The sequence below is a fragment of the Nicotiana attenuata genome, chromosome 5 (genome assembly GCF_001879085.1).
Source record: "Nicotiana attenuata strain UT chromosome 5, NIATTr2, whole genome shotgun sequence".
Lineage (NCBI taxonomy): Eukaryota > Viridiplantae > Streptophyta > Magnoliopsida > Solanales > Solanaceae > Nicotiana > Nicotiana attenuata.
Window position 1 is genome coordinate 20,449,680 of NC_031993.1, and position 50,934 is coordinate 20,500,613.

The 50,934-nt window shown below is 34.4% G+C and overlaps 3 protein-coding genes across 4 annotated transcripts; 1 reads left to right on the forward strand and 2 right to left on the reverse strand.

The window, feature by feature from the left end:
* LOC109225461 (acyl-coenzyme A thioesterase 13) lies at positions 7,663–15,698 on the forward strand. 2 transcript variants are annotated; one of them, XR_002067925.1, is made up of 4 exons: positions 7,663–8,015; positions 8,111–8,254; positions 8,444–8,590; positions 15,313–15,400. XR_002067925.1 is itself a non-coding variant. In XM_019390130.1 (3 exons), exons 1-3 carry the CDS (start codon positions 7,842–7,844, stop codon positions 15,454–15,456), a joined length of 462 nt encoding a protein of 153 aa, XP_019245675.1. In that variant the 5' UTR covers positions 7,672–7,841; the 3' UTR covers positions 15,457–15,698. The 2 variants fall into 2 exon arrangements, 1 of the variants encoding a protein (XP_019245675.1); XM_019390130.1 differs by lacking the exon at positions 8,444–8,590 and having other exon boundaries at positions 7,672–8,015; positions 15,313–15,698.
* Positions 16,246–25,173, reverse strand: LOC109225462 (calcium-dependent protein kinase SK5-like). Its single transcript, XM_019390132.1, has 7 exons — positions 24,436–25,173; positions 22,556–22,699; positions 22,296–22,448; positions 22,069–22,184; positions 19,492–19,659; positions 19,124–19,348; positions 16,246–16,673 (listed from the first exon to the last, which is right to left on the reverse strand). Exons 1-7 carry the CDS (start codon positions 24,980–24,982, stop codon positions 16,536–16,538), a joined length of 1,491 nt encoding a protein of 496 aa, XP_019245677.1. The 5' UTR covers positions 24,983–25,173; the 3' UTR covers positions 16,246–16,535.
* LOC109225463 (cytochrome c oxidase assembly protein COX11, mitochondrial) lies at positions 32,090–40,773 on the reverse strand. Its single transcript, XM_019390133.1, has 8 exons — positions 40,569–40,773; positions 38,305–38,437; positions 37,794–38,160; positions 37,663–37,715; positions 37,078–37,150; positions 36,858–36,962; positions 32,532–32,612; positions 32,090–32,437 (listed from the first exon to the last, which is right to left on the reverse strand). Exons 2-8 carry the CDS (start codon positions 38,385–38,387, stop codon positions 32,336–32,338), a joined length of 864 nt encoding a protein of 287 aa, XP_019245678.1. The 5' UTR covers positions 38,388–38,437; positions 40,569–40,773; the 3' UTR covers positions 32,090–32,335.

Below are 50,934 nucleotides of genomic sequence, written 5' to 3' on the forward strand. Positions count from 1 at the left end.
TATTCATAAATCAGATGTTGTCACATTCACATCATGAATGGACCATAATCATCTATATGTGCTTTACAAAATCTCATGTCAAATCGATGACAAATATTTTTCACAGAGTGAAAGATTATTTTGAGAATCCTTATTGTTCTCATTACCACAAATGATGACGATTATAATTTCGTCTATTGCCACGTCCATATCCATTGATACATTCATAGTAATAATTTTGTCTTCTTTCAGACTTATCACATACTGCTATCACATTCTCTTAAGGGAATGAGAATGGAGCAAATTCAATGGGACGGGTTTTCAATTCTTTGCCCATAATTATACATGAATTTGATCATGGCGAGTGATGATAGGCTATAATTGCATATTTTAGTCGCTTATTACACTCGAATTTACTGCACTTTAATTGAGTTTGCGCTTTAATCGCTAGTGTTTTGCACTAATTGTGTGTTTTATGCCTTGTAGGTGTGATTCCGAGCTATATAGATGTTATGAAATGAATTTAAGTGATTTGAAGCTTTGAATTCTGAGTAAAAGCTCAAGGAATTAAGCCGGGATCGTGTTCGGGGGTCAAATTTGATAATTAAGTACGAACGAAGACTTGAGGAGGCATATTGCGCACTGTCTAGTAAAATAGACATAACTTTTTGCTCAGAACTCCATTTGGGCTCCACAATATATGGTTGAAAAGGTAACTCAAAGGGCTACAACTTTCATGTTTTATGTTTTTCCAAATTCCAAACGGAACAGGGTGAAAAACTGCGGTTTTTCCGCGACCGCGGCAGAACCGCGGCAGAAGATGGTCGCGGACAACTGAAGAATCAGAGGGCATGTTTGGCCGCGGTTCCACCGCGACCGCGGCAAAACCGCGGCAAGAAGCGAAAATTTCAGGGACTAAAGTGCAAAACATGGGATTTTAAGTCCTAAACCCTATATTAAACAAAGGAGGCCGGTCAAGAACAAGAGAGGACATATTTTGGACACAAATTAGACCTAAGGAGGCGGAGAGACACTACTTTAGGGTTAGACAACACTCTTGGAGGCAAGAACACATTGGGATCAAGGCGGAGAATTCTTCTACGAGTTTTTCCTTCCTCTTCCTATTTTTCATTGTTGGTTATGACTTTTAGTATTGTAGTTTTACATACTATTATGAATAGCTAATTTGTTATCTAGAGTTTTGATAGAACCTTTTGTAGGATAAATTCTTGTTATGTTTTTATATAATTGAGCCATAACTTTTCTCTATTTGTTCAACTACGTTTATATTCTGGTTGATTATTGAGCTGTGCCTATTTAGTATGCATAACTCGGGAGAGAGTGCATATTTAGGTAATTGTTGAACAACACCACTCCCAGAGTATATGAGGGATCAATAACCGAGGGTTTAAAGGCGGGATTAGGGATAACGAAGCTTTGGGTGCGATCCTGAAGTGAGCTGTATTAAAAGCCAGCTAGCGTAGTTCGGGAGAGTGCGTCTAGTAAATTGTCGTAATTACTCGGGAAAGATTTACGGTAATAAGAGTGCTCATGATCGGTAGAGAATACTTAGGCGAAATTATAGAAGACATGGCGGGAAGGATTCCGACAATTGGGAAATCATAACTCTAGACCTCCTTAATCTTTTCTCTAACCCTTAGTATATTTAGTTGTTAATTTACTATTTTAATTTGTTAGTTAAGTAGTTAAACACAAGAATCTTAATATCTATAAGTTAGGAATTGTTCAAGCTTGTATTCTTGGTGATAGTGAAAAGTTGTAGCTAAACCTTAGTTCTCTGTGGGATTCGACTCCGGACTTGTAAACCGGATTATATTTGCAACGACCGCATTGTCCTTTTTATAAGGCATAGTTGGGCGTGATCAGCGAGGCATAGAAATTTTACCACTTCAGGTGGTTATAATTTCTTACAAACTCCATTAGAGTTATAATCAAACTTTGTTGTCTTTGCTTGTATTTATAATCAAAATATAGAATAAAAGAGAAAAATACGGCAAAATACTTACCTTAAATCCAGAATTTAATCATGAAGGAAGTTCATGGAATAATTGAAAATCATTATGCTCAATCCCAAAGCTTCTACTCAATTGGTTAGAGTCTCGTGCTGATAACGTGTTATAAAATCATAAAAGAAGAAGAACATTATTGTAGAGAAAAGTAGAGAGAGAGGATTCTTATTGATTTGGAGTGAATTACAATGGAATAGAACCCTCTATTTATAGGGAGAGGGTGACTTAGCCACCAAGTAATAAACCCTAGAATCTCTCTAAATATAGACATTCACCATAAATAAAATTCTATTTATAACAATTTAAGCATTGTACTACAATTGATTTTTTTTATTGATCGTCCAGTATCCGAAATTTGCTAGTACTCGATTAACTTGATTTCGCGCCACCTAAGATCTCCATCGTCAAATCATCCACTATTCTCATTTTATTTTGTGTCTATGGTTGGAATTATATCTTTAATTTCCTACACAAGAAAGAGAAAGAGAGTTGAAAAAACATAACTATGTGTTTTACTTCCTCCACTCCAGCTCATGTTACAATGTTTGACTCGACTTAAGTTTAAGGAAAAAAATAAAATTTTTGAAACTTGTAATTTTATATTTACTAAGTATAATATTGCTATTGCTATAAAGCATGTCATTAAAGGTAAATAGTAATTTAAATTATTTTTGAATATAATAATAATATATTTTTTTAAACAAACTAATAAGAAAATTACATAATATAAAATTGAACAAAGTTGAGCACCATTTTATCATACTTTTCAGACATATGTCGTAATTATGAAGTTACCCTTTTTGCGACGTCAAGCATAGCGATAATCTTCTACTATATATAATAAAAGGAAAGGAAAAGACACTATACTAAATCAAGTGGTAGCATAATAAAAGGTCACTTGGTAATTTAGGACAAAGTAAGTTAGGTTAGGTAATAATTAATTTTTTAATATAAAAAAATAAAATTATGTGTTGTTAATAATTAGTCATCTTTTTGAATTTGATGAATTTAAATATATGTAACTATTTTTATTTTTACGAAAATATAGTTTTTATATATTGAAAATTATTTATTTTGAAACCTACTCTATTTTAAATTGGAAAGTTGCCAACACATAATATAACTTCATATTATTATATTAAAGAATGATAATGAAGCATGAGGCCAAGTCAAGTATCAATATAGAGAAAACGGTACTTCACACTTTAAAGGAATGTCATATAGAGAAAATGCTACTTCGCACTTTAAAGGTAAAATTTAACTAGATTTTATGACAAAATCTAATCTATATCTATATTATAGATTTTTACAGACAAATTGTAACTCTAAGAGTGTATTTGATTTTTTAAGTTAAAATACACAATCTTTAATATTCTTATTAGATTATATCATTTTCAAATTCTTATGTAGTAATTTTAATAGAAAATTTAAACTTTTATATTAAATACAGACGAGAAGGAGAATTTATTTAATTGCTTATTAAAAATAATAATTATTAGTACATTTATGACATATAATTAAAGAACTTTTTTGTTTAACCTTTTTTTTACGGTAAAAAGATACTTTATTTCACATAGAGAACATTACATAGTACTAGCAGAAACATCCTTAGTAATAGGCAAGCCTCGAGGACATTTACATTGCCCATTTCGGCTAACATAAAACATACAGAAGAACTGAGTTTTTTGACGGAATACACATAACCATTCTTATCCATTGCAAGGTTATTTAGTACTAGAGGCAATGGATTCACAAAAACTTGTTTTTCCTTGCATGCTTGAGACCATCCTTGGCCAGTTTGTGGGCCACCTTATTTCCTTCTCGATAGTTATGGATGATCGTCGGGTGCTTCAGCTGGTGCATTAACCACCTACAATCAGTAATAATAGATGTATAAGTCATAGTGTTTGATTGAAAAACTTGAATGAGTTCTGTTGCGTCAGTTTCCACAATTAGTGGTGAGAGACCATGTTTGAGAGCTGTCGAAAGTCCAAGCTTTAAAGCTTCTAATTCTGATTGGAGCGGGGATGATGAAGGCTTTGAGTGCTGGAAACCCAACAGCCAATCTCCTCTGTCATTTCTAAAGACACCTCCTATATCTCCCAAGTTAGAACTGTTTTTAAAAGACCATCAATGTTTAGCTTTATAACATTGTGGGGAGGTTTGTTCCAGGTTATTTTAATAGCAATGGATTGGGTTGTTAAGGATTCCCTATTAGTGAGATAGTAATATTCCAGAGCTAGGGAAATTGCATGGGAGTGGTTGTATATCAGGGACAAGTTGTTGTGATTATTGTTATTCTATTTGACCATATAATCCAAATGACAAAGGAAAATAGATTTTCCCACGATAAAAGGGTGGAGGAGGAATTTGTACTGATGCTCCTAATGTGATGTAACCAGTCACTAGGGTTTTTCACCTGGGAAAAGTTTATATCGAGTGATGACCAGAATAAAAAAACTGAGTCACACTGCAAGAAGATGTGCTCAATGGTTTCTTCCCCCTTTTTGCATACTGGACAAATAGGGTCGATGTTTATGCCTATGTGGTGAAAATAATGACGAGTAGGAAGCCTATTATGGAGGCACTTCCACAGAAGAAACTTAGTTTTGTTGGGACATTTAAAACTCCAGATCCAGTCAAAAGTGCCAGGCTTATTTACACTAGGGTTAATAAGATTGTAGCAAGATTTAGTGGTAAAAATACCATTTGTAGTTATGTCCCAGAAGCAACAGTCATGGTTATTTTTATTAGGCTCTAGGGAGCAGATGGCATTATGAATATGAGCAGGCAAATCAAAAGGTATTTTTGAAAAATCCCATTTGCCACCTAGCCAAAGATCCTTTATGTAGAGATGAATTGAGGATAAAGTGAGAGGTCCCTCTATGACATTCCTTAGAGTAGTGGCTTTTGGAATCCAGTTTGATTCCCAAATATTCATGAAAGAGTTTTCATGAGGTATCCATTTTAGCCCTTTGTTACAAATTTTCCATCCCTTGATAATACTTTTCCAAATGAAGGAAGTGGATTTTAGATTTTTGAAGTGCCATAGAGAGATGAGAGAGTTTGAGACCAAGGGAGAAGAGGGTTGTGAAGGATTCTCCATGATAGACTTGCTAGGGCAACTAGATTTTTATCTTTTGCCGCATTAATACAACACCATCCATTAGAAAAATAATACAATAATATTTGTATTATAGATAAACACTAAATGAAAATAAAATAAAATATTATAGAACGAAAACTAATGTATAAAGAGGAGAATAAATATAATGTGAGTCAATCCACACTTTAAAATTTTTTGATAAAATTAAGTGAATAAATATTACACAAAAATATTATTGAATAATTTAAATAATGAAATAATTATGACAAAGTCATACAGGATAAATTCAGGTTAAATTCCAAGAGTATAAAAATTATATTCATTGTATTATGTTAAACTTGTAATTTACTAAAAATATGATTTTTGATAATATTAAGTAATGGATAATACAATTAAATAAGCAAGGAAGAAAAGAAAAATATAAATTTGTGGAAAAATTTAAGTCTTATAATTAGAAGTATGATGAGAAAAGTCGTACATATACACATAGCTAAAATCATAATAAACAAGGAGTAATAAAGGAAAAATACTAAAAACCAAATTCAAGCGATAGTGTGAAAATATATACACTAGTTAAATTTCTCTTGTAAGAAATTTTAATTAATAAATAGAACTCACAAAGCCATCATGAAAAATACAAAAATATAAAGATACTCTTAGGATATATNTACCTATTCAAGTTGGAGAATAGTTTCAATTTGGAGTTTTAAAATTATTTTAAAATAAAAAACGAAGATAAAGAAATAAAAAATTGCCAATTCAAATTGGGGTGTGGTTTCAATTTGGAGTTTTAAAATTAATTTAAAATAAAAAACGGAAATAAAAAAATAAAAATTATCAATTTAAATTGGGAAGTAGTTTCTTTAAAATATACACACACACACACACACAAAGAGAAGTAAATAATTATATGATGCCAAGTGGTATAACCATAAGATGCCAAGTATAGATTTTTAGGACAAATCTCCAACAAAGTTGGTGTTTTAAAATTATTTTAAATAAAAAACAAAATTAAATAAAATAAAAAATTACCAATTCAATTTTGGGAGTAGTTTCAAGTTAAAATTTTAAGACAAAATATACTACCTTTCTAACTAAAAAATCTTTTGAATTTTAAATTTTGAATTGATTGGTTACTCTATTCGAATTAATTAATATAGATATCTTATAGTTAGCTATAAGAAAATGAAAAAAAAACTACCCATTCAAATTGGGAAGTAGTTTCAAGTTGGAGTTTTAAAATTATTTTAAAACAAAAAAATTAAAATAAAGAAATTAAAAATCTTTCAATTGAAATGAAAAACACGAAATGTCAAGTGGAATTGTTAAGACAAAATATTTTTCAAGTGGCATTATAAATGGGGAATAGTTTCAAGTTGGAATTTTAAAATTATTTTAAAATTAAAAATAAGAAAATTAAATTAGCTACAGTAAAAGACAAAATATTAAAAAATAAAAACAAAAAAACTACCTATTCAAGTTGAGGTGTAGTTTTGGTTACTCCCTTTCTAACTAAAAAAACCTTTGAATTTTAAATTTTGATTAATCCATAAAGATATCTTATAATTAGCTATAATAAAAAAATAAAAAAGGAAAAACTACCCATTCAAATTGGGGAGTAGTTTCAAGTTGGAGTTTTACAAATATTTTAAAATAAAGTTAAAAAAATTAGCTATAATAAAAAATAAAAATATATAATAAAAAAATATCCATTCAAATTGGGGAGTAGCTTCAAGTTGGAGTTTTAAAATTATTTTAAAATGAAAAACGAAAATAAAAAAATAAAGAAACTTTCAATTCAAATGAAAATAAAAAATATAATGATACTATTAGGATATATATATATATATATATATATATATATATATATATATATATATATATATATATATATATATTGATAATTTTTTTGCAAAAATAATAAAAGGATTATCTCTTTTATACTTTTGATGAATTTCAAAATTATAATTTAGTAGAGTAGAAAATAATGTACGAAAAGAGTGAGGTAAAGATAATTTTAGGATATTTATACTTTGAATTAACTAAAAAATTAAATATAAATAAATAACACTAAAAAAGTTATTGATAGATTTTGACAATTTAAGAATTTTGAACAGTAAAACATAAGTTTAGAAAAATATAAATATTCTCAGAATAAGAAAATTTATATCTATGCTATATTAGAAGAAAAATAGTATCAAAATATTAAGTCAATTAACAAGTAAATAAAAAGTCGCATTAGTAAATGTATAGTATTAAGTACTTACTAATTTAATAAAGAATAAAAATAAGGAACAAATAATTTATTTGATTACTATATGATATGTATTCATTGATTTTGTATAAATTTTAATATATTTTTGCACACTATATTAAAATTTAAATAACAACTAATATTTAATAAAAATATAATATATGAGATCATAATTTTATAAAATTAATATTTTGTGAAATTATCATCATTGCGATCTAACATTAGTTTGAAGAAGAAAAAAGGAAAAGTAAGATAATTCTATAACTAGGCCTACTTTGTGGATGAGAGACAACTTGTGAAGAAATGTATAAGACACGTTTTTTATTTGTGGAATTGACGTAACAAAACTCATTATATAAACGAGGCTCAGATTCAACTCAATTGGGTCCCTTTGATTATTTAATAGTAGTAGAACAAATTGAATTCAATTGGATCGATCTGCTGAAGAGGAGGAGTAGTAGTAGAAAGAAAAATGGATATAGAGTCAGTGAAGAAATTCTTGGAGAAAGAAGGAGGGAACTATGAATCCACAGTAGATTCCATGCCTTCAAGATTCCTTGAAGCTTTTGTCTCACATGGCATAAAAGTTGACCTCGTTGAACCAGGCCGTATTCTCTGCTCTTTCCAAGTCCCATCTCGTCTAGTGGTAATTAAGTGCTTCATTTATCTTCTGTTTTGTACTTGCCAACCATTTCTTTTGTTGTTTTTGTTGTTGTTGTTTAATTAATTGGGATTTGTCAGAATGCGGGTAATTTTCTACATGGTGGAGCTACGGCGGCTCTGGTGGATATTTTGGGTTCGGCTGTTATTCATACAGTAGGTGCACCCTTTACTGGTGTCTCCGTTGAGATCAACGTTTCTTACTTGGATGCTGCTTTTGTTGGAGTAAGTTGTCCTCTTTCTTGTTTTTCAGATTGAAATTTGGTAGATTTTTTTTGTAAAAATACTGAATTATTGAATACTGGAATGAGGATTTATCTAGCGGACCCCCAGCTAGTTTGGGATTGCGTATTTGTGGTTATAGTAAATTGGGTTGTGAATTTGGCTCTCTTTTTTTTCTTTTCTAAATGACAGGTGGTGTCTAGGCCGGCTACTACACACCAACATAGGTATCGGGTAACTCCGCCCGCCAAAACTTAGGTAGATGGGAAGAAATCACCTAGTGCCTCCGCTGGGATTATAGTTCTCTTCCTACTTCATTGACCCCTAGCTCACACCTGGGTGCGGCTCTTTTATTTCTTCTGTTCATGTATTTGTGGTACATTTATTGATTTGCTATGCGATTAGGTTCGATGTTGTCTTTCATCTTTATCGCAGAAATGTACTAGGATGTTGAAAGATATTAGTAGTTTTTTGCATCATAATAGGTCTTCCTAGATGCTCTCCCGGTCAAGCATTCCGCTCGTTTGCTGGCAGGAATTTAGTAAAGTGGAAAGAGAAGAAAAGCTAACTAGTAAATGAGAGAGCTTTATAGGAAAATGAGTAGGATTTTGCATCAAATAAGAGGCTCTCAAGAAATCATAAGAAGGATAAACTTTTAGACAGCATTATAGTGTTGATCTGATGGAATTTATTGCCCTTATTTCATGGTGAGGTCTTTAGCAAGCCATGCAGTTTTATTTGCATAGCTTCTTGAACATTGATTAAGTATAGTTAGCAGAATGTTACGTCGTTATGAGGGGAAACCTAGTTAATCTGAATTCTGTATGAAGGCCAGTTTAGAGGAAACTTTGAAGAAGTGTTCTGGTTTTAGCAATGCCACAAACTTTAGTTCATAAATTCTACGATGGGAAGTCAGAGGAACATAGGCCTTATTAAGTATGCAGGTTATCTTGGAAATGCCTCATTCACCAGCCTCTAGCAATGCAATATTGGGATACACGTACGTGGTTTTACTTCTACATGATAAACATGGAGAGCATTGATTTTTGGAATATAAGATCCAACCAGGAAGTTGGTGCAATAGCATGGACTTTAGCAATAGCCAGTTTAACAATTCGACTGTTTTGATTTAGAAGCTTCAGCTTTAATCTTCTTGTAGAATGTTAATGCTATCTCCAAGCGAAGAACCTTATGGTGGCAAATAATAAGGAATTAGAATAAAATGTCCCTCTCTTTGCACTTGTACAATATATAGATAAATCCTGTAATATCGGGCATCTAATTTACAATTTGAGGAAGTAATAGTCTAGCAACTTAAAGCACTTGACCTTATTGCTATTAGTTGCAACATAAGTACATGTTAGAAAAGCTTATGATTTGTGATGGCTAGTCAAAATACTTTGTTGAAATAGGAGGTACTTTGGTTATTGTAGAAGCAAAAAGTTGTACCAAGCAAAAGACTCACTAGCTAAGACTTTGTTTCTTGTAATATTAAAGTTAAATCGTTCTCCCAACTGAATCTAGCAAGGAAGATAATGGAAACAGAAGAGCAGATTTGTGCCTAGTTTAGCATGCAAATATCAGTTGGGAAACGTGTCAGGCTAATAGAAGAGAAAAAAATATTTGAAAGAGAAATAGCAATAAATTGCACAAGACAAAACAAAACAAGATTTACATGTTTCAGCAATTTCTTGATGTATATGGGTTTGAGGGGGAGATTGAAAGGAAAAAACTCAGCTGTAAAAGAAATAAAAGAAAGAAGACAAAAGCTGTAAAAGAAGACAAAGAGAAAAAGAGAACAAAGAAAACGTGGAAAAACAAAAGTTGTAAAAGAAGACAAAGAGAAAATAGAAGAAAGAAAACGTGGAAAAGTCAAAGTTGGCAGGCTGCAAATGTGAAAGAAGAATTCGGCGCGCAATTTGCGGTGACGTCCTCTTCGTATTCAAATTCGCTGAAAATTTTCTTCTGGCAGACGCTCTGCCTATAAATAGGCATCCCCGTTCCTCAATTGAAAATCATCCCTCAACTTCTTTCTCTTCAATTTATAAAGATCTATTCTTTGTGTGGCCGTGGAGTATGCAAAAATTGCCGAACCACGTAAATTTTATCTTGTCTTGTGCAACTTATTGTTTTTTCTCTTTTAAATATTTTTTTTCCTTCTATTAGCCCGGCACGCTTCCTAACAACTGGTATCAGAGCACAGACAGTGTAATTCTGGTAGAAAAGTACGGTATTGGTGCAGGTACTATTCAAAAGAATAGTGCGACACTTTTGATCATCATTACTAACACTATTCACAATAGTGAAGTACTATTCATTAATAGTGATGGTACTGTTTACCAATAGTGATTGTTGTCTACCTTATACGGTTGGGATATTTTTTCTTACACGGAATAATATTCGTTGTTACTATTTTTTTTTTTTTTTTTTTTTTTTTTTTACTTTGAAATGTTCTTTCAGTTTCATTCGCAATATACATATACTTCTCTATAAACAACATACTAGCTGTAGGAATCAATGACTATATATGAAATAAAGTATAAGCTTAGAAGCATATATCTACTAATGAAATTACTAGATACACTAACTATACCCATTGAAATTGTTCTACTTCCTTCTTGTTCAAGTCTATAGCTTTTGGACCATGTTCATAGTCATTTGGACACATACTATTCAAATCAATGGTTTCCAAAAATTCAATCTTGGCCAAATTTTCACCACCCCTTTGACTGTGGCATCTTTTACTAGATGGTTGTTCAACACAAATATCATCACAAATGTTATTTCTTCATTCTCTTTTTTTCTTTAGGGTCTGTTTGGAAAGCCACCAGGTAATTGGAATTGGTGTAACTATTAGGGTAGAATTACACAGCCTAGTAATTACACAGTCGTGTAATTACGACGATTTCTAATATTTATAAATATAATGTCATAACATTATTCAAATGTTTGACAAAACTAATCTATCAATTCTAACTAAAAAATGAACAACATGCAATGTGAGGCAATACTACTAAAACAAGTAAATTGAAACCGTGAATATAACACAATTTCCAAAATTCAAAAAAAGAAAATAGTTTAACATATGTCAAATTCCAACATAATAATAGTATGTTCCACTACAACTTAAGATTAAGAAGCATTATAAGTTTATAATCACATTCAACAACAAAATTCCACTTTAATTGCATTACTTATTATATGTCAAGTTTGTTAATGACTCATTATTTCTAATATTAGGAGGTGTAGTTTCAAAAAATAGAATAATAAAATATAAGCAATTACATGAAATCATAAGAAATAAAGGTTGAGAAATAAAAGATAAATAATGTACAAAGAAAAATATGTTTTAAAATTTTAAAAGAAATTAAAAAGTAAACATAATAAAAATAAAAAGTTATAAAGAAAATAAATTAAAATAAAAACAAAAAGGAAAGAAACTAAAAAGCAACCTTGTAATTACACAGTGTAATTACCACAAATTCTCACCTCCCCCTTGAGAATTGGAGAGTGTAATTACACCCCTCCAATTACACCCAATTCCATGATGACCAAGTAATTACTTGGCCAAACAAACATGCCAAACTGTGTAATTACACCCAATTACACCCAAATCCATTTCCAAGGTGGCTTTCCAAACAGGCTCTTAGTTTCTGGATTCAATGAGAGAGCAATAGAAGTATTCGTGTTTCGCGTATCATTCTGATCTTCTTTCCTTGCTGAGCTCTCAGAAGATGTTAAAGAGCTTTCAAGTGAACGCAAGATTTCACCATTCAATTGTTTTCTCTCTGTATCTTTTGAAATTGAACCATCAATTTCTGTTATTGCTGATAAGGGAGAACTTGGACAACAACCCATGTTAACCATTGAAACTAATTGAGAGAGTTCAGCTTTAGCTAGTTCCACTCCAACTGAAGAAGTACCATATCCTGCTAGTGTTTCCCGTGCTTTCTTCAAAACTGATTGTAAATACTTGCCTTGAGCTTCTATCCTTAGTTGTAAATGTCTTTGTACCTCAATTGTTGATGAAGTTTCCTCTGTACCTCCATTTGCGTTTGTAAAGCTCTAGCTATCTGCAAACTCTCATTACTATTCACAAGCACTATTCACATAAAAAAAATTGTGAAAAATGGCACCGGAAGAAGGGAAGGTTAAGATTGACAAGTTCAATGGCAAAGATTTTGGATTCTGGAAAATGCAAATAGAGGATTATTTATACCAGAAAAAATTACACTTACCTCTGACCGAGGTAAAACTAGAGAATATGGCCAAAGCGGATTGGGATGTATTAGAACGCCAGCTCTTAGTGTAATTCGTTTGACGCTAACACGAAATGTGGCGTTTAACATCATTAACGAGAAGACCACTGCAGGCCTGATGAAGGCGCTATCAAATATGTACGAGAAGTCATCTGCTTCAAATAAAGTCTATTTGATGCGTCGATTGTTCAACTTAAAGATGACAGAAGGTGGATTTGTCACAGAACATATCAATGAGTTTAATATAATATTAACTCAGTTGAGTTCTGTTAATATAACATTTGATGACGAAGTCAGGGCGTTGATTCTACTATCATCTTTACCGGAGAGTTGGTCTGCAACGGTAATTGCAGTTAGCAAATCATCGGGAAGTACCAAACTCAAATTGAATGATATTAGCAACTTGGTTTTAAGCGAAGATATTCGTCGAAGAGAATCAAGTGATTCCCCAGGATCTGTTTTTATTACCGAAAGCAGGGGGAAAAGCAGCCAAAGAGGACAAAGTCATGGTCGTGGCAGATCAAACTCAAGTAGAAGAGGGCAATCCGAAAACCGCATGGACATTACTTGTTGGAATTGCGATAAAAATGGTTACTACAGTAGTCAATGTAGAGAACCAAAGAAGAAGGAAGAAAATTCAGCAAATGTAATTGCTGAACTAGTCTCTAATATCATTCAATTTGAGTTTGGTACTTCCCGATGAACTGCTAACTGCAGTTACCGTTGCAGATATATTAAACTTATTGATATGTTCCGTGACAGATCCACCATCTGTCATCTTTAAGTTGAACAATCGACACATCAAATAGACTTTATTTGAAGCAGACGACTTCTCGTACATATTTGATAATGCCTTCATCAGGCCTGCAGTGGTCTTCTCGTTAATGATGTTAAACGCCACATTTCGTGTTAGCGTCAAACGAATCACACCAAGAGCTGGCGATCTAATAGATCCCAATCGGCTTTGGCCATATTCTCTGGTTTTACCTCGGTCAAAGGTAAGTGTAATTTTTTCTGGTACAAATAATCCTCTATTTGCATTTTCCAGAATCCAAAATCTTTGCCTTTGAACTTGTCAATCTTAACCTTCCCTTTTTCCGGTGCCATTTTTCACAAAAAATTTTATGTGAATAGTGACGACGAATACTATTCCATGTAAGAAAAAATACCTCAACCGTATAAGGTAGACTACAATCACTATTGGTGAACAATACTATCATATTAATGAATAGTATTTCACTATTGCGAATAGTATTAGTAATGATGATCAATAGTGTCGCATTATTCTTGTGAATAGTACCTACACCAATACCGTACTTTTCTACTAGAATTACACTGTCTGTGCTCTGATACCAGTTGTTGGGACTTGGGAAGCGTGTCTGGCTAATAGAAGGAAAAAAAATATTTAAAAGAGAAAAAGCAATAAATTGCACAAGACAGATTTACGTGGTTCGACAATTTTTTCCTACTCCACGGCTACTCAAAGAATAGCTCTTTATTAATTAAAGAGAAAGAAGAATTTGAGGGATGATTTTCAATTGAGGAAAGGGGGAATGCCTATTTATAGGCAGAGCGTCTGCCGAAAGAAAATTTTCAGTGAATGTGAATACGGAGAGGACGGCATCGCAAATTGCGCGCCGAATTCTTCTCTCACATTTGCAGCCTGTCAACTTTGACTTTTCCACGTTTTTTTTTCTTCTCTTTGTCTTCTTTTACAACTTTGTTTTTCCACGTTTTCTTTCTTCTCTTTGTCTTCTTTTACCGCTTTTGTCTTCTTTCTTTTATTTCTTTTACAGCTGGGTTTGTTCCTTTCAGATATCTACACCTGCATCTTTAGGCTTTCTTGTTACCAAATGTTATCACCTTCTTCAGTCATGTATAGTGGTGGCAAAAGGATAACAAAAATAGTCATCCATCCATATTATCCACTAAAAAATAGGTTGGATAATGAACTTTTTAAAAATGGGTCAAATATGGATAAGAACCATATTATCCACTTAAAAGTGAATAACCAATGAGTTAATTTTTACATTTGTAAATACTCAAATTGGGGCTTCTTCAAGTTTGGGAGACTAAGCTAGCGTTTGGACATATATTTGATTGAAATTTGAAAAAAAAGATTTTCAAGTTGTGTTGAAAAATAATTTTTGAAAGTTGAAGTTGTGTTTGAACATACATTTTATTTGAAGAAAAGTTTAAGTTTTGTGAGTGGAAGAAAAAATTTCACCCAAAAGCTGTGTGAACTTGGAAATTTCTAAAGAAAAAATCTCCCAGAACATAGATCATATTTTATCTGCTTTTTGCATTACCCGTTTTCAACCCGTCCATATCCGACCCAACCCACCCGTTGGCCACCCCTAGTGATGTATCAGCTCAGTGTTTCTCAAATCTTGAAGCGTGCACCCTGCGTCCAGCATGAGATTCTACTGTTATCTAATTTGCTTCCTCTTTTTATTGGTAAAAAATTTAATTAGAAGTAAAGCGTATTAATGTGCTTGCTGAATCGTATCCTTCTAACTTTTTCTTTTAAATGTTGATTGGTTAAAGACCTGCTAATTTATGTTTGTTATACTTGCTAAAAATTCTAATCACTTGTTATAGCCAACTATAGTAGTAGTTGTTGATATGCTTTTTCACATATATTATTCTAGGTATGTTGTTGTATTATCACAGTGTAGGGTAATACTGGGTATGTTGTATCATTCCGTTCCATTTTTAAGAGCTGTATCGTGTGAGTCAATATTGGCTAATTTAAAAATGCAATATCCTCATTGAACTGTTGTCTTTATCTTACATAATCAGGAGGAAATCGAAGTTGAAGCCAAAGTATTACGTGTTGGGAAGACAATCGGTGTTGTCAGTGTTGAGTTGAGGAAGAAAGAGACAGGGAAGATAGTTGCACGAGGTCGTCATACCAAGTATTTGGCTGTCAATAGTAAGCTTTGAGCTACTACATATACATTTGCTGGGAATCCAGTTGGCTGCGACCAATGAAATCCTTTCCGAGGAAATTTTACCATATAACAAGTATTTTTAGCATGTATAATATTACTCAACAGAACATTTAAGTAAAGGCGTACGTACGTACATGCTCATTTTATGTAGTTAATTACAAATCAACAGTGTCTCCTGTACTGCAATATTATATTTTCCTTCATAATAAAGATGGAGTACTTACACTAAAGTGAGTTGATGTGCCATAAGAAGTGCAAATGGCATTGATCTTTGTGTTACAAAAATTGGTTTCCTGAATGGGTTTGCTAGGTTGAGGAGGAGGTCTCTTGACAACATCTGCCTTCTTGTAAGAAAATCCTTCTCCCATTTGGGGTCCATAATAGGAATTCCACATTCAAATGCTATGGAAATGGGTAAGATAGTTGATACTGATTCTCTTTGATGCATGGAACTTGACCTAACTCAACCCCAAAGCTAGCTCCTCACTCCCCCCCCCCCCCTCCTATACCTAGGGCTGGACATCTGGATCATGGACAATTCAATATGGGGGTCCAACATCGGGAAACGAGAATTGGGATAGATCCTACTCTGATACCATGTTAAATGAATTGAACTTTGGGCTCTGATATCATGTTAAAACGTGTGACCATCTCATCTAAAAGCTTAAACTGTTAGAGAGAGCGCACTTTTATTTACTTGTTATGTCTTCAACACTCTTTTCTCTGGGATAAATTTTGTTATTAACAGTACTAGAATTGAATAGGTTCACAGTGTAGCAAAGATTCAAAAATAACCGTCCATTTAAACTTTGTATAATCGAATAATTAAAGACAGAACAAAGGCTAACATCTTGAAGAAATTGCTCTTTGTTACTGGTGTCAAAGTCTAAAGTTCTAACCTTGGACAAATAAAGGTAGAAAAGACCAGCCATCAATAAAAGCAGGGGAAGGATCAAGTTTAATACAAGGAAACCTAATACTTCTAGTAGTAAATAAATGTCTATAGTTGGACCTTCATGTCAAAAGGAAATTAGAAAGGTCACTCTGAACTCGCTCTGACTAGTTGGTGGTTCATACGTTTTCTTCACTCTGTATGAGTCCGAGTGCTTCTCCTAAATTCAAATTGTTTCTTATGGTCCTCCTTCCAACGCCTCCACCTGTGCCTTTCCTCATCATTGCAGAAAATTCCTTATAGTCTATCTGTCCATCCTGCAAATTGAAAGTTCTTTTTTAGTGCGGAAAACGCAAGAACATACATTAAGAATCAACATCAGTGTACTAGACAGAAAAAAGAAAAGCACAAGTTGCACACAAATGGAATTAGTATCGGGAAGTTGATAAGTGAACTGAAGTCAGTGTGCTGATAGGAACTCAAACAAATAACTAAACCTTCACAAGAGAGAAAATTACAGCTCTATTTAGCTGCACAACATTAAACATTAAATAACTTAAAAAGCAATTGCCCGGATTGATACAAGCAGATTCTTATGTTACTATACACAGTTTAAATCAGTAAACTCGCCTTCAGCACTGGTAAATGCAGTATGAAATGAGACTCGCTGAATGGTTTCTTTCAAAATCATAGAATAACTTCAGCAGATTTACAGCCTTCAATTATATGATGCATCTAGTAGAATGGGGGCCGGGGAGTTAGGGGTAGAGGAACAGTCACTTCCATTCACAATTCATAAGGAGCAACACCAATAACAACCGTCTAGATCCATCAACATGGTCAACCCATATGATATTATGCAACATCATAAAACTTATTCTCATGCTACAACATTTGAATACCAATGTCAATAACATAAGGAAGCATCTCTCAAGTTGGTAAAAATACTTCAAAGTACATACCAGTGTGCAACATATATAGACAAGTTCTTGCGATAGAAACTCATCAATACAATCCAACACTAAATACGAAGAGAAATGCTTTCTGCTAATGATTAATTGCAAGAACAAATTTGTGTTAACACTACTAAGTCAAAAAAATCAGTTCAAAAAGGATGTCTAAGTTGATCCCACATCATAGGATTTTCCTATTTGTCCAGTAGCAAGACCTAAAATTAGCAACTATAAAGTATTGCCGTCATACCCTCTAACAACAGTTTATCATAAACTTAGGGTTTTGTCACGATCCTTCGATGAGGATGCAGTTTTTTTGCACTAATAAGGTGCACACCATTACTCCAGTTTTAGATGGAATAACTGTTTGACTTTTCCATAAGTTTTCTGATGAAACATTGTCTTTTTACTTATAAAAAATAAAGGGCAGCCTGGTGCACTAAGCTCCCGCTATGCCCGGGGTCCAGGCAAGGGCCGGACCACAAGGATATTTTGTACGCGGCCTTACCCTACATTTCTGCAAGAGGCTATTTCCACGGCTTGAACCCGTGACCTCCTGGTCACATGGCAGCAACTTTACCAGTTACGCCAAGGCTCCCCTTCTTTTTACTTATAAAAAATAAGTAAATAAAAAAAACATTGAGTTAGAATAGTTAATTGTTTGGAGTTCATAGTATAGATTGCTTAGTGACAGGTGGATGCACTTGTGGGCTAATGGATTGCTTCTGATTTGCTTATGGGAAAATTTCAAAGTGGGACCTGATTTTGCCTATCCCATTTGGTTTGACATAGCTCAAAGTAAGACTGATATATTCACTTTGAAACAGGGTAATATTGCTCGATTTCAGACAAATTCATGGAAAACTAGATTTAAAAACAGAGAATAACAAATTTTTGTGAATTTCTCCACGAATCACTACTTCCACACATTTTCTTTATTAATAAGAGAACAAAAAATCATTGAAATGCCATTAAATGGAGACTCTGGTGGATGCTACACACAAATCCTGTGCTAATTCCATTACCGCATTGGATATCTCAATCATAAGGGTTTAAGAACCTTGATGCAGAGAAATCAAGATCTCGTTGCTGCCAAAAATATCCTCGTATCTTGGAGGAGATTCTTTTGCTGATTAAAATCCACTCGCAGATATTTCCATATCACATTTTTCCAGCGAGAATTTGCGATCTTCTCTCAACTAAAGGACTAGTCTACATATCCATCTCAGTTTCTTATTTTATGCATTTAAAAAAACAATACAAGAAAAAGTTCAAAAAAGAGAAGAAGAAGAAGAAGAAGAAGAAGAAGAAGAAGAAGACGAAGAAGAAGAAGAAGAAGAAGAAGAAGAAGAAGAAAAGGTAGAAAGGCGAGCTGAAAATGAATGTAACAGGAACTAAGAGCTGCTATAATGTTTTTGGCTGTAAGTGTGTGCTTGATATTGTGTGCATATCTGGAGAGCTAGGGCCATAAACAAATAACAGGAAATTCTAATCTAAATGGAAGCTAGTTGGGACTGTTTGATTAGATAAGTTATGGCTCCTAAGAGGCTAGGGATCTATTGAAATGCTTGTACAAGGAAGTTAAGGTAATTGTCATGAATCCTTCGTATGCACTGCCTAACATGATGAAGACGGGACAGGAGTAGGTCAAGAATGGGCTTTTATTTCTTATGCTGGAACAGATGACTTTTTGAGAGAAACAACGTGGCACTCAAAGAAAAAAACTTCTACTTCCTTTTTGCGGTGGGCAACTCAATCGACCTTTACTCCTTATATATGCGCATGACATAAAAACAGAAGAGGATAGAACTTACATTATCTTGATCAATATCTTTGATAATTTCATCAAGATTGAGCTCGCTAAGACCAAATTCTTTGCAGGCTTGCTGAAGTTCTTCGATAGTTATGTATCCACTACCATCTTTGTCAAAATAAGAGAAGGCTGATAACAGATTGTCTTCCCTTTCCAATTTGTTCAAATGAACAGTAGCAGCAATAAATTCCCCATAGTCTATTGTTCCATTGTTGTCAATGTCTGCCTGTCAGATAAAATATGGTTGGAACCATGTAGTCAAATGAGCGGAAAAATTATACTACATAAGAGCATAAATGCGACAGTGTGGTAAGAGGACTAGGTGGAGATATCTCGAAGACACAAAAACATGGTGAGGAGAATTCCTACCGCATCCATAAGATCCTTGATCTCAGACTCCATCAATTCAGAACCCACTCGCCTCAAACCCTCTTTTAATTCCTCAAAGGTTATTGTTCCACTATTGTCTGTGTCTAACATTTTGAATAGCTCCTTGAGACCACCGATTTCTTCTTCTGAAAGCCTCTCGGCAATCACCTACAAATAACAAGAGAATGAGTAAAGCAAGAATCAAAGATATAACATAATAAGACATTGAACATTGATAGGAATTCATAGTGACTGGACTTGTCAATATAAATATCATATAGATAGCAGAGAGAAGCACCACAATTTTTGTTATAACTTCCATCCAGAAAGAAAAGCCTCCATTCAACAACGATGTCAGCAAAAATTAGGATGCTCATTGAGTTCAAATTATCCTGGTTATTTCATAACAGATTTTCACTTCAAATGTCATCAGCAACACATTAACCGAAAGGGGAATAGGATACTTTCAGCAGGATTATGAGAAAAATCTATGGTTTCTATGCACATTTCTCTTTCTCAAGAAAAAAAAAGCTTTTTGCCAGGATTTCGAGTACAAATCGCCACAAGCAGGACTTAGATTCCAGTGGAAGAAAATATATAACTAAGTAGCGTGATGCCGGCATCTGCTAAAAATTCAGTTACTTCTGATAAATTTGCAAGAGGATCAATTGTTCGCTCCTTTCCCTTTTTAGCTTTTGTCACTGTTGGTAAATCAGAATCAAACTGACATATATTTTGTGATACCATACACACACACACACACACACACATATATATAGTACATGTTCTCTCACAAAAGCATGCTTCAGGAAATAACAACAACAACAACCACCCAGTATAATCCCACAAGTGGGGTCTGGGGAGGGTTGGATGTACGCAGCCTTACCCCTACCCTGGAAGGGCAGAGAGACTGTTTCCAATTGCTTCAGGAAATAAGAAGACAAGAAAAACAGGAAAAGCATTTATTTGGGGAAAAAAGGAGATTGAACAAGCACAAATCAACTGCACTAAGGAGTAAGGAATGGGCCACTATATTGGTAATGGAATTTTTATCTTGCAATTTTTCTAGAACAGAAATTACAAAGACAGAATATGGATAAGACAATGCAGGAAACCTGATTACTTGAGCCTATGCTCACAGGTACTCATTTTGATATGACATCAGTTTGACTACATATAATCAATAATTGCACAAAAAAGTAACTGTCGGAAAAGAACAACTTATGGCATACATATTGGTATCATGAAAAACTGCCAAAAAGTTTGCCACTTTTAGACAGCACTGTATTCAAAATGCTATCCTAATTAACCATTCTGGGAAAACTACATATAGAGCAACATATCCCTCCATAATCATCCGCCATCGGAACTGCCAATTCTGCAGTTCCAAGGGAGATTAGCATTAAAATTTTAGTCACTTTGGGCTTGATATTGCGGCATGATACAGAATCTTATTCAAAGAGAATTCACATTCTAAAACGATGTTTGTTTACCAATCCAAAAAAAGGGAGAATTAACATTCTAAAATTTGGTGGCAATCATCTAACTCTTTAAAAGCTACAACATTTAAACGAATGAGCTGGTTCATTCCAAACAGAACATATAAGGAGGTAGCTTCGTTGTCTCTTTCCTTCAGGCTTTTAACTTTTAGATAAAGAAAAGGGAATAATTTAAACTCTCGCATAACTATGAGTCTATGATATGTCAAAGAAATACACTTATTAACAGTTTCAAGATTCTTCATTAAATGGTATTTCTGCAATTTAGTATTTCAAGTAGCAGCAATACAGGTGCTTGAGCCTTATCTTATGTTTACTGGTGCAAAAGTCCAGCCAAAGTCTTAAACATCGTTTCAATTTTTAGATGCCATTAAGTGCCTAGTTAAATGCTTTTTCAATTGATCAGAGTAATAAGGCTGACAACCTCAAGAAATCTTTCCAAGCTTCTGTAGACTCAGTTACTTCAGTTTTAGGGCTTTCCCTTACACCTAAACCACAAAAATAATAAAATAAAGCAGCAACCTTTTATCAACTTTTGTGCATTTTATATCATAGGTAAATCCTAGAAAACATATAATCTTCCCTTCCAGTACTCCACATGGGAAATGTTCAAAACTTGACTTGGCTCTCAGTTTCTTTGTTTGGGATTCATAGTTGTAGGTACCCTTGTTCTTATGAGAGCTTTGTCATAACATTATGTAGAAATGATGATAAACATGGATGTAAGAATCTTATGTGAGTATGATCTGCATTAACCATTGCGAGGATGTGGCTTTCATACCCTCCCACCCCCCACCCCCACCCCAAACCCCACCCAACAATTTTCCTTTCTTCTTCTATCCCTATTTCTACTCTTCTATACTACTTTCTGCATTTTTTTAATTTAAACTGCATCTACATCTGATTTCAGTTTCTTTACTACTGAAGTACTTGGAATCCTCCCTCCTATCCCTCGAGTAATCTCTTGCCCTTTCGAACTATAAAACCGTGTTGCAAAAGTTGTTTCCACTTTCCAGGCAAGGAGAGTTTTCACTATATAAACACATGTAAGCGGGTTACAAACTTTTTAAGATCTTACACGTAAAGCCATCTTCTTTAGTTTGTTCATTGCTGAGAACTGCTTGAGGCGCGAAAGAACTGCAGAGTCAAGAGGTTTATCAGGAGCCATTGTGTCATCCACAATCCATGGATGGCCTGACAGTCACAGGAAACAAAAATGTAAGTCATTGTAAAAAGCACTTTGTTTCAACAGTTTTGAAATATGCAACTTCTTAAGTCTCGAGTTTCACAACTACAAGGACTTACACAGAACTTCATGGGCAGTTAACCTCCTCTTTGGATTCCTATCAAGAATTTTACGTATCAAATCCTTGGCACTATCTGAAATTCCAGGCCAAGGTTCAGATTCAAGATCTAGTTTGCCTCGCAGTATCTGACGAAATATTCCCATATCAGTTTCTGGAATCAGGAAAACAATAATAAGAATTATAAGATAGTATGAGCATGAAAGACGAACTTTATAACAGACTATATTTCCTCCTAAACACACATGGAGATTTCAATACCTGCCCAAAAAGGTGGAACACCACTAAGTAATATGTACAAGATAACTCCTGCGCTCCATACATCTGATTCATGTCCATAGTGCTTGCATAAAACCTCTGGGGCAACATAGTAAGGACTTCCAACAACATCCGAAAATGTTTCACCTAATCACAATAACATCATCAAGGAACAAAACTGTTACTATTAAAAGGTCGGGTCGGTACTCCTAAGTAAAGTAGAAGTGAAATATCAGCAATTTTCAGTAGGACAAAATGCAACGTTTGCATACATTATATCAGCAAACGAAACCGGTAGCTAAGTGTTAGAGGCAGTAAAATAAAACAGAACCTCACTAGAAACAAATAGCAGTAGAAACTAAATAAGTAAAGTCAACTGAAGCTTTTCCTTCTGTAAGACCTCGATGAATGGCGTAATTGCATCCAAAAGGAAAATGACATGAGACATTTTGAATAGATACTCATATCGAAAACTATAAGGGCCAGTGAACAAATTGAAGTTCACAACTACAAACGTCATAATCAGATATAAGACATGGTTACCATTTTCATGTTCGAGAAGACAACATAAATAGATTATATCTGGCATCGACCGTCTTGGTAAGCTATATAGAATTTAATGATAAGGCTAGTAATAAAGCGCAAAAAAAAAAAAGAACTTTTATAATCCATTTTAGGCTTACACAAAGTACTTCTTAGATTGCACATACACAAATACTGTTATAATGCAAACAATAGATCTCAACATTTGCCCTGTTATAAAGCAAATCCTGCAGACTCAAAAGTTCAGAAGAAACGAGAAGGGGGAATACCGACTCAAAGTAACAAGTTAACACTTTACCAACTTCCAAATACCTACTCTTCTGTCATTGTATTCCATATAAATTCAAATTACTCTTTTCCTAAAGAAACAAGCTTGAACCTTAAAAAGATATTAGTAATAAACTAAAATCTTATTGGTCAAATTAAAGTAGTAGTTCTCAAAGGGTAAACTCTTTGTAACTATCCACTTGAGGAGTCACTAGGGGCAATTGGTCGTCTCTCTACCCTAAGAAAAAAAGTATTTCTCTATCAAATATGTTACCTGAAAATAAAGAGACAAGGGACAGAACCACAGTTTCTCAATCTTTTGCAAACATAAACGCATCACTCTACATCTTCTCAAGAATCATCATTGATCAAGGTACCATTTACTTGATAACTGATTCTTTTATTATGTTTGTGAAAATCACCAGGTTCTATGATCGACTGATCGTGGATTATGCTTAGTCCATATCGTTCACTGCTTACAATCTAGTAAACAAAATTTCTTATAACAATACTTAAAAAAAGGACATGCTTTCCGCTCACCGATCTAGAGAACATCCCACTGCACAGACAAACAGCGAAATGTAAAAACACCCCAAGTATCTTTCAATTAGAAAATCTAAAGACAGTCCACTTCTCATCCAGAATCAAGTCACCACATAGAGGCAAAATTCCTTCTTTAATAAAAGGACAATAACAACAGCTACGCCTCAGTCCCAAACAAGTTGGGGTCGGGTACATGAATCCTCGCTAGGGGCGGAGCTAGAATTTAGTCTAAACCCTGTATTTGTATTAAGAAATCCACTAAATTAGTCCAAAAATTAAATTTAGAACCACGCCTGATGTCACTATCCTAGAATTTAGAACCCATAAATTTCAAGTCTTGGCTCTACCTCCAATCTTCACTGACCAATTTACTCCATTTATACTCATCTCCGGCCGCTACGATACAACATTGGAATGGAACTAAAATGTTGACAATAATATACAAATGGAAAGGAAAGTAAACCTACAACAACAACAAACCCAGTGTAATCCCATAAATGGGGTCTGGGGAGGGTAGTGTGTACGCAAACCTGGTTTGTAGAAAACAGAGAGGCCAAAATCAGTAGCCTTGAGAGCAGCATCTTCATCAGAACTGAGAAACAAGAAATTCTCAGGTTTGAGATCTCTATGCATAACACCTAATGAATGACAAGCCTCAACAACACCAACAATTGTTTTAATCAATTTAGCAGCTTCTCTTTCACTATAATGTCCTTTCTCAACAATCCTATCAAAAAGCTCTCCACCAGCACAAAGCTCCATAACTATATGCACATATAATGCATCTTCATAAGTACCTTTTATTCTTACCACATTTGGGTGCTCAGATAAATGATGCATTATTTGAATCTCTTTCCAAACATCCTCATAATCTTCTTTACAGATCAGTTTCTTTTTGGGTATTGTCTTACAAGCATAAAGATTTCCACTTGATTTCTCTGTACAAAGATGGGTTGTTCCAAATTGACCTTGGCCTAACTTTTTGCCTATTGTATAAAGACTCTGAAGACTTTGAGTCTTGTAAGGAAGAACCCAAACAGATGATTTCTTGGACTCAGTTGCTGGTTTTGGTTCCATGTTAATGGAGATGTGGTCCTCTGAATCTTGATGCACAGAGTTTGAAGAAACTGGAAAAGAAAAGTTGGGATTTCTTTTTCTTTTTTCTTTTTTCCTCTTTGCTATTTTACTCTAAGATTTACTCTTCTCTAGATTCGCTCCATTTTGTTTTACTGTGTGCTGCTGACTGTTTGTCTGAAAATATGGTACTACTATTTGTTTGGTAGTTTAGTGGATGCCATCGTTTACACTGATTTCTCCTTTTTCATTTATCTTCAGTTTTGATTTTCTTTTTTCTTTTTTTCACTAAGGCCCGTTTGGCCAAAAACAAATTAACTTTTTTTCGGAAAATTTTCACATTCTTTCGGAATCACTGTTTAGCCATAAAACTTTCAATTTCACTTGAAGATGGATTTCAGAATTTTTCAAAAATTTGTAAAACTCCAAAAGACTGTTTTTCAAAATTCACTTCAGATCACTCACAAAAATTCAAAAACATCCTAAAATTATATTCATGTCCAAATCAACTCTAATTATCAAATACCATTTACACTTAATTTTTTTCCTCAAAATTTTGCAATTCTTATGTCCAAACGCCCACTAATTATATGATATCCAATTTCTCCATGATTTTTTTAGGGTGAAAGAATCAGGGACGGATCCAGGATTTGAAGAGGATGGGTGCACTATCGTGAAGAGACGGATTTAGAATTTATATTTGACGACTTTAAATTTAGAATCTACGATGTACCCACTACACTTTTGAAATTATAGGTTCAAAATTATTTTCTTTTTAAAATTTGAGTGATTTTCACGTATATATCTATACTCCATGCCGGAAACAAGACCGTCCGAAGTGGGGTTTGAACTACCAATTTCATTCGTAGAGGTGCACCCAATGATTATTGTACCATAGGAGTCTTTGAGCATGGGTTCACACACATATAATTAAGTAATTTACAAGAAATATAACACTATTATATATAATTTAGAGAAAGGAGTATGGGTCCACGTGAACCCATGCCCCAAGACTTAGATACGCCCCTGGAAAGAGTCTTATACATCTCAGCATCAACCTTGTGGTCTCTAACTCTAATAAGGAATTCAATAAAGAAATTGGAATTTTTGAGAAACTTTTAAGTGGGAAATTAAAATAGTCCTCAATATAAGAATTCAGAAAGCACATTTAAAATCTAACAATTTTTCAACACATCTTTTTCTAAGAAAAATTATAATAATATAATACAAGTATTAAAATTAATTTTATGAATGATCATTCAACTTTAGTTTTATTGCACTAAAATATTTTTTATACGGAAAGATCACTCACTTGGAGTCATGTCATTGTGAGGGTGAGTGTGTCTAATCTTATTATTGGATTTGTATTTACACACTACAGTTCCTAATTAACTTATTCGCATTTTTCTTGTTTTTCTTTTTGGAAATGGGTCCACGACTTGGTGTTTTTCTTTTGTTTTTATTTTTTGATAGATATGTTTTAGACGGGATCTCGTTCACTTTTCACTAGAGACCGGATGAGGAAAAATACGTATACGGGCCCAATATTGTAACTTAAAATTATTGTTTGTCGGTGTTTAATTAATTTTTTGATAAATAAATCGATTGTTATAACCATTTAGTAACTGATAGAGAATGATATTGGGGATCATAATTTACAATTAATTTATTTTAATAAATTACTACAAAATTAAACTATAAATTATAACCTGCTTAAGTTGCTCCAATTATTAACATAAAATGACTATATGCTATAATACTCATTTTAACATCAATGTCAAGTATAAACATCAAATTGTAAAATTGATTGAATGGTATTATTTCCCCACTATATTTGAATTTTTAATTAAAGGGTTTTAATTTTTTTCTTAATTAAGGATATAAGAGAAATATTTTTTTTATAGATTTATCATATGTTAATTTTTATAATGAAATAATATAAAATATTTTAAGACAAATTATAGATTGTTGAAAACTTATCATGGAAGAATGGAGTTCAAACCATATAAATCAAATTTTCACATCAATTAAGTACATAAGAGATAACCTCATAGAATAGATGAACAAATAATCATCACTTAAATTAACTTTTAAGGTTTAACAAACTATAGTTTTTAAAATTACTTTTGAATATAAAACGTTTAGGTTTGAAACCGCCTTCAAATAGTGTGAATATATGAAAACCTTTAATTTTATTTTTTAAATTGTGTTAAAATAGTATGGGTAAATATGGAAATCTTATAAATATTTATCTATATTTCTTTTTGTTGCTTTATTATTTAAAAATTAAATTTACTTTTTCTGTGAAAACTTTTAGTTGACTGAAACAAAAATTAATAATTTTATCAAATGAGAAAAAACATTCAAAATGAGTATTTGCATGGAGTAACTCTATGTAAAAGTAGTCTTATCAACACTACATTTAAAGGAGTGTTGTGGTCAAGGGAATGTAGGGTCCACGTATATCAAGAATGACACAATTTACATTTAAGAAATACAAACAATATAATATTTTTTTTCGAAATGACATATATGCCCTTGGTTGACCATCTTTCCTTTTCTATATAATAGAAAAGAAAATAATCTTGTGGTATATACAAGTTCATGTATCAAATAGATATTTCTGGATGTATGACATATGTTGACAATTAAGTGAGCTCACTTCTTTCTTTTTTTGGGTCCAAGTAAGCTCACTTGATTGCTACAGCCTGTAATAATTAAAACTAGAGGTTCAAGTGCAAAAGCAGGCAATTATATTATAAACTTTAAGTGGGCGTTTGGACATAAGAATTGTAAATTAAAAATTTTAAGTGAAAATGGTATTTGAAATTTAGAGTTGTGTTTGTACATGAATATGATTTTGGGTTGTTTTCTAAGTTTTGTGAGTGATTTGAGCGAAAAATTTGAAAAACAGCTTTTTGGAGTTTTTCAAATTTTTGAAAATTTCCAAAATGTATTTTCAAGTGAAAATTAAAAATTTTATGAACAAACACTGATTTCGAAAAAAAGTGAAACTTTTTTGGATAAAAGAAAAAAAAATTATGTCCAAACGGGCTAGTATCTCTTTTTTAAAATCAAATAAATTTTACTACCTACACCAAGATGGTGTTTACTATACATATAATGGTAGACAAATGAAGGTGAAGAAGTCCTAAATAATCGACTTGTTTGCCACGCGGACAATTACGAAATCTTCCCTCTTTGCCCTTTGGTTACATAAAAAAAAATCAATTTTTTTAAAATTGAACCAATTTGATGAATTACTCTTCCAGATTGACTAATAGTGCTAGTTCACCTCAAATTTGTGTGTGTTGACGAAAATTACTTCGAAAATAAATAAAGTTTGTCTAGGATATTAACCTCTGTTCGAATAAAGTATGACTTGACGATCAAAACAAATTACTATTAACCGGGCTTCAAAGAAGGAGTCATTACGCTTATAAATGTTTTCAATAATGAGAGGCAGAGTGTACTAGGAACTACTTTTTTGACTGATTGATTGCACATATAACAGAACTAGGGTTGTTCATTTGGATCGGATATTCGAAATTCGAACCGATCCGTTCAATTTCGGATTTCGGATTTCGGATTTCAAATTGTGTTTATTATAAATTCGGATTTCGGATCGGATTCGGATTGGTATAATTTTATTACGATCCGATCCAATCCGATTCGATTCGAAATCCGAAATTATTAGGGCATGTATAAATACTAAACTTTAATTTCGGATAGTTAGTATTTCCTTTATGTTTTCCTCCAAGTTATTACCTTTACAATTGATGGATTTAGCTATATTGGCACCATAGTACTCTCATAATTGCAGAAACATGAATTTTTCTTACTGTATTGGCTCTTTTACAAAGAAAATATACATATGAGTTTGAAACTTTGAGGCATAATAATCCGATCCGAAATTTGAAAATCTGATCCAATCCAAACTTTAAAATCCGATCCATTCCGATATTAATTCGGATCGGATTCGGAATGTATTTTCTAAAATCCGAAATCCGATCCGGAATGTGCTAAATTCGATCTGATCCGATCCATGCACAACCCTAAATAGAACTGATAGGTCAATGTGGGCAAAAGCCATTGTTGGTTCTTTACTTCTTTTTACTATGATACAATGTTTATTCTGTTTGGCTATAATTTGATCTACTAATATGAATTCTTTGTTTATGAAATAGGACAAGACTATTTTGCCAAAATTTCACGGTATAGCCAGTTTTCGGACTGGTCAATCAAAAATAGCAAGCGTTTACCAAGTCAATAAAAAATAACCACCGTTTTGCTGCAATAGAGACAGGTCCAGCATAATATACTGGAGTTCGATGCACTTGTGTATGAACTCCAACATATTATGCTGGACCGGTATACTTTGCTGGCTCCAGTATAATATACTGGAGACTGGAGCACTAGTGCTCCAAACTCCAGTATATTATACTGGACCATTATACTTGCTGGAACTCCAGTATATTATGCTGGAGTTCTAGTATATTTATGCTGGAACTCCATCATATTATGCTGGAGTTCCAGCATACTATCCTAGAACTCCAGTATAATATGCTGGAGTTCAAGTATACTTATGCTGGAACTCCAACATAATATACTGGAGTATTTTCCGGGTTTTGAACAGTGTTTTCGCTCAGATTTATCTTTACATAAAAAGTGGCTAAATTTCGATTACTTTTGAAATTGGGCTATTTTTGAACGACCAGTTGTAAATCTGGCTATTTTTAAAAATCGCCCGACTATTTTGCATAAGTTGGCTGAATGAAATTGCTTCACGTATCAATTAGGAGAAGTGCACAGTTAGCCACTAATAACACATGTATTTACTTTTAAGCCACTGTTTAAAATGTCTTTAATCTTTAGCCACTGCTTTAATAAACTTTTACCCGCCCGGACAACAATACCCTTCTGCTCATAAAGTTCAGGACCAAGTATCCTTATTTTATGAGCTTGTTACTGTAAGTTCAGGGCTAGCTTTCCTTAATTTATGAGCTTGTAAGTCTAAGAGCCTGTTTGGATGGGCTTGTTTTAAGTGACTTTTAAGCCAAAATAGCTTTTAAGCCATAAGTTAGGAATTCTAGCTTTTTGCTTTTGGCCTGTTTTTGTCATTTTAGCTTAAAAACAAGTGCTTAAAAGCACTTTTTTACTTTATTCAAACACTACAAAATGGCTTAAAAGCTATTTTGGCTTAAAAGCACTTAAAACAAGCCAATCCAAACGGGCTCTAGTTTAGGACTGTCTGTCCTTAACTTTTGAACTTGTAACTCTAAGTTCAGGACTACATGTCCTTAACTTTTGAACTTGGAACTCGAAGTTCAGGACTACATGTCCTTAATTTCTGTGCTTGTAACTCTAAGTTAAGGACTACCTGTCCTTAGTTTCTGTGCTTGTAACTCTAAGTGAAGGACCAAGTGTCCTTAATTTTTGAACTTCCAACTCTAAGTTCAGGACCAAGTGTCCTTAGATTATGAGCTTGTTACCGTAAGTTCAGGACTAGTTGTCCTTAATTTATGAGCTTGTAAGTCTAAGTTAAGGACCGAGTGTCATTAATTTTTGAACTTCCAACTCTAAGTTCAGGACCAAGTGTCCTTAAATTATGAGCTTGTTACTGTAAGTTCAGGACTAGTTGTCCTTAATTTATGAGCTTGTAAGTCTAAGTTAAGGACTACCTGTCCTTAGTTTTTGAGCTTGTAAGTCTAAGTTTAGGACTACCTGTCCTTAACTTTTGAACTTGTAACTCTAAGTTCAGGACTACATGTCCTTATTTTTTGAACTTGGAACTCTAAGTTCAGGACTACAGTAGCGCAGCCCGTCTTCAAATGGTTTAGACATGTCTCCATTAATCTTCAACTCTTTAAGAGCAGTAAGGAATTCGAAACCATCAAGCTTTGACAGTTTCATGCAGTTTCCAACTTTTGTATTGTAGAGCTTTGGCATAGAATCGTTTGCCACCATCCACTTTCCCCAAAACTGCAAATTCAAGAGCTCTAAAGGTTTGAGTTCAGGGAAACCTAAAGGAGTGATCATGTCCGTCCCAACAAAAGCGTTATTGTTGAGGACGAGAACCCGTAGATTGGGAAGCGTAGCTAATGTTGTTAGGGGATCTTTCTCTAGTTCGATGCCGAGAGAGAAGCGAAGGTTTGGGAAGAAAAACAATGGAAGAAAGGGTAAAAATATCTTTTCATATTAATTTTAATAGAAAGTGGTTATTTTTGCTCAACATTAGAATTGCTGGATAAAAAATAAATACCACCTTAAATAATGGCTAACCCACGCCATTTTTACTATCAATTACATCCACACTGAGGGTCGGCTCTAATGTGTTGAGTAGTGAGCCTTAGGCCCCCAAATTTTGGGGGCCCCATTTTTTGAAAAGAATAGGTTTATAGGTATTTTAAAAATAATATTTAGTACTTTTAATACAAAAGTAGAGTTTTTAATATAAAAGGAAAGGAAGTTCTTTAGATGCACTTACTTAAATATGGATAGATGAATCGTTTTTCTAATGTTTCAATTTTTCACTTCTTACTCCATTAGATAACGTGTAAAATTTTTACTCTCCCTTTCTTAATTTGTCCAAGTCAATCTTTCTTTACTCGATCTCTTCATATTTCAGAAACCCCTACATATTTTCTGTCTTTCTCTTTATTATTCTTACTCACCTTCTTTCTCCGAGAAATTTAAGCTTCCAATAGTTCTAGACTTCTATTGCTCTATAAAATCTTATTTAAAATTAATAATATCTCAAGAAAGATTAAATGAGTTGGCTATATTATCAATTGCAAATGAATTATTAGGGAAAATCGACTATAAAAAGGATTATTAACACATTGTATCTCAAAAAGTTAGAAAAATAGACTTTAAATAAAAACATATCGTATAACTTTCTTTTAAAAATTTACGCCTCATATTAAATTTTGGCTTTAGGCCCCGCATATACTTGAGCCGCCCCTGCATCCACTAACAGAATAATTTAGAATATTTTGCGTTGCAAATCCTCTTCATCGACTTTTACAGGATTGGAGTGTGATAAAGTATGCAGTGGATACACATGCTTTTCTTGTATATAATAACCGTGGAAATTGATAAGATCTATCATCCGACACCAGAGAAAGGCAAATAAATATCAGTGCAAACAGAAGGTTACAATTGCTGCAGCCAGTCAAAATTTTCCAGTGTTTTTAGATTTATTGCATTAGAATGTAAAATGATTTTCTTGGGTCCATTAAAAACACAAACTGCAGCTGAAATAATGTTATCACTATTCTTTCCTTTGTCAACTATCAAAACAAAGCTATTCCTGTAGTAATTACATCTCCAGTGACCGTGCGAAAAACAGCTTCTTTAATTGTCAGAGACCTTAAAAAATGTGTATGATAGGATTATATTGTTGATGCCATCCATTTTGGGGTCTGTTTCAAACTCAGGATCAATGTAAAAGAAAACCTACAAATGCAAGTTGATTAGTGTCTTAATTTGTATGAACACATGGATTTTCAAGTACTAATCTTCAGGCAACGCTAGTTGATGGGTTACTTACAGGCATGTCAATCTGCTCCCCAGGAAGCAATTTCTGTTCCTCAAAGCAAAAACACTGAATTTTATTGAAATACACAGCAGCCTGAAGAGAGAAAGATTATGTTTCCCATTAGAAACTTTGATGTAAGTGCCTATATGGATACGTAGTACTGCCCTGCACCTACTTATCGAAAAAATAATACTTCCTTGCACCATGTCGCACTAAAGAAAATCAAATAGTATTATGCCAAGGCGCAGTGGAAGCAACTATATTTAAATAAACTACTTTCTAAAATAGCTTAAACATTTTGCAAACAGCGAGTTGATTGTTAAAACGAAAATACAGAAAAGTAAGTGACATTACATTCCTCCTTAGGCGTACAACCAATACCAAAAGGATTTCCATATAGCCATGTACTGACTAGAAAAGGAGATATCATGAGATTAAAACCTAGACTGCAGAGTAGGTTAAAGGAAATATAGGCACCTTAAATGATCAAGGTCTTTTATTGTTGGAGATATTATTAAGTAAAGAAATGTTCCTTATCAAAAGAATAATTAAGCAAAAAAACGTTTGTTCTCTCTAAATAGCGTAAACTTTCAAATGACGTGGTCACTTATTGCATGATATCAAAGCAGGCAAGAAATCCTGCATTCAAGTTTCACTGCCATCCAAAAACAAAAAGAATTTTCATGTGCTTGGCCCAATGAGAAAGAATAAGGCTCACTCGCAAGGCAGCAGAAGATATAATTAAGTAAAGAAAAATGTACCTTCTCTAATAGCATAAAGTTTTTAGATGAGGTGGTCAAACATTACAATTTTACTATATAATACATCTACATAAAGTTAAAGAATACGTTAATATTTACCATTCTCAAAATAAATTGAAGATAGAGAATACAATGATGAGCCTTCACAAGCTTACTTAACTGTTTCAATTCCTAACTGGGACTTCCAGTAGTAAGAGCTTCAGCATATTCCTTCAGCTCTTTAGTTAGCTAATTCGAATGAATCACTCTCTTCACTTAAAAAAAAAAAAGCTAAAGGTCTTTGATTTTTTTTTTTTAAAAAAATACCTTAAGGAGATAAAGCTCCAGGGCCCGACGGTTATAATATGGCCTTTTCTCAGAAGTGTTGGCAAATATTAAGGGAGGACATCTTCAAAACTTTGGCGAAATTTTACCACGAAGAAAAAATTGGAGAAAAGCTCTAATCCTACATTTATTACTCTAATCTCTAAGAAGAAAGGAGCTGTGGGAACCAAGGATTTCAGACCTATCAGCTTGTTGGGCAGCATATATAAAATTATCTCTACAACGCTCACTGAAAGATCGAAGCTGGTTATCTGGAAACTTGTGACTAGCAACCAAAATGCATGCATCAAACGGAAGCTGCTGGCTGATGCAGTGTTGGTTGGCAGTGGTCGCCAATGAATGCCTTGACCATTACCAAAAAAGATAGGGGTAATTTGAAAGTTAGATGTGGAAAAAGCTTTTACCAGTGTAAACTGGGATTTCTTATTCAGGTTGATGGGCTCTATAGGATTTGGAGCTAAATGGATAAATTGGTTAAGGTACTGTATTACAACTGGTAGAATTTCTGTTATCATCAATGGTGCACCTGACGGTTTCTTCCCTACTCAGAAGGGTTTGAGCCACGGAGATCCATTGTTGCCATGGAAACATTTAGCTTAATGCTAAAAAAGGCTGCTGAATTAAAATGGTTAGAGAGTTTCATTATTGAAGACGAGAATGGTTGCAAAATGGGGGTGTCTCATATCCTTTATGCTGATGACACATTAGTGATGTGTAAGGCAGATGAAAGTCAACTTCTGCATCGAAAAGCAATTCTTTTGGTCTCGAGGCCATATCTGGACTACATGTGAACCGGGAAAAGAGCAGTATTTTTTTTGTCAATGCTGAGCATGTCGTTCAGAAGCTGGCTGCTATCTTAGGTTGCGAGGTTGAAGCATTTCCTTCTACCTATCTTGGCATGCCATTGGGTTCTAGATATAAGGATGCCAATGTATGGCAAAGTATGAGAGAAAAATGCCAAAGGAATCTTGCACCTTGGAAAAAACAAAAAATTTCCTTTGGTGGCAGGTTGACTTAATCAAAAGTGTGCTGGATGATATTCCCTCATACATTATGTCCCTGTTTCCCATGCCTACAAGTGTAGTGAGGCAGCTAGATAGGCTAAGAAGAAATTTCTTATGGGATTGTAATCAAGAAAAAATAAACTTCACCTGGTGAAACGGGAAACTGTTATTACAGGTAATTGTTATTACTGACAAGAAATATGGAGGATTGGGGGTCAAAATATAAAGCTGCAAAATAAGAGTTTGCTCCCTAAATGGCATTGGAGAATTAATGATAGCAGCAATGATTATGGAAAAATATCATAACGGCTAAGTACGGCAAGAAGTGGTATTCTCGGCAGTGTACAAGGTGCTTAGGGTGTGTCTGTTTGGAAGCAGCACATCAGGAGTCTCTGGAATGACTTTTGCTGACTCTGTCAAAGAAAGTAGGCAATCACAAGAAAGTGAGGTTGTGGACAGACAGGTGGATTGATGATTCTCCTTTAATAGAGAAATTTCAAGATCTTTACTCCATCAGAACCAACAAAAAGTGCACTGTAGCAGACTGCTACTCCAATGGGGTGATGGAATTTACTGTTGAGGAGAAACTTGCTTGATTCGGAAATTGATCATGCTAATGCCTTGATTCAAATACTAAAGCCTGTTTCTCTCAGTGATCAGAAGGAAGAACACTTTACAGTGGAAACATCAGGAAGATGGCAAATTCACAGTAAAAGCATGCAATAAAAATCTTTTGAAGAATGTGAGAACTGGAGAAGTCAAGAATGTTGGCCATACTCATGACGATGTGCAGAAAAGAGGTGACTCTATGTGCAGCAGATGCTTTCTATGTGAGGGAGCTAATAAGACAGTGAACCACCTACTCCTACATTGCACCTTCACCAGACGATCTGGGATATATTTCTTGCCATTTTTGGAGTTCTCATGCCAGGGTGCATCAAACGAGCTCTAGGCAGCTGGAGTGGACAGTCTCATCCATAGGAAGCAGTAATACTGGAATGCTATTCCTGGTTGCATTTTTTGGAATATTTGGGTTGAGAGGAATAACAGATGCTTAAACGACAGGAAGGGAAGTTTAATGATTGTAAAATCTAAATGCTTGAAAAGTCTTTAACTATGCAGTAAGAGGAACATTATAACTGATATTGACTCTCTGCTAGACTTATTGTATTCCCTCAACTTATAGAAGGAAGTCCAGCTCTTCCTTTGCTTACCCTACTATGAACATCCTTGGTACTCTTTAATAAAATTTTACCTTTTTTATCAAAAAAAAAAATCACCTTAAGGTGGTAAGGCCTATGTGAACAACATGCCTTCTGTTACCTAATGAGTGAATTTGAAAATTAAATATGGTCCTACTGGGGTGACTATGCTATGAACGCAAGGCACATCACCATTTTGCTGCCATTTTTGCTAATCTATCCAGAATAATGTGATTTGATACAAGGACAGAACTACAAAATACATAACATTCAACTGTCAACATAAGGGTAGACAAACAGCATATACTATTTCAAAGAGGGTGGTGACATGGGATCTCATCCTTCACTTCAATGGCGGAGACAGCACTTTTACTAAAGGGAGTCAAAATATAAAGAAGTAAATGTACAAGGAAGCCAAGGGAATTCAACACATAGTATATATACATACAAAAATGTACCTAGTTACACAATGTAATTTTCCGGCAAAGGGATGTCAACTCCTAGGGCAAAAATGGACTGTTCACTTCCCACTTTCAGGTAGCTACTTATTTTGGGCATGCAGGATTCTGTCCTAGTAGCCATATGCTCCTCTTTTTTCTTTTTTCTTTTTTTGGGGGTGGGGTGGGGTGGTGGTGGTGGTTGTTATGTTAATTATGGTATAGTTGAAACCCTCATATTGGTAAATGCTTTCGAACAGAGGCAGTGGCACCATGTTGGTGCCAAAATCAATGGAAGTTCACTTCAAAATATGACATCATAGCTCAATACTTTTTTTAAGAAAAAAGATTCTTTATGTCTTGTAATATGTTCTTTTCAGAGTAGACTCGGAACTAGAAGACTAGTCTAATAGAAAACTATCACTATGACAAGAAGTATCCAAAGTTTTGAGATGTTCCAAAGAGAAGAACAATGATATATAATAATAGGGGAAGGGACTAGGGAGTTCTATCTTCACGTTCACATAGTCTGCCTCAAGTTTGCATTGGATGGTGGAGAACAAGGAGGGGGTGGGAAAAATATGTTGACATCTATTATATAAACATATACCTTCATTGGGGTTACGTTGTATGTAGATACGCCTGTAATTGGAGTCGAGCTTCGATTTTCAGCAGTGTAAAAGGCAAGAGCACTCTCTCCCGGTTTTACTCTTACCTGCACCGTAGGACAAGGAGAAGGACATCAAGTGGAACATAGGAAGCATGCTAAACCATAAGTACATTGACTAACTATTTATGAACGTAACACATGCCTATAACAGAAAAGGCACCTCTCGCTGTGTTGGAATAAACTTCCAAGGCATTCCATCCGCTACATCAGCATTGAACTGTACAGCAATCTCCCTAATGCCATATACGAGAGTTAGATACAAAATGTGATAGAGCACAACAAAAAAGAATCTTCCTTTAAAAACATACCACATTGTAAATGCCACTAGTGTAAAAATTTGACCACAAAAGAAAAGATAAATAGAGATTAGGAACTCAATTACTTCTATAAGGATATTGGTTGCACAACTGTGTGCATGAGATGCAAAAGAGAAAAAGACATTGCACCGATCTGGTGTTTCAACTTCCAGAAACCTCAGAGCCTTGAATGAATAGACTGCACTTTTCCATAGTTGAAAGTTGGAATACATGAAAAATGGCGAACAGCTATGGAACTGTTATCTGACAAGTTTACAGGTTCTATGTAGCCTTTTCTTCAAGAAACACCACTATTTTTCTATATTCATCATCTATTAGGCAAGTTGACGTAAAGAACTATGGAGGAAGAAAATTTCAAATGTTTTCAACCAAAAATAGTTGCAAATTACAATAACAAGGATCATCAATCAAGCAACATATGAAACTACCTGGAAGTAACTCTTCCATCTTTTGCATGCCGCGCAATCTTTTCTTCAACACTCTGTAAGGTGGTAATTTTCATCACTTTAAGAGGACTCTGACATCCTACCTACAACCAGATCAACAAAAAGTAACTTACCTCCCGACGTTGAACTGTACCTCCATATCCCGTGGCTTGGCAGAATCTCCTGTACAGAGGAACTGCAGCATAACTAGCCCCTACCATAGCAAAAACTAAGCCCGTCAAGTAAAAGAGCATCTTTTTTGATTTCTTCTCTGTTGCAGTAGCCTGAGTTGCATAATGGTGACGAAGATTTAACATTGGCCAAGACCTTACTGTACTCTGCCCTCTCAAGAAGGACAACCTTTCGCAGTTATGAACTGTAGATTTGTTAAGTTCACACCTTGATGTGAAACCTCGATATCGAAGACCAAAGAGTTGTCCATGTATGATGTCAATTGCCCCAAGGTTTCTATCTTTTGACACTACAATTTCAAGATAGTCCCTGAATAAAGAAGAACACATTAAGCAACACGGGACACAATCAACCACCATTTTTTAACTCATTGCTACGCAAATATAACAATCATATACGCCATTACAGAAAAAAAAAACAATTGAGTGAAAATCGAAATAGCCCATTAATCACCTGGATGTGGAAAGTGGATAACGACAAGTCCTGTTTGAACAAAGGAAAAGATTGACTCTTCCAGAAAGCCTAGAAAGTGACATATTCCTTGAAATTGGAGGCTACCCAGTAATCAAAACACAACCAATGGCATCTGTAAGAAGAACATATTACACCCCAATTAATAGAACAGCATTATTATGTTGCTTTGCAGCTGAATACATTAGACGAAATGACATAAAGAATCTACAATTTCACACAGAAAAAGACGTCTTTGAAAAGCAGGGCAGGCTTTAGACCACATAATACTCATAAAAGACTTCTCACTCATTTACATAGCTCATGACGCAGGAAAAGAGCTATCATTGCACCTTCTTCAGCTTCTTACTCATAATTTCTAGGCCAAATAAAGCCTTCACTTTACACAAAAATTGAAAACAAAACACAACCAGAAAGACAACTGGGACAAGAAAAATAGAAAAATATTTAGAGTCCACATAGATAAAAGAAAGAAAACAGAATCAGACAATAATAAGTAAAAATTTCATCTCAAATGAGTGAAAGATTTGCTTTCTTAATGCAGCTGATAAAGTTGAGTTGTGAGCATCCGCTAGGGGCACACTCCGCCATAGGTTCTTGCATGGTCCCACAAGCTTCTGTCTAATGGAGTCTTCTCCTATCCAATCAGAGGGCAAACCTATTCAGCCTACCCAAATTAGTCTGACAAGTAGCCTTGGACACCCAAAAATAAAAGGAAAAAAAACGTCTTAGATCAAAAGAAGCTTTGTGGTTCTAACAAGCTACTGCTACATCCATTTCATAAGGAATTGATGAACTTTTAACAACACCCTCCAAGAGATGGCTATGCCAAACAAACTTTGATGTTGGAAAAATACCATCATTATGGAAATATACACATAGAAGAATTATGTCAATCTGTTGAAAGAAGGTATGCTACAAGTAAATACTTGAAAACAAGAAATGAAACTTAATCTTAGGACGGCTGACCCTTTTATTCCATATCATATAGCGTCTTGCTCAAGAGCTCATGTAAAAGATTTGTGTTAGATTGTTACAATATTTACCATCTGTCAATTATGAAATTCATAACATACAGCTTCCAGCAATCCCATCAACTTTGACCGAAACCATTTTTTAGGTATTACCCTATGTTCGGATATCTTATTGCTCAAACAAAAGGAGATATGTGTGCCTTCATTTTTAATTTTAATTTTTATGACGGTGGAGTCCGGGCTAGCTTGCGTGCACATCGAGTATTCCACCGAGTACCTGCTCCTCCCACTAGCACAGATATCGGGTAACTCTACCCATCAAGGCTTGGGCAGATGGGAAGATATAACCTAATGTTATTTTGCTTCCGCAGGATTTGAACCTGAAACCTCATGGTTCTCTTCCCGCTTCATTGACCACTAGCCACACCCTTGGGTGCAGATATGTGTGCCCTCTTATTGGCGACAAGAGAAAATACAGCAATCGGAAAGTTCTTCATTCAAACAAGGAAAATATAATTCCCGCGAGGCTTTGAATTTTATCAATAGGTAAAATCAGCTGATTCTACGGGATCAGCTTACTTCAAAAATGCAGGAGGTGGTGCATTGAATAGAAGATATGCCGCATTCAAAACTGACGTACTTAGAAAGACAGCAAAGTACAGAAAAAGGCACAAAATCCACAAAATAAATTGAACAATACACTAAATCCTTATAGGTCCAAATTCAAATCTTAGCGGAGGCAAAAAAGATTACGTGACTTCTTCTCTGCCTAAGCCTTGGTAGGCTGTACCTGTGCCGGGGGACGTAGTAGGTTCCCGGTGAAATAGTCAAAGGTGCGCGCAAAGCTGGCTCGGACACCATGAAAAAGAAATCTATATAGGGTACAAACTGAAATAATAAGCTTGAGCTAACTCATTTTATTCATAAGATCGCCTGAATTTATCATTTAATGAGCAACAGCAGTCCTTCCAGCAACGGTGAGCAAACTAGATATTCTGCTCCTATGATGAACCGTGAGTCTTTCTGATGCAAAAATTATATGGTTCTGTTTCAAAAATCTCCCTATAACATGTTAAGCACTTTTTTTTTCCTCCAAAATTACTTATTATTACTAATATTAAGAGGAATAGTACACAATCACAGATTTTTGATCACATGAGAAGCAAGTAATAGTGCAAAAATGAACTTGTAAAAACTGAGAAAGAAATCCAATTAAAATTCGTATATTAGGATAAAAAAAATAAATGGAAATGGGGGTTTAGGGAAACTTACAACAGAGCTTCGGCTGAGAAAGAGTTGGGTGAGGTGATTACAGAGATGGAGATGAGTATATTGGCAGACAAAGAGAATCGTGGAGGTTCAATAGACCAGACACATTTGGGCTTGTGCAAGTTCACAGGCCCAATTTCAGAAAAATTAGTTTTTTTTTCTGGTGATTTTTTTTGTCTTTTGAAGAATTAATTCGAATTTTAGGGCGCAGATTCAGAAGTTTATTGGGAAGGAGAAGGTTTTCGAGATAAATTATTTACGTCAACTTCATCTACTACATGAGTTTTTTTTAGTGCATTTTGGTTTCGAACAAAATAAAAGCTTAAAAATAGTCTAAATATGATGAGTTCTTTAAATGTGTCATATAGTGAAAGTTGAAACTAATTATACGAACTAGTCAGTTAATTGACAAATTACTTATGTTAAACTTGTGTTATATATTCTTAATAAATTTTATTTGCTTACTTTAGCGGGAGTATCAGTTGTACTTAGAGCTGTCAATATGGGCGGGCCGAGCTAGCCCAGCCCAGCCCAGCCCATGTGGGCTTTAGCAATTGTCGGGCTGCGCTGGGCTAGCCCACCATTTTGATGGGCCTTAAATGGTCGGCCCACCCCAGCTCTATGTGGGCTACGGGCCCCACGGGCCGGCCCATCATTTTTAAAATATAATTTTATATTTTTTCTTTAAGTTCTAAACTAAATAAAGATAAATATTTAAAAGTTAAAATTTTTTTATTGGTTCTAATATATCACAATAAAAGTAAATAAATACTTAAAAAAGATAAATATTGGTAAAGTAACTTTTTATACGGTTCTAATATATCACAATAAACACTAAACAAAATAAAAGACAAGACTATATTTCATTCACGTAAAAACTCAAACAAACTATTCAAGAGAACGTCCATGACGCTTATGGGATATCCAACACATCATCTTCATCAAATACATTTGAATCCGCTTGTGAGAAGGTTGTCTTAACATCTTCACTTTCATCTATATCTACAATTCGTATGCAATATTAATTAGTTAAATATTAAGAATAATTAACATCTACATTTGGGATACTCTTCTTGTTATTTTTTGTGTCATATGCGTTTTATATATTTTAAATACGTATTTTTATTACGCCCACGGGCCGGCCCAGCCCAGCCTCAGTCAAGCCTCACGGGCCACGGGCTTACTCGGGCCGGGCTTAAAAGCCTCGTTTTTAAATAGGCTCCAAAATTTTTAGCCCAGCCCTGCTAAATTACGGGTCGGGTCGGGCTGGCCCAACGGGCCAAGCCCATATTGACGGCTCTAGTTGTACTTATTAAAAATGAAACCACTTTTCACAAATAGACACCAAGAGATAATTTGTTAAAGATGATATGATTAGCTGCAGTGGAGAGGTGAGAAATTTGCAAATTCTACTAAGAAAGTATTAAGTAATTTTGACAGAGACTTGCAAAATTGGAAATAACTAATTATGCTTAGAGCGAAAAGTTAAAAATAGCCTTCAAAAAAACTTAAAAATCAACCTAATCCAACTAGAGTATTTCTGGAAGATATACCTCAACAAAATAATTAAAGAATAACAACAGCAAGTGATTAAATTTATACAAAATTATTGACTCTAGAGATTAGAGAGATTAGAACAATGGAGTATAAAAGATAAAATTGTTTCAAGCACTGACATAATATAAAGTGCTCTTGCAGTGTGACATCACTAAGGTAAAAGTGAGAACTAAAAGGTAAATTGAAAAATTGAAATAAGAGCTCACAAGTTTCGAATTTTGAATTTGAGGACTTCTATTATTCTATACCAGATTTTTAGTAGAAAAGCAAGTATTCTTCGCTTCATAGACCCATAAGTTTTACAATCATCTAGTTTTGAAGTGTATATGCTATCATTACCCTCAAATATTGTGGTGGATAACTATAATCTCTTAATGTTTAATTAAAGATTTACGTTTGAGCTTGAAAATAGAAAATATATTCACTTTTAATGAGTCTTACCCTGTACGAACATTTGATGANTTGCGGAAACTTTAATCAAATCAAAGCTGTATGAACTTAGCTTTGAGGGCTCTGATACCATGAACTGATCGAGAGAAGAATGATAGTCGCAAATCAGTGAGTTAAGTGAAGAAGGAGACGTAGCAGAAGAAGATAGAAGAAAGCGAGAGAGAAGAGAGTTGAGAGAGAATTAATCATTCTTTATTATTGAACTTACTGAAAATGATAATGTACACCATTATTTATACTATCTAGCTAGTTTAAGCTAAGTAATCTAAATTAACTAACTAACTAATTCTGGTAAAAGTGAATTAACAGAATAACTAACTACCATGGTGATATTATAAAACTGCCCTTATGAGCTTTGAAGTATATTTTCTTTAACAACAAGAATATCTTATAGATCGCCATAGTGGCGGAACCGCATGTATTCAAGGGGTGTCAACCAACACCCCTTCGTTAAAAAATAACATTGCATAACTAGATAAATATTGATACACACACACACACTACATATTGACATCCGTTGGCTTCTTCGCAGGTCTACCTTTTTATATTTTGATCCACTTAATAAAAATCCTAGCTCCGCCACTGGTTGGGATATCACACGAGATTAGCTATCATACATTCTATATGGGACAGCTAATTCCACCATTTTAATATATAATTTAGGACAAAATATGTATCGTTATTAGTTAATACTCATACCAAACATTGAATAAATACAATCTCAAATTTTATCCCGAAATTAGTATTATAAGCAAACTCTTAAAATGTCGCGGAAAATTGGCCGGACTAGTCGTAAAGTTGCTAAGAGAAAATTTAGTGGCGTGAATAGGCCAATGAAGGAAAAAAAAGTTTAAAAAATTTATGATCGTAGTCATGAGTTTTTTTTATAGTTATAAAAGCATATCATTAAAGATAAAATGAGATATATAGAATTAAGTTATTTTCAAATATCATTATGTATTATTTATTTTGGAACAGATAATAAAGAAAATAATGTCCCTATTCCTAGTGCAACATAAAATGGAACAGAGTGAGTACTAAGGGTGTTAAACGGGTCGGGTCAGCCCGGTTCCAGACTGGCCCAGACCGGTTAAAATCGGAACCGGCCCGGACCGGTAGAAGGGGACTGGGTTGGGCTGGGTTAAGGGTATTTCGCGGGTTGCACCGTTCACATTAGATATACCGGTTACCCGGACCAGTATAACCCAGTAGATGAACAGTGATATGAAACCGGTTAACCGGCCCGGACCGGCCCAGACCGGTTTAACGATAATTTTTTTTTAACCCAGATCTGAACGTTGGCAACGGTCCATTTCAGAAAATGGCCGTTGCCCAACGGCTGAATTGCAATATTAGCCCAATCCCCCCTTTCAAAAACTATAAATACCCCAATATTAAGAATAATTAACATCTACATTTGGGATACTCTTCTTGTTATTTTTTGTGTCATATGCGTTTTATATATTTTAAATACGTATTTTTATTACGCCCACGGGCCGGCCCAGCCCAGCCTCAGTCAAGCCTCACGGGCCACGGGCTTACTCGGACCGGGCTTAAAAGCCTCGTTTTTAAATAGGCTCCAAAATTTTTAGCCCAGCCCTGCTAAATCACGGGTCGGGCCGGGCTGGCCCAACGGGCCAAGCCCATATTGACGGCTCTAGTTGTACTTATTAAAAATGAAACCACTTTTCACAAATAGACACCAAGAGATAATTTGTTAAAGATGATATGATTAGCTGCAGTGGAGAGGTGAGAAATTTGCAAATTCTACTAAGAAAGTATTAAGTAATTTTGACAGAGACTTGCAAAATTGGAAATAACTAATTATGCTTAGAGCGAAACTTAAAAATAGCCTTCAAAAAAACTTAAAAATCAACCTAATCCAATTAGAGTATTTCTGGAAGATATACCTCAACAAAATAATTAAAGAATAACAACAGCAAGTGATTAAATTTATACAAAATTATTGACTCTAGAGATTAGAGAGATTAGAACAATGGAGTATAAAAGATAAAATTGTTTCAAGCACTGACATAATATAAAGTGCTCTTGCAGTGTGACATCACTAAGGTAAAAGTGAGAACTAAAAGGTAAATTGAAAAATTGAAATAAGAGCTCACAAGTTTCGAATTTTGAATTTGAGGACTTCTATTATTCTATACCAGATTTTTAGTAGAAAAGCAAGTATTCTTCGCTTCATAGACCCATAAGTTTTACAATCATCTAGTTTTGAAGTGTATGTGCTATCATTACCCTCAAATATTGTGGTGGGATAAATATAATATCTTAATGTTTAATTAAAGATTTACGTTTGAGCTTGAAAATAGAAAATATATTCACTTTTAATGAGTCTTACCCTGTACGAACATTTGATGAGAAAAAAAAGAGTATCAGCGCCATCAGATATTCGCAAGGAGAAGAGTGGACGTAAGTTGAACTAGTAAGCTTTGTTACAATATTCATCATAGTAGAGTTTCATAGTTGATCCATTAAGGGATGATCTAGCTCCAGGACGAGCTCATATTCTCTCTTTAGTTTGCCAATAATTTAATTTTGAATCTTATAAACTTAATAATGAAACAAAAGAATTGGACTTGAATATACTGAGGAGTTATCAAGTTCAGTGGTAGGATAGACAAGTGAACTGATCGAGAGAAGAATGATAGTCACAAATCAGTGACTTAAGTGAAGAAGGAGACGTAGCAGAAGAAGATAGAAGAAAGCAAGAGAGTAGAGAGAGAATTAATCATTCTTTATTGTTGAACTTACTGAAAATGATAATGTACACCATTATTTATACTATCTAGCTAGCTTAAGCTAAGTAATCTAAATTAACTAACTAACTAATTCTGGTAACAGTGAACTAATAGAATAACTAACTACCATGGTGATATTACAAAACTGCCATTATGAGCTTTGAAGTATAATTTCTTTAACACTCCCCCTCAAGCTAGAGGGCATAAAAACATTAAATGTCCCTAGCTTGGAAATCAGATATTGATGCTGAAATTTGTTCAGTCCTTTTGTGAATATATCTGCAGGTTGTTCCTTTGTAGAGATGTACTCAGTTTTGACCATGCCTTGTTGAATCTTTTCCCTTATAAAGTGACAATCTATTTCTATGTGTTTCATTCTTTCATAATAGACTGGGTTGGCTGCTATTTGAATGGTAGCTTTACTATCACAAAAGATAGTAACTGGTTGATCATTTTTCACATCAATTTCCTTTAATAACCCCAATAGCCATGTTAATTCAGCAACAGTAGATGTTAGACTTCTGTATTCTGCTTCAGCAGAACTTCTTGAAATTGTAGTATGTTTCTTAGATTTCCATGAAATAAGTGATTCTCCTAGCTTGATTAAATAGCCTGTAACTGTTTTTCTGGAGTGTGAACAGACTGCCCAATCAGCATCACAATAAGTTGTGATTGTTTCATTTTTATTGCTAGACAAAAGGATACCTTGTCCTGGTTGACTATTGATATATTTTACAATTCGTAATGCAGATTCCATATGAGACTTTTTTGGCTGTTGTAGATACTGACTGAGAGTTTGAACACTATAGGAGATGTCAGGTCTAGTAACAGTTAAGTATAATAGTTTACCTATGAGTCTTTGATAGCTGCCTTGATCTGTTAGTACAACATCTTTTGCTAGTTTGTCTTGGCAGAAATGTTCATCAAATTCTCTCGTAGTGAGTTTTTATGTTTGTGTCCATAGGTGTGCTGACAGGTTTAGATGCTGCTAATCCAAGTTCAGATATTAGTTCCCGAGAATACTTTCTTTGATGCATTAGGATTCCTTGCTTTGACCTTGCAAATTCTATTCCAAGAAAATACTTTAGTTCTCCTAGATCCTTCACTTTGAAAGTCTGTTCAAGAGCTTCTTTTGTATCTTGTATCAGTTTGAGATTGTCTCCTGCTATAAGCATATCATCTACATATACCAACACAACAATAGTTCCATTTTCAGTTTTCTTAACAAATTATGAATGGTCATATGGGCTTTGTTTGAATTGAAACTTCAATAAGGCTTCTGTCAGCTTTGAGTTCCACTGCCTTGGTGCTTGTTTAAGTCCATACAAGGATTTTTTGAGTCTGCACACAGGTTTATACTCCCCCTGACTCTTAAATCCTTGTGGAAGATCCATGTAAATCTCATCATGAAGATCACCTTGCAAAAATGCATTATAGACATCCACTTGATGCACATGCCATTTTCTAGAGGCTGCAATTGCTAAGTCTTCCGCTATGATTTTAATTCTGTCGCCTTTATTTAATGCCGTTAATTGTTAAAAAGGATCATGTGTTTAATGAAATTACTAATTAAGTTGGCTTGCCTAGCTCCTATTAGTAGGCGCCATCACGACTCCCGAGGGTGAGAATTCCGGGTCGTGACATTCATCTCTGAGATACATGGCATTGCTGTGCACACATGACATACAGGCATTGAGATGCATTTTTCCTCATGCTGTACGGTATCACGTCATTCATGACTTTTTTTCACGCATTGATATGTTGTATAGAGAGGTATTTCACACTTGTTATCTGGAAGGAAAATGAAACATGTTATTTGTTTTGAAAATGATTTTTAGAAAAATTATAGTTTTCAAACTATCTCATATTTTATGACGATTTCGGTAAAGGATTTGTATTTCACTGATATTCTTGAATAGCGAAACTATTTTGGGAAATTTGTGAAAAAGATGAACACTTTATCTCTGAGTTACCTCCTTATTTATATGCTTTACATTGTTATGAACTGTTATTGGATATTGGTGTTGGATCTGACCTATGTTCCAGCTCGTTACTGTTTTCAACCTGAGGTTAGGTTTATTACTTTTTGAGTACATGGGGTCAGTTGTACTCATACTGCACTTCCTGCACATTGCGTGCAGATCCCGGATGTCGATATTGCTGCATTCGATGGTTGCGGGATTTGAAGGCGTACCTGCGTCCCTGTTGTAGCTGCCTCTTGTTCATGGTAGCCGTAGGTTATAAAATTCTGTTTATGTACTTTTCAAACAGAAGATATATTTTCTTCATATCAGCTTTGTAAACTGTATTCTTAGAAGCTCATGATTTTTACTACCAGTCCTTGGGAATTGTAATAGATCCAGATAATCTATTTTGTTTAATTGACTTATTAGAACTATTGAAATTTGATAGTTATTAGTTGTCTTACCTAGCGGGTTAGGTAAGGTGCCATCACGACTGGTGGATTTTGGGTCGTGACATTAACATTAACATATATCGAAGTTAAAATTTGACATTTAAAGTGTTTGAAAATTCTAAAGCATTCACGTTCGATATATATTATTTTTCTAAAAGTGACTGACGATTTGAAATGTGTATCCACAACAACTACCATTTCCCACACTACATTCTATGCGCCAAACAAGCAAAATATTTTGTAAGACCACTTAACACTTGAGCACCAATTATATGTCTAATAAGTAATACTAATAATTGATCAGGCCAAAGACTTGAAAAATGTGACTGAGGACTTGATATCTGAACTAAGGTTTATTCCTATTAAATACTTTTTTTTGGCCTATAAAATACTTTAACTTCATATAAAGTTTGTCTATTAAACACTTATTGACTAACTAGTAAATATCTTATAGTGCATTTACATCACATGAGGTGATGTGGCAATACCAACATATGAAAAACAATCACGTGGCTTTGAGTATAGATAAACTAAAAGAAAGTTTTTGAATTGGTTTAAAAAATTACAGTTCTGGGTTCAGTTGCAAATACACCATCTGTTTGACGAATAGTTTTGATATCTTCCATTTTAATAGTTGGTTACAATGAAAACCCGCAAATGCCTGAAGTGGTAGTCGATGAAAATTGATGGCTAAATCTTAACTTTTGCAGAGACTGACAATTGTGTTTACATTACTTGTCATTTTCTTCAAAAATCCATCTACAGTGATAATGGAGGGTTAAATTCTAAAGCAATTACTATTCAACAACTCAGCTACATGTGTATTGATGGAAAAATAGGCATGACACGTGGATTAATAGTATGATGACATGTGGTATCTATATCGGGTCAATAAAGAAGGATGATGAAGCACGATTAAAATACCCATGAGATGTATGAAAGAAGGTACCATACTTGACAGTTAGGAAGAACGGTTAAAATACCCCTGAGATGTATGAAAGAAGGTACCATACTTGACAATTAGGAAAGACGAAATAGGCACGAGATGCATGAAGACTATAAAGGGCAAGATTCATGAATCAGTTATAAATACAGAAAGGGAATCAACATTATCCCTCATTATACGCCATCACATGTTTTTACGATAACCGTTACGAGTAGATTTAGTAAGAGACAATTAACGCAGTCAATGTTAGTAATGAATAAAAAATAAGTAAGGGGAACCGTTGCATCTGTGTATCCTTATATAAGGACTCTTACCTTATTTTGTACGATCATCAGAATATTCTCAAATATATGCAATCAGACTTTTACTTTTACTTGATTGAAGATTCCAATCCATAATTCTGGGAGAAAGCAACGATCATCAATAGGATTGTTTTCCTTCATTTATCATTTTAATAGTTTTTTTTATTCTCGTATTTTTTTAAAAGTAAAGTAAGTTTGGTTATTAGAAACCAGATTTTCTTTAATATTGACTTTGACCACAAAAAATATTTTTTGGTTAAATAAATTGGTTTTGTTGCTGGGAATCTGATAATCTATTCATTTTCTATATTTTTTTATCTTTAGCAACAAAGCATGTCAACTACTAATCACTAAAGAAATTATTCAGGTGCACATGAGAGTCCAAGAGAGAACACAAAGAGGAACTCCACCATACCATACGCCAACAGCAACCCCACCATGCTCACATGACAATTCGCTTAAAAGCTCTACTACTCGTAATGATGGGCAACGAGTTGGTGAGCAAACTAACGAGCAGGATAACTTGAGGCAAATGATTTTTCAACACATTGGTGAAGCTTTGCGTGCATTTGCAAATGGGTTAACTATGTTGCACAGACCCCTCCACCAGTAAATACGACTCTGGAAAACCCTCGTTAAGGGCTTGATAATTCAGGAAGTGGAGGAATACCAAACAATTCGAGAGATGGAGGATCAGGTACTCTAAATAATTCTGGTTTATAAAGTCTGGTACTAACCTTGTAGAAATAGCTCAAGGAACAAAATGAGCGTATATAACATATGCCTGGAGTGTTGCCGATAAGCAAAGGAGTGGATATCGATAAATATTTGCAACAGCCCTGGAAGCCAAGTGCAACACCTTTACCAATTCCCAAAAAGTTCAAAATGTCTGATATCCCTAAATATGATTGGACTACTGACCCACGAGGCCATGTTACCGCAGTCACCACAGGGGTAAAGGCAATGACTTAACCAAGCCGAAAATTAAATCAGTTTTGGTGAAAACATTTGATGAAAGCCTCATGAAAGGGACATTAACATGGTATTCACTCTTACCTGAAAATTATATTGACTCTTTTGCTGAGCTTGTAGATTCTTTTATAAAAGTACATTTGGAGCTCAAAAAGTAGAAAAGAGGATGTAAGATATCTTTAAAGTAAAATAGGAAAGCACATAATTACTTAGGGAATTCGCGGATAGATTCCAGCAGGAAAGGATGATGTTACCACGTGTACCTGATAACTGGACAGCTACGGCATTTGCAATTAATTTGAATGAAAAAAGTTCAAAAGCCACGAGAAGGTTGAAAGAAAGTCTGCGGGAGTTTCCTACAACTACTTGGAATGTCGTGTACAACAGATACAGTATGAAGTTACTAATAGAAGAAGATACAATGTCCCAACCTAAGGTAGAAGAAAGGCTCGGATCTAGACGTTTGGAAATAGAATAAAGGTCTAGTAAGAACATGTACGAACCTTATATGGGATGTGCGGGACGAGATTCCCTATTTAAATAAAAACATGCATGTTTTGATTCAAGATCAAGAAAAAAGGAGACGAGTTCATCCTCTTGATTCAAATGGGAGTGGGACACACCCAGAAACAATGATTTAAATTCTCAATCAAGAATAGGAGATTATATCTACAATGTTAGTACATCAGAGTTGGTAGATGTTCTAAGAGAAATGGGTGACAAGGTACAATGGCCAATAGAGATGAGGTCAGATCTCAGCAAAAGGAGCCAGGAATTTTGGTGTGAGTTTCACAACGATCATGGCCGTATAACATCAGATTGCATGCTCTTATAGGGAGAAATTGAGTATCTATTGAAGCAAGGCTATCTTACTGATCTGTTTAGTGAAAAAGGAAAACAATCTTACATGAAAAACAAGCAAGAACTACCAAAGCCCCCGTCACTCAAGAGAACGGTAAATGTTATAACG

Excerpts from the sequence above, each read along its gene's own strand:
- LOC109225463 (XM_019390133.1), bottom strand. The coding sequence starts at position 38,387 with ATGTCACTTTCTAGGCTTTCTGGAAGAGTCAATCTTTTCCTTTGTTCA. Across the intron at positions 36,963-37,077 it reads TTATTCCAACACAGCGAGAG|GTAAGAGTAAAACCGGGAGA; the intron begins GTGCCTTTTCTG and ends CCTACGGTGCAG. Across the intron at positions 32,613-36,857 it reads ACAACGTAACCCCAATGAAG|GCTGCTGTGTATTTCAATAA; the intron begins GTATATGTTTAT and ends TTCTCTCTTCAG.
- LOC109225461 (XM_019390130.1), top strand. The coding sequence starts at position 7,842 with ATGGATATAGAGTCAGTGAAGAAATTCTTGGAGAAAGAAGGAGGGAAC. Across the intron at positions 8,016-8,110 it reads AAGTCCCATCTCGTCTAGTG|AATGCGGGTAATTTTCTACA; the intron begins GTAATTAAGTGC and ends GGGATTTGTCAG. Across the intron at positions 8,255-15,312 it reads TGGATGCTGCTTTTGTTGGA|GAGGAAATCGAAGTTGAAGC; the intron begins GTAAGTTGTCCT and ends TTACATAATCAG.
- LOC109225462 (XM_019390132.1), bottom strand. The coding sequence starts at position 24,982 with ATGGAACCAAAACCAGCAACTGAGTCCAAGAAATCATCTGTTTGGGTT. Across the intron at positions 22,449-22,555 it reads TGTTCCACCTTTTTGGGCAG|AAACTGATATGGGAATATTT; the intron begins GTATTGAAATCT and ends TCCTGATTCCAG. Across the intron at positions 16,674-19,123 it reads AAGATATTGATCAAGATAAT|GATGGACAGATAGACTATAA; the intron begins GTAAGTTCTATC and ends TTCAATTTGCAG.